Source organism: Lathyrus oleraceus, chromosome 5 (genome assembly GCF_024323335.1).
Source record: "Lathyrus oleraceus cultivar Zhongwan6 chromosome 5, CAAS_Psat_ZW6_1.0, whole genome shotgun sequence".
NCBI lineage: Eukaryota > Viridiplantae > Streptophyta > Magnoliopsida > Fabales > Fabaceae > Lathyrus > Lathyrus oleraceus.
Genome location: NC_066583.1, coordinates 399,859,728 through 399,931,816, shown reverse-complemented (window position 1 = coordinate 399,931,816; position 72,089 = coordinate 399,859,728). Strand labels below are relative to the sequence as shown.

Below are 72,089 nucleotides of genomic sequence, written 5' to 3'. Positions count from 1 at the left end.
ATTATGTGGATGATGAAAATGTTGTTGTCAAACCCATGGAATTTGATTGAATTGTGTGAATGATGAAAATGTCCATATTAAATCCATTAAATTGATTGAATTATAGGAATGATGAAATGTTTGTTTTAAACCCATGAAATTTGATTGAATTGTGTGAATGGTGAAAATTTGTTGTTAAACCCCCGTGAAATTCGATTGAATTGTGTGAATGATGAAAATGTTGTTGTTAACCCAAGAAATTTGATTGAATTGTGTGAATGATGAAAATGTTGCTGTTTAAACCCATGAAATTTGATTGAATTGTGGAATGACGAAAATGTTGTGTGTGTTAACCCATGAAATTTGATTGAATTTATGGTAATGATGAAAAGTTGTTGTTAAACCCATGAAACTTTATTGAATTGTCTGAATGATGAACATGTTGCTATTAAATCCATGAAAATTGATAAAATTGTGGGAATGATGAAAGTGTTGGTGTTAAAACCCATGAAATTTGATTCAATTGTGTGAATGATGAAAATGTTGATATTAACCCATCAATTGAATTATACGAATGATGAAAATGTTGATGTTAAACCCATTAAATTTGATTGAATTGGTGAAATATAAAAAGGTTGTTGTTAAACCCATGAAATTTGATTGAATTGTTTGAATCATGAAAATGTTCCTACTAAATCCACGATATTTGATTGAATTATGTGAATGATGTAAATGTTGTTGTTAAACCCATGAAATTTGATTGAATTGTGTGAATGACTAAAATGTTGCTTTTAAAACCCATGAAAATGATTGAATTGTGTGAATGATGAAAATGTTTAGGTTAAACCCACGATATTTTATTGAATTGTGTGAATGATGAAAATGTTGTTGTTAAACCTATGAAATTTGATTGAATTGTGTGAATGATGAAAATGTTGTTGTTAAACCCTTGAAGATAAATTGAATTATAGGAATAATGAAAATGTTGATGTCAAACCCATGAAATTTGATTGAATTGTGTGGACATGAAAATGTTGCAGTTAAACCCATGAAATTTGATTGAATTGTGTGAATGATGAAAATGTTGTTGTTAAACCCGTGAAATTTTATTGAATTGTGTGATGATGAAATGTTTAGTTAAACACATGAAATTTTTTGAATTGTGTGAATTATGAAATGTTGTTTTTAAACGTATGAAATTTGATTAAATTTTGTGAATGATGAAATGTTGTTGTTAAACCATGAAAATAAAATGATTACGGGAATGATGAAATGTTGATCTAAACCCATGAAATTTGATTGAATTGTGTGAATGATGAAAATGCTGTTCTTAAACCCACGAAATTGGATTAAAATATGTGAATGATGAAAATGTGGTAGTTAAACCATGCAATTTGATTTTTGTGTGAATGAATTAAAATGTTGTTTTTAAACCCATCAAATTTATTGAATTATGGAATGATGAAAATGTTGTTGTTAACCCGTGAATTTGATTGAATTGTGGTAATGATGAAAATGTTGATGTTAAACCCACGAAATTCGATTGAATTGTGTGAATGATGAAATGTTGTTATTAAACCATGAAATTTGATTGAATTGTGTGAATGATGAAAATGTTGCTTTTAACCCATGAAAATGGATTGAATTATGGGAATGATGAAATTGTCGTTGTTAAACATATGAAATTTGATTGAATGTGGAATGCTTAAAATGTTTGGTTAAACCCGTGAATTTTATTGATTTTTGTGAGTGATGAAATGTTGATGTTAAACCTATGAAATTTGGTTGAATTGTGTGAATGATGAAAATGTTGTTTTTAAAACCCATGAAATTTGATTGATCTATGAGAGTGTTGAAAATGTTATTGTTAAACGCATAAAATTTGATTGAATTGTGTGAATGATGAAAATGTTCCTATTAAATCCATGAAATTTGATTGAATTGGGGGAACTGATGAATGTTTTTGTTAACCCATGAAATTGATTGAATTGTGTGAATGATGAAAATGTTTAGGTTAAACCCTGAAATTTTATTGATTGTGTGAATGATTTAAATGGTTGTTTGTTAACCTATGAAATTTGATTGAATTGTGTGAATGATGAAAATGTTGTTTTTAACTCATGAAATTTGATTGAGTTGTGTAAATGATGAAATGTTCCTATTAAATCCATGAAATTTGATTGAATTATGTGGATGATGAAAATGTTGTTGTCAAACCCATGGAATTTGATTGAATTGTGTGAAATGAGAAAATGTCCATATTAAATCCATGAAAATTGATTGAATTATAGGAATGATGAAAATGTTGTTTTAAACCCATGAAATTTGATTGAATTGTGTGAATGATGAAACGTTGTTGTTAAACCCCGTGAAATTCGATTGAATTGTGTGAATGATGAAAATGTTGTTGTTAAACCCATGAATTTGATTGAATTGTGTGAATGATGAAAATGTTCCTACTAAATCCCCGATATTTGATTGAATTATGGAATGATGAAAATGTTGTTGTTAAACCCATGAAATTTGATTGAATTGTGTGAATGACTAAAATGTTGAGGTTAAACTCATGAAATTTGATTGAATTGTGTGAATGATTAAAAAATTATTGTTAAACCCATGAATTTTTATTGAATTATGTGAATGATGAAAATGTTGAGGTTAAACCCATGAAAATTGATTGAATTGTGTGAACAATGAAAATGTTGATGTTAAACCAATGAAATTTGATTGAATTATGTGAATGATGAAAATGTTGTTGTTAAACCCATGAAATTTGATTGAATTGTGGGAATGATGAAAATTATGCAGTTAAACCCATGAAATTTGATTGAATTGTGTGAATAATGAAAATGTTGTTGTAAAACCCATGAAATTTGATTGAGTTGTGTGAATGATGAAAATGTTTAGGTTAAACCCATGAAATTTTATAGAATTGTGTGAAGGATGAAAATGTTATTGTTAAACCTATGAAGTTTGATTGAATTGTGTGAATGATGAAAATGTTGTTGTTATACCCTTGAAGATAAATTGAATTATGGAAATGATGAAAATGTTGATGTTAAACCCATGAAAAGGGATTGAAATATGGGAATGATGAAATTGTCGTTGTTAAACCCATGAAATTTGATTGAATTGTGTGAATGCTGAAAATGTTTTAGTTAAACCCATGAAAGTTGATTGAATTTTATGAATGATGAAATGTTGTTGTTAAACCATGAAATCTGATTAATTGTGTGAATGATGAAAATGTTGTTTTTAATCACATGAAATTTGATTGAATTGTGTGAATGATGAAAATGTTGTTTTTAAACTCATGAAATTTGATTGAGTTGTGTAAATGATGAAAATGTTCCTATTAAATCCATGAAATTTGATTGAATTATGTGGATGATGAAAATGTTGTTGTCAACCCATGGAATTTGATTGAATTGTGTGAATGATGAAAATGTCCATATTAAACCCATGAAAATTGATTGAATTATGGAATGATGAAATGTTGTTTAAACCCATGAAATTTGATTGAATTGTGTGAATGATGAAAACGTTGTTGTTAAACCCGTGAAATTCGATTGAATTGTGTGAATGATGAAAATGTTGTTGTTAAACCCAGGAAATTGATTGAATTGTGTGAATGATGAAAATGTTCCTACTAAATCCACGATATTTGATTGAATTATGGGAATGATGAAAATGTTGTTGTTAAACCCATGAAATTGATTGAATTGTGTGAATGACTAAAATGTTGAGGTTAAACTCATGAAATTTGATTGAATTGTGTGAATGATGAAAATGTTCATATTAAACCCTTGAAATTTGATTGAATTGTGTGAATGATAAAAAATTATTGTTAAACATGAATTTTTTATTGAATTATGTGAATGATGAAAATGTTGAGGTTAAACCCATGAAAATTGATTGAATTGTGTGAACAATGAAAATGTTGATGTTAAACCAATGAAATTTGATTGAATTATGTGAATGATGAAAATGTTGTGTGTTAAACCATGAAATTTGATTGAATTGTGGGAATGATGAAAATTATGCAGTTAAACCCATGAAATTTGATTGAATTGTGTGAATAATGAAAATGTTGTTGTAAAACCCATGAAATTTGATTGAGTGTGTGTGAATGATGAAATGTTTAGGTTAAACCCATGAAATTTTTAGAATTGTGTGAAGGATGAAAATGTTATTGTTAAACCTATGAAGTTTGATTGAATTGTGTGAATGATGAAAATGTTGTTGTTATACCCTTGAAGATAAATTGAATTATGGAAATGATGAAAATGTTGATGTTAAACCCATGAAAAGGGATTGAAATATGGGAATGATGAAATTGTCGTTGTTAAACCCATGAATTTGATTGAATTGTGTGAATGCTGAAAATGTTTAGGTTAAACCATGAAAGTTGATTGAATTTTATGAATGATGAAAATGTGTTGTTAAACCTATGAAATCTGATTAAATTGTGTGAATGATGAAAATGTTGTTTTTAAACATCACATGAAATTTGATTGAATGTGTGAATGATGAAAATGTTGTTTTTAAACACGTGAAATTTGATTGAATTGTGTAAATGATAAAAATGTTGTTAAACCCATGAAATTTCATTGAATTGTCTGAATGATGAAAATGTTTAGGTTAAACCCCGATATTTTATTGAATTGTGTGAATGATGAAATGTTGTTGTTAAACTATGAAATTTGATTGAATTGTGTGAATGATGAAAATGTTGTTGTTAAACCCTTGAAGATAATTGAATTATAGGAATAATGAAAATGTTGATGTCAAACCCATGAAATTGATTGAATTGTGTGGACGATGAAAATGTTGCAGTTAAACCCATGAAATTTGATTGAATTGTGTGAATGATGAAATGTTGTTGTTAAACCCGTGAAATTTTATTGAATTGTGTGAATGATGAAAATGTTTAGGTTAAACACATGAAATTTATTGAATTGTGTGAATTATGAAAATGTTGTTGTTAAACGTATGAAATTTGATTAAATTTGTGAATGATGAAAATGTGTTGTTAAACCCATGAAAATAAAATGAATTACGGAATGATGAAAATGTTGATCTAAACCCATGAATTTGATTGAATTGTGTGAATGATGAAAATGCTGTTCTTAAACCACGAAATTTGATTAAAATATGTGAATGATGAAAATGTGGTAGTTAAAACCCATTCAATTTGATTTTATTGTGTGAATGATTAAAATGTTGTTTTTAAACCCATCAAATTTTATTGAATTATGGAATGATGAAAATGTTGTTGTTAACCCTGAAATTTGATTGAATTGTGGTATGATGAAAATGTTGATGTTAACCCACGAAATTCGATTGAATTGTGTGAATGATGAAAATGTTGTTATTAAACCAATGAAATTTGATTGAACTGTGTGAATGATGAAAATGTTGCTTTTAAACCCATGAAAATGGATTGAATTGTGTGAATGATGAAAATGTTTAGGTTAAACCCACGATATTTTATTGAATTGTGTGAATGATGAAAATGTTGTTGTTAAACCAATGAAATTTGATTGAATTGTGTGAATGATGAAAATGTTGTTGTTAAACCCTTGAAGATAAATTGAATTATAGGAATAATGAAAATGTTGATGTCAAACCCATGAAATTTGATTGAATTGTGTGGACGATGAAAATGTTGCAGTTAAACCCATGAAATTTGATTGAATTGTGTGAATGATGAAAATGTTGTTGTTAAACCCGTGAAATTTATTGAATTGTGTGAATGATGAAAATGTTTAGGTTAAACACATGAAATTTTATTGAATTGTGTGAATTATGAAATGTTGTTGTTAAACGTATGAAATTGATTGAATTTGTGAATGATGAAAATGTTGTTGTTAAACCCATGAAAATAAAATGAATTACAGGAATGATGAAAATGTTGATGTACACCCATGAAATTTGATTGAATTGTTTGAATGATGAAAATGTTGTTCTTAAACCCACGAAATTTGATTAAATTATGTGAATGATGAAAATGTGGTAGTTAAACCCATGAAATTTGATTTTATTGTGTGAATGATTAAAATGTGTTTTTAAAAACCCCCATCAATTTTATGAATTATGGGAATGATGAAAATGTTGTTGTTAACCCGTGAAATTTGATTGAATTGTGGTAATGATGAAAATGTTGATGTTAAACCCACGAAATTCGATTGAATTGTGTGAATGATGAAAATGTTGTTATTAAACCAATGAAATTTCATTGAATTGTGTGAATGATGAAAATGTTGCTTTTAAACCCATGAAAATGGATTGAATTATGGGAATGATGAAATTGTCGTTGTTAAACCTATGAAATTTGATTGAATTGTGTGAATGTTTAAAATGTTAGGTTAAACCCGTGAAATTTTATTGAATTTTGTGAGTGATGAAAATGTTGATGTTAAAACTATGAATTTGGTTGAATGTGTGAATGGTGAAAATGTTGTTTTTAAACCCATGAAATTTGATTGATCTGTGAGAGTGTTGAAATGTTATTGTTAAACGCATAAAATTTGATTGAATTGTGTGAATGATGAAAATGTTCCTATTAAATCCATGAATTTGATTGAATTGGATGAATGATGAAAATGTTTTGTTAAACCCATGAAATTTGATTGAATTGTGTGAATGATGAAAATGTTTAGGTTAAACCCATGAAATTTTATTGAATTGTGTGAATGATAAAATGTTGTTTTTAACCTATGAAATTTGATTGAATTGTGTGAATGATGAAAATGTTGTTTTTAAAACCATGAAATTTGATTGAGTGTGTAATGATGAAATGTTCCTATTAAATCCCATGAAATTTGATTGAATTATGTGGATGATGAAAATGTTGTTGTCAAACCCATGGAATTTGATTGAATTGTGGAATGATGAAAATGTCCATATTAAATCCATGAAAATTGATTGATTATAGGAATGATGAAAATGTTGTTTTAAACCCATGAAATTTGATTGAATTGTGTGAATGATGAAAATGTTGTTGTTAAACCCGTGAAATTCGATTGAATTGTGTGAATGATGAAAATGTTGTTGTTAAACCCAGAAATTTGATTGAATTGTGTGAATGATGAAAATGTTCCTACTAAATCCACGATATTTGATTGAATTATGTGAATGATGAAAATGTTTGTTTTAAACCCATGAAATTTGATTGAATGTGTGAATGACTAAATGTTGAGGTTAAACTCATGAAATTTTGATTGAATGTGTGAATGATGAAAATGTTCATATTAAACCCTTGAAATTTGATTGAATTGTGTGAATGATAAAAAATTATTGTTAACCCATGAATTTTTTATTGAATTATGTGAATGATGAAAATGTTGAGGTTAACCCATGAAAATTGATTGAATTGTGTGAACAATGAAAATGTTGATGTTAAACCAATGAAATTTGATTGAATTGTGGTGAATGATGAAAATGTTGTTGTTAAACCATGAAATTTGATTGAATTGTGGGAATGATGAAAATTATGCAGTTAAACCCATGAAATTTGATTGAATTGTGTGATTAATGAAAATGTTGTTGTAAAAACCATGAAATTTGATTGAGTTGTGTGAATGATGAAAATGTTTAGGTTAAACCCATGAAATTTTATTGAATTGTGTGAAGGATGAAAATGTTATTTTAACCTATGAAGTTTGATGAATTGTGTGAATGATGAAAATGTTGTTGTTAAACCCTTGAAGATAAATTGAATTATGGAATGATGAAAATGTTGATGTTAAACCCATGAAATTTGATTGAATTGTGTGAATGATGAAATTGCTTTTAAACCCATGAAAATGGGTTGAAATATGGGAATGATTAAAATGTCGTTGTTAAACCCAAGAAATTTGATTGAATTGTGTGAATGCTGAAAATGTTTAGGTTAAACCCATAAAAGTTGATTGAATTTTATGAATGATGAAAATGTGTTGTTAAACCTATGAAATCTGATTAAATTGTGTGAATGATGAAAATGTTGTTTTAATCACATGAATTTGATTGAATTGTGTGAATGATGAAAATGTATTTTTAAACACGTGAAATTTGATTAAATTGTGTAAATGATAAAAATGTTGTTGTTAAACCCATGAAATTTCATTGAATTGTGTGAATGATGAAAATGTTTAGGTTAAACCCACGATATTTTATTGAATTGTGTGAATGATGAAAATGTTGTTGTTAAACCTATGAAAATTGATTGAATTGTGTGAATGATGAAAATGTTGTTGTTAAACCCTTGAAGATAAATTGAATTATAGAATAATGAAAATGTTGATGTCAAACCCATGAAATTTGATTGAATTGTGTGAATGATGAAAATGTTGCAGTTAAACCCATGAAATTTGATTGAATTGTGTGAATGATGAAAATGTTGTTAAACCCGTGAAATTTTATTGAATTGTGTGAATGATGAAAATGTTGTTGTTAAACGTATGAAATTTGATTGAATTTTGTGAATGATGAAAATGTTATTGTTAAACCCATGAAAATAAAATGAATTACAGGAATGATGAAAATGTTGATGTACACCCATGAAATTTGATTGAATTGTTTGAATGATGAAAATGTTGTTCTTAAACCCACGAAATTTGATTAAATTATGTGAATGATGAAAATGTGGTAGTTAAACCCATGAAATTTGATTTTATTGTGTGAATGATTAAAATGTTGTTTTTAAACCCATCAAATTTTATTGAATTATGGGAATGATGAAAATGTTGTTGTTAACCCGTGAAATTTGATTGAATTGTGGTAATGATGAAAATGTTGATGTTAAACCCGAAATTCGATTGAATTGTGTGAATGATGAAAATGTTGTTATTAAACCATGAATTTGATTGAATTGTGTGAATGATGAAATGTTGCTTTTAAACCCATGAAAATGGATTGAATTATGGGAATGATGAAATTGTCGTTGTTAAACCTATGAAATTTGATTGAATTGTGTGAATGTTTAAAATGTTAGGTTAAACCCGTGAAATTTATTGAATTTTGTGAGTGATGAAAATGTTGATGTTAAACCTATGAAATTTGGTTGAATTGTGATGGTGAAAATGTTGTTTTTAAACCCATGAAATTTGATTGATCTGTGAGAGTGTTGAAAATGTTATTGTTAAACGCATAAAATTTGATTGAATTGTGTGAATGATGAAAATGTTCCTATTAAATCCATGAAATTTGATTGAATTGGATGAATGATGAAAATGTTTTTGTTAAACCCATGAAATTTGATTGAATTGTGTGAATGATGAAAATGTTTAGGTTAAACCCATGAATTTTATTGAATTGTGTGAATGATTAAAATGTTGTTGTTAAACCTATGAAATTTGATTGAATTGTGTGAATGATGAAAATGTTGTTTTTAAACTCATGAAATTTGATTGAGTTGTGTAAATGATGAAAATGTTCCTATTAAATCCATGAAATTTGATTGAATTATGTGGATGATGAAAATGTTGTTGTCAAACCCATGGAATTTGATTGAATTGTGTGAATGATGAAATGTCCATATTAAATCCATGAAAATTGATTGAATTATAGGAATGATGAAAATGTTGTTTTAAACCCATGAAATTTGATTGAATTGTGTGAATGGTGAAATGTTGTTGTTAAACCCGTGAAATTCGATTGAATTGTGTGAATGATGAAAATGTTGTTGTTAAACCCAGAAATTTGATTAATTGTGTGAATGATGAAATGTTGCTGTTAACCCATGAAATTTGATTGAATTGTGGGAATGACAAAATGTTGTTTAACCCATGAAATTTGATTGAATTATGGTAATGATGAAAAAGTTGTTGTTAAACCCATGAAACTTTATTGAATTGTCTGAATGATGACATGTTGCTATTAAATCCATGAAAATTGATAAAATTGTGGGAATGATGAAAGTGTTTGTGTTAAAACCCATGAAATTTGATTCAATTGTGTGAATGATGAAAATGTTGATATTAAACCATCAAATTGAATTATACGAATGATGAAAATGTTGATGTTAAAACCATGAAATTTGATTGAATTGGTGAAATATAAAAAGGTTGTTGTTAACCCATGAAATTTGATTGAATTGTTTGAATCATGAAAATGTTCCTACTAAATCCACGATATTTGATTGAATTATGTGAATGATGTAAATGTTGTTGTTAAACCCATGAAATTTGATTGAATTGTGTGAATGACTAAAATGTTGAGGTTAAACCTGAAAATTTGATTGAATGTGTGAATGATGAAAATGTTCATATTAACCCTTGAAATTTGATTGAATTGTGTGAATGATAAAAAAATTATTGTTAAACCCTGAATTTTTTATTGAATTATGTGAATGATGAAAATGTTGAGGTTAAACCCATGAAAATTGATTGAATTGTGTGAACAATGAAAATGTTGATGTTAAACCATGAAATTGATTGAATTGTGTGAATGATGAAAATGTTGTTGTTAAACCCATGAAATTTGATTGAATTGTGGGAATGATGAAAATTATGCAGTTAAACCCATGAAATTTGATTGAATTGTGTGAATAATGAAAATGTTGTTGTAAAACCCATGAAATTTGATTGAGTTGTGTGAATGATGAAAATGTTAGGTTAAACCCATGAAATTTTATGAATTGTGGAAGGATGAAAATGTTATTTTAAACCTATGAAGTTTGATTGAATTGTGTGAATGATGAAAATGTTGTTGTTTAACCCTTGAAGATATTGAATTTGGAAATGATGAAATGTTGATGTTAAACCCATGAAAAGGGATTGAAATATGGGAAGATGAAAATTTTTGTCGTTGTTAAACCCATGAAATTTGATTGAATTGTGTGAATGCTGAAAATGTTAGGTTAAACCCATGAAAGTTGATTGAATTTTATGAATGATGAAAATGTTGTTGTTAAACCTATGAAATCTGATTAAATTGTGTGAATGATGAAAATGTTGTTTTTAATCACATGAAATTTGATTGAATTGTGTGAATGATGAAAATGTTGTTTTTAAACACGTGAAATTCGATTGAATTGTGTAAATGATAAAAATGTTGTTGTTAAACCCATGAAATTTCATTGAATTGTGTGAATGATGAAAATGTTTAGGTTAAACCCACGATATTTTATTGAATTGTGTGAATGATGAAAATGTTGTTGTTAAACCTATGAAATTTGATTGAATTGTGTGAATGATGAAAATGTTGTTGTTAAACCTTGAAGAATAAATTGAATTATAGGATAATGAAAATGTTGATGTCAAACCCATGAAATTTGATTGATTGTGTGGACGATGAAAATGTTGCAGTTAAACCCATGAAATTTGATTGAATTGTGTGAATGATGAAAATGTTGTTGTTAACCCGTGAAATTTTATTGAATTGTGTGAATGATGAAAATGTTTAGGTAAACACATGAAATTTATTGAATTGTGTGAATTATGAAAATGTTGTTGTTAAACGTATGAAATTTGATTAATTTTGTGAATGATGAAAATGTTGTTGTTAAACCCATGAAAATAAAATGAATTACGGAATGATGAAAATGTTGATCTAAACCCATGAAATTGATTGAATTGTGTGAATGATGAAAATGCTTTTCTTAAACCCACGAATTTGATTAAAATATGTGAATGATGAAAATGTGGTAGTTAAACCCATGCAATTTGATTTTATTGTGTGAATGATTAAAATGTTGTTTTTAAACCCATCAATTTTATTGAATTATGAATGATGAAAATTGGTTGTTAAACCTATGAAATCTGATTAAATTGTGTGAATGATGAAAATGTTGTTTTTTATCACATGAAATTTGATTGAATTGTGTGAATGATGAAAATGTTATTTTTAAACACGTGAAATTTGATTGAATTGTGTAAGATAAAAATGTTGTTGTTAAACCCATGAAAATGGATTGAATTGTGTGAATGATGAAAATGTTTAGGTTAAACCCACGATATTTTATTGAATTGTGTGAATGATGAAAATGTTGTTGTTAAACCTATGAAAATTGATTGAATTGTGTGAATGATGAAAATGTTGTTGTTAAACCCTTGAAGATAAATTGAATTATAGGAATAATGAAAATGTTGATGTCAAACCCATGAAATTTGATTGAATTGTGTGGACGATGAAAATGTTGCAGTTAAACCCATGAAATTTGATTGAATTGTGTGAATGATGAAAATGTTGTTGTTAAACCGTGAAATTTATTGAATTGTGTGAATGATGAAAATGTTTAGGTAAACACATGAAATTTTATTGAATTGTGTGAATTATGAAAATGTTGTTGTTAAACGTATGAAATTTGATTAAATTTTGTGAATGATGAAATGTTGTTGTTAAACCCATGAAAATAAAATGAATTACGGGAATGATGAAAATGTTGATCTAAACCCATGAAATTGATTGAATTGTGTGAATGAGAAAATGCTGTTCTTAAACCCACGAAATTTGATTAAAATATGTGAATGATGAAAATGTGGTAGTTAAACCCATGCAATTTGATTTTATTGTGTGAATGATTAAAATGTTGTTTTAAACCCATCAAATTTTATTGAATTATGGGAATGATGAAAATGTTGTTGTTCCCGTGAAATTTGATTGAATTGTGGTAATGATGAAATGTTGATGTTAAACCCACGAAATTCGATTGAATTGTGTGAATGATGAAAATGTTGTTATTAAACCAATGAAATTTGATTGAATTGTGTGAATGATGAAATGTTGCTTTAAACCCATGAAAATGGATTGAATTATGGGAATGATGAAATTGTCGTTGTTAAACATGAAATTGGATTGAATTGTGTGAATGCTTAAAATGTTTAGGTTAAACCCGTGAAATTTTATTGAATTTTGTGAGTGATGAAAATGTTGATGTTAAACCTATGAAATTTGGTTGAATTGTGTGAATGATGAAAATGTTGTTTTTAAACCCATGAAATTTGATTGATCTATGAGAGTGTTGAAAATGTTATTGTTAAACGCATAAAATTTGATTGAATTGTGTGAATGATGAAAATGTTCCTATTAAATCCATGAAATTTGATTGAATTGGGTGACTGATGAAAATGTTTTTGTTAAACCCATGAAATTTGATTGAATTGTGTGAATGATGAAAATGTTTAGGTTAAACCCATGAAATTTTATTGAATTGTGTGAATGATTAAAATGTTGTTGTTAAACCTATGAAATTTGATTGAATTGTGTGAATGATGAAAATGTTGTTTTTAAACTCATGAAATTTGATTGAGTTGTGTAAATGATGAAAATGTTCCTATTAAATCCATGAAATTTGATTGAATTATGTGGATGATGAAAATGTTGTTGTCAAACCCATGGAATTTGATTGAATTGTGTGAATGATGAAAATGTCCATATTAAATCCATGAAAATTGATTGAATTATAGGAATGATGAAAATGTTGTTTTAAACCCATGAAATTTGATTGAATTGTGTGAATGATGAAAACGTTGTTGTTAAACCCGTGAAATTCGATTGAATTGTGTGAATGATGAAAATGTTGTTGTTAAACCCAGGAAATTTGATTGAATTGTGTGAATGATGAAAATGTTGTTGTTATCCCCTTGAAGATAAATTGAATTATGGAAATGATGAAAATGTTGATGTTAAACCCATGAAAAGGGATTGAAATATGGGAATGATGAAATTGTCGTTGTTAAACCCATGAAATTTGATTGAATTGTGTGAATGCTGAAAATGTTTAGGTTAAACCCATGAAAGTTGATTGAATTTTATGAATGATGAAAATGTTGTTTTTAAACCTATGAAATCTGGTTAAATTGTGTGAATGATGAAAATGTTGTTTTTAATCACATGAAATTTGATTGAATTGTGTGAATGATGAAAATGTTGTTTTTAAACACGTGAAATTTGATTGAATTGTGTAAATGATAAAAGTGTTGTTGTTAAACCCATGAAATTTCATTGAATTGTGTGAATGATGAAAATGTTTAGGTTAAACCCACGATATTTTATTGAATTGTGTGAATGATGAAAATGTTGTTGTTAAACCTATGAAATTTGATTGAATTGTGTGAATGATGAAAATGTTGTTGTTAAACCCTTGAAGATAAATTGAATTATAGGAATAATGAAAATGTTGATGTCAAACCCATGAAATTTGATTGAATTGTGTGGACGATGAAAATGTTGCAGTTAAACCCATGAAATTTGATTGAATTGTGTGAATGATGAAAATGTTGTTGTTAAACCCGTGAAATTTTATTGAATTGTGTGAATGATGAAAATGTTTAGGTTAAACACATGAAATTTTATTGAATTGTGTGAATTATGAAAATGTTGTTGTTAAACGTATGAAATTTGATTAAATTTTGTGAATGATGAAAATGTTGTTGTTAAACCCATGAAAATAAAATGAATTACGGGAATGATGAAAATGTTGATCTAAACCCATGAAATTTGATTGAATTGTGTGAATGATGAAAATGCTGTTCTTAAACCCACGAAATTTGATTAAAATATGTGAATGATGAAAATGTGGTAGTTAAACCCATGCAATTTGATTTTATTGTGTGAATGATTAAAATGTTGTTTTTAAACCCATCAAATTTTATTGAATTATGGGAATGATGAAAATGTTGTTGTTAACCCGTGAAATTTGATTGAATTGTGGTAATGATGAAAATGTTGATGTTAAACCCACGAAATTCGATTGAATTGTGTGAATGATGAAAATGTTGTTATTAAACCAATGAAATTTGATTGAATTGTGTGAATGATGAAAATGTTGCTTTTAAACCCATGAAAATGGATTGAATTGTGTGAATGATGAAAATGTTTAGGTTAAACCCACGATATTTTATTGAATTGTGTGAATGATGAAAATGTTGTTGTTAAACCTATGAAATTTGATTGAATTGTGTGAATGATGAAAATGTTGTTGTTAAACCCTTGAAGATAAATTGAATTATTGGAATAATGAAAATGTTGATGTCAAACCCATGAAATTTGATTGAATTATGTGGACGATGAAAATGTTGCAGTTAAACCCATGAAATTTGATTGAATTGTGTGAATGATGAAAATGTTGTTGTTAAACCCGTGAAATTTTATTGAATTGTGTGAATGATGAAAATGTTTAGGTTAAACACATGAAATTTTATTGAATTGTGTGAATTATGAAAATGTTGTTGTTAAACGTATGAAATTTGATTAAATTTTGTGAATGATGAAAATGTTGTTGTTAAACCCATGAAAATAAAATGAATTACGGGAATGATGAAAATGTTGATCTAAACCCATGAAATTTGATTGAATTGTGTGAATGATGAAAATGCTGTTCTTAAACCCACGAAATTTGATTAAAATATGTGAATGATGAAAATGTGGTAGTTAAACCCATGCAATTTGATTTTATTGTGTGAATGATTAAAATGTTGTTTTTAAACCCATCAAATTTTATTGAATTATGGGAATGATGAAAATGTTGTTGTTAACCCGTGAAATTTGATTGAATTGTGGTAATGATGAAAATGTTGATGTTAACCCACTAAATTCGATTGAATTGTGTGAATGATGAAAATGTTGTTATTAAACCAATGAAATTTGATTGAATTGTGTGAATGATGAAAATGTTGCTTTTAAACCCATGAAAATGGATTGAATTATGGGAATGATGAAATTGTCGTTGTTAAACATATGAAATTGGATTGAATTGTGTGAATGCTTAAAATGTTTAGGTTAAACCCGTGAAATTTTATTGAATTTTGTGAGTGATGAAAATGTTGATGTTAAACCTATGAAATTTGGTTGAATTGTGTGAATGATGAAAATGTTGTTTTTAAACCCATGAAATTTGATTGATCTATGAGAGTGTTGAAAATCTTATTGTTAAACGCATAAAATTTGATTGAATTGTGTGAATGATGAAAATGTTCCTATTAAATCCATGAAATTTGATTGAATTGGGTGACTGATGAAAATGTTTTTGTTAAACCCATGAAATTTGATTGAATTGTGTGAATGATGAAAATGTTTAGGTTAAACCCATGAAATTTTATTGAATTGTGTGAATAATTAAAATGTTGTTGTTAAACCTATGAAATTTGATTGAATTGTGTGAATGATAAAATGTTGTTTTTTAAACTCATGAAATTTGATTGAGTTGTGTAAATGATGAAATGTTCCTATTAATCCATGAAATTGATTGAATTATGTGGATGATGAAAATGTTGTTGTCAAACCCATGGAATTTGATTGAATTGTGTGAATGATGAAAATGTCCATATTAAACCATGAAAATTGATTGAATTATAGGAAATGATGAATGTTGTTTTTAAACCCATGAAATTTGATTGAATTGTGTGAATGATGAAAACGTTGTTGTTAAACCCGTGAAATTCGATTGAATGTGTGAATGATGAAAATGTTGTTGTTAAACCCAGGAAATTTGATTGAATTGTGTGAATGATGAAAATGTTCCTACTAAATCCACGATATTTGATTGAATTATGTGAATGATGAAAATGTTGTTGTTAAACCCATGAAATTGATTGAATTGTGTGAATGACTAAAATGTTGAGGTTAAACTCATGAAATTTGATTGAATTGTGTGAATGATGAAAATGTTCATATTAAACCCTTGAAATTTGATTGAATTGGTGAATGATAAAAAATTATTGTTAAACCCATGAATTTTTTATTGAATTATGTGAATGATGAAAATGTTGAGGTTAAACCCATGAAAATTGATTGAATTGTGTGAACAATGAAAATGTTGATGTTAAACCAATGAAATTTGATTGAATTGTGTGAATGATGAAAATGTTGTTGTTAAACCCATGAAATTTGATTGAATTGTGGGAATGATGAAAATTATGCAGTTAAACCCATGAAATTTGATTGAATTTGTGAATAATGAAAATGTTTGTTGTAAAACCCATGAAATTTGATTGAGTTGTGTGAATGATGAAAATGTTTAGGTTAAACCCATGAAATTTTATAGAATTGTGTGAAGGATGAAAATGTTATTGTTAAACCTATGAAGTTTGATTGAATTGTGTGAATGATGAAAATGTTGATGTTAAACCCATGAAAAGGGATTGAAATATGGGAATGATGAAATTTGTCGTTGTTAAACCCATGAAATTTGATTGAATTGTGTGAATGCTGAAAATGTTTAGGTTAAACCCATGAAAGTTGATTGAATTTTATGAATGATGAAAATGTTGTTGTTAAACCTATGAAATCTGATTAAATTGTGTGAATGATGAAAATGTTGTTTTTAATCACATGAAATTTGATTGAATTGTGTGAATGATGAAAATGTTGTTTTTAACACATGAAATTCGATTGAATTGTGTAAATGATAAAAATGTTGTTGTTAAACCCATGAAATTTCATTGAATTGTGTGAATGATGAAAATGTTTAGGTTAAACCCACGATATTTTATTGAATTGTGTGAATGATGAAAATGTTGTTGTTAAACCTATGAAATTTGATTGAATTGTGTGAATGATGAAAATGTTGTTGTTAAACCCTTGAAGATAATTGAATTATAGGAATAATGAAAATGTTGATGTCAAACCCATGAAATTTGATTGAATTGTGTGGACGATGAAAATTTGCAGTTAAACCCATGAAATTTGATTGAATTGTGTGAATGATGAAAGTTTGTTGTTAAACCCGTGAAATTTTATTGAATTGTGTGAATGATGAAAATGTTTAGGTTAAACACATGAAATTTTATTGAATTGTGTGAATTATGAAAATGTTGTTGTTAAACGTATGAAATTTGATTAAATTTGTGAATGATGAAAATGTTGTTGTTAAACCCATGAAAATAAATGAATTACGGGAATGATGAAAATGTTGATCTAAACCCATGAATTTGATTGAATTGTGTGAATGATGAAAATGCTGTTCTTAAACCCACGATATTTGATTAAAATATGTGAATGATGAAATGTGGTAGTTAAACCCATGCAATTTGATTTATTGTGTGAATGATTAAAATGTTGTTTTTAAACCCATCAAATTTTATTGAATTATGGGAATGATGAAAATGGTGTTGTTAAACCTATGAATCTGATTAAATTGTGTGAATGATGAAAATGTTGTTTTTAATCACATGAAATTTGATTGAATTGTGTGAATGATGAAATGTTATTTTTAAACACGTGAAATTTGATTGAATTGTGTAAATGATAAAAATGTTGTTGTTAAACCCATGAAAATGGATTGAATTGTGTGAATGATGAAAATGTTTAGGTTAAACCCACGATTTTTATTGAATTGTGTGAATGATGAAATGTTGTTGTTAAACCTATGAAATTGATTGAATTGTGTGAATGATGAAAATGTTGTTGTTAAACCCTTGAAGATAAATTGAATTATAGGAATAATGAAAATGTTGATGTCAAACCCATGAAATTTGATTGAATTGTGTGGACGATGAAAATGTTGCAGTTAAACCCATGAAATTTGATTGAATTGTGTGAATGATGAAAATGTTGTTGTTAAACCCGTGAAATTTTATTGAATTGTGTGAATGATGAAAATGTTTAGGTTAAACACATGAAATTTTATTGAATTGTGTGAATTATGAAAATGTTGTTGTTAAACGTATGAAATTTGATTAAATTTTGTGAATGATGAAAATGTTGTTGTTAAACCCATGAAAATAAAATGAATTACGGGAATGATGAAAATGTTGATCTAAACCCATGAAATTTGATTGAATTGTGTGAATGATGAAAATGCTGTTCTTAAACCCACGATATTTGATTAAAATATGTGAATGATGAAAATGTGGTAGTTAAACCCATGCAATTTGATTTTATTGTGTGAATGATTAAAATGTTGTTTTTAAACCCATCAAATTTTATTGAATTATGGGAATGATGAAAATGGTGTTGTTAAACCTATGAAATCTGATTAAATTGTGTGAATGATGAAAATGTTGTTTTTAATCACATGAAATTTGATTGAATTGTGTGAATGATGAAAATGTTATTTTTAAACACGTGAAATTTGATTGAATTGTGTAAATGATAAAAATGTTGTTGTTAAACCCATGAAAATGGATTGAATTGTGTGAATGATGAAAATGTTTAGGTTAAACCCACGATATTTTATTGAATTGTGTGAATGATGAAAATGTTGTTGTTAAACCTATGAAAATTGATTGAATTGTGTGAATGATGAAAATGTTGTTGTTAAACCCTTGAAGATAAATTGAATTATAGGAATAATGAAAATGTTGATGTCAAACCCATGAAATTTGATTGAATTGTGTGGACGATGAAAATGTTGCAGTTAAACCCATGAAATTTGATTGAATTGTGTGAATGATGAAAATGTTGTTGTTAAACCCGTGAAATTTTATTGAATTGTGTGAATGATGAAAATGTTTAGGTTAAACACATGAAATTTTATTGAATTGTGTGAATTATGAAAATGTTGTTGTTAAACGTATGAAATTTGATTAAATTTTGTGAATGATGAAAATGTTGTTGTTAAACCCATGAAAATAAAATGAATTACGGGAATGATGAAAATGTTGATCTAAACCCATGAAATTTGATTGAATTGTGTGAATGATGAAAATGCTGTTCTTAAACCCACGAAATTTGATTAAAATATGTGAATGATGAAAATGTGGTAGTTAAACCCATGCAATTTGATTTTATTGTGTGAATGATTAAAATGTTGTTTTTAAACCCATCAAATTTTATTGAATTATGGGAATGATGAAAATGTTGTTGTTAACCCGTGAAATTTGATTGAATTGTGGTAATGATGAAAATGTTGATGTTAAACCCACGAAATTCGATTGAATTGTGTGAATGATGAAAATGTTGTTATTAAACCAATGAAATTTGATTGAATTGTGTGAATGATGAAAATGTTGCTTTTAAACCCATGAAAATGGATTGAATTATGGGAATGATGAAATTGTCGTTGTTAAACATATGAAATTGGATTGAATTGTGTGAATGCTTAAAATGTTTAGGTTAAACCCGTGAAATTTTATTGAATTTTGTGAGTGATGAAAATGTTGATGTTAAACCTATGAAATTTGGTTGAATTGTGTGAATGATGAAAATGTTGTTTTTAAACCCATGAAATTTGATTGATCTATGAGAGTGTTGAAAATGTTATTGTTAAACGCATAAAATTTGATTGAATTGTGTGAATGATGAAAATGTTCCTATTAAATCCATGAAATTTGATTGAATTGGGTGACTGATGAAAATGTTTTTGTTAAACCCATGAAATTTGATTGAATTGTGTGAATGATGAAAATGTTTAGGTTAAACCCATGAAATTTTATTGAATTGTGTGAATGATTAAAATGTTGTTGTTAAACCTATGAAATTTGATTGAATTGTGTGAATGATGAAAATGTGTTTTTAAACTCATGAAATTTGATTGAGTTGTGTAAATGATGAAAATGTTCCTATTAATCCATGAAATTTGATTGAATTATGGGATGATGAAAATGTTGTTGTCAAACCCATGGAATTTGATTGAATTGTGTGAATGATGAAAATGTCCATATTAAATCCATGAAAATTGATTGAATTATAGGAATGATGAAAATGTTGTTTTAAACCCATGAAATTTGATTGAATTGTGTGAATGATGAAAACGTTGTTGTTAAACCCGTGAAATTCGATTGAATTGTGTGAATGATGAAAATGTTGTTGTTAAACCCAGGAAATTTGATTGAATTGTGTGAATGATGAAAATGTTGTTGTTATACCCTTGAAGATAAATTGAATTATGGAAATGATGAAATGTTGATGTTAAACCCATGAAAAGGGATTGAAATATGGGATGATGAAATTGTCGTTGTTAAACCCATGAATTTGATTGAATGTGTGTGAATGCTGAAAATGTTTAGGTTAACCCATGAAAGTTGATTGAATTTTATGAATGATGAAAATGTTGTTTTTAAACCTATGAATCTGGTTAAATTGTGTGAATGATGAAAATGTTGTTTTTAATCACATGAATTTGATTGATTGTGTGAATGATGAAATGTTGTTTTTAAACACGTGAAATTTGATTGAATTGTGTAAATGATAAAAGTGTTGTTGTTAAACCCATGAAATTTCATTGAATTGTGTGAATGATGAAAATGTTTAGGTTAAACCCACGATATTTTATTGAATTGTGTGAATGATGAAAATGTTGTTGTTAAACCTATGAAATTTGATTGAATTGTGTGAATGATGAAAATGTTGTTGTTAAACCCTTGAAGATAATTGAATTATAGAATAATGAAAATGTTGATGTCAAACCCATGAAATTTGATTGAATTGTGTGGACGATGAAAATGTTGCAGTTAAACCCATGAAATTTGATTGAATTGTGTGAATGATGAAATGTTGTTGTTAAACCCGTGAAATTTATTGAATTGTGTGAATGATGAAAATGTTTAGGTTAAACACATGAAATTTTATTGAATTGTGTGAATTATGAAAATGTTGTTGTTAACGTATGAAATTTGATTAAATTTTGTGAATGATGAAAATGTTGTTGTTAAACCCATGAAAATAAAATGAATTACGGGAATGATGAAAATGTTGATCTAAACCCATGAAATTTGATTGAATTGTGTGAATGATGAAAATGCTGTTCTTAAACCCACGAAATTTGATTAAAATATGTGAATGATGAAAATGTGGTAGTTAAACCCATGCAATTTGATTTTATTGTGTGAATGATTAAAATGTTGTTTTTAAACCCATCAAATTTTATTGAATTATGGGAATGATGAAAATGTTGTTGTTAACCCGTGAAATTTGATTGAATTGTGGTAATGATGAAAATGTTGATGTTAAACCCACGAAATTCGATTGAATTGTGTGAATGATGAAAATGTTGTTATTAAACCAATGAAATTTGATTGAATTGTGTGAATGATGAAAATGTTGCTTTTAAACCCATGAAAATGGATTGAATTGTGTGAATGATGAAAATGTTTAGGTTAAACCCACGATATTTTATTGAATTGTGTGAATGATGAAAATGTTGTTGTTAAACCTATGAAATTTGATTGAATTGTGTGAATGATGAAAATGTTGTTGTTAAACCCTTGAAGATAAATTGAATTATTGGAATAATGAAAATGTTGATGTCAAACCCATGAAATTTGATTGAATTATGTGGACGATGAAAATGTTGCAGTTAAACCCATGAAATTTGATTGAATTGTGTGAATGATGAAAATGTTGTTGTTAAACCCGTGAAATTTTATTGAATTGTGTGAATGATGAAAATGTTTAGGTTAAACACATGAAATTTTATTGAATTGTGTGAATTATGAAAATGTTGTTGTTAAACGTATGAAATTTGATTAAATTTTGTGAATGATGAAAATGTTGTTGTTAAACCCATGAAAATAAAATGAATTACGGGAATGATGAAAATGTTGATCTAAACCCATGAAATTTGATTGAATTGTGTGAATGATGAAAATGCTGTTCTTAAACCCACGAAATTTGATTAAAATATGTGAATGATGAAAATGTGGTAGTTAAACCCATGCAATTTGATTTTATTGTGTGAATGATTAAAATGTTGTTTTTAAACCCATCAAATTTTATTGAATTATGGGAATGATGAAAATGTTGTTGTTAACCCGTGAAATTTGATTGAATTGTGGTAATGATGAAAATGTTGATGTTAAACCCACTAAATTCGATTGAATTGTGTGAATGATGAAAATGTTGTTATTAAACCAATGAAATTTGATTGAATTGTGTGAATGATGAAAATGTTGCTTTTAAACCCATGAAAATGGATTGAATTATGGGAATGATGAAATTGTCGTTGTTAAACATATGAAATTGGATTGAATTGTGTGAATGCTTAAAATGTTTAGGTTAAACCCGTGAAATTTTATTGAATTTTGTGAGTGATGAAAATGTTGATGTTAAACCTATGAAATTTGGTTGAATTGTGTGAATGATGAAAATGTTGTTTTTAAACCCATGAAATTTGATTGATCTATGAGAGTGTTGAAAATCTTATTGTTAAACGCATAAAATTTGATTGAATTGTGTGAATGATGAAAATGTTCCTATTAAATCCATGAAATTTGGTTGAATTGGGTGACTGATGAAAATGTTTTTGTTAAACCCATGAAATTTGATTGAATTGTGTGAATGATGAAAATGTTTAGGTTAAACCCATGAAATTTTATTGAATTGTGTGAATAATTAAAATGTTGTTGTTAAACCTATGAAATTTGATTGAATTGTGTGAATGATGAAAATGTTGTTTTTAAACTCATGAAATTTGATTGAGTTGTGTAAATGATGAAAATGTTCCTATTAAATCCATGAAATTTGATTGAATTATGTGGATGATGAAAATGTTGTTGTCAAACCCATGGAATTTGATTGAATTGTGTGAATGATGAAAATGTCCATATTAAATCCATGAAAATTGATTGAATTATAGGAATGATGAAAATGTTGTTTTAAACCCATGAAATTTGATTGAATTGTGTGAATGATGAAAACGTTGTTGTTAAACCCGTGAAATTCGATTGAATTGTGTGAATGATGAAAATGTTGTTGTTAAACCCAGGAAATTTGATTGAATTGTGTGAATGATGAAAATGTTCCTACTAAATCCACGATATTTGATTGAATTATGTGAATGATGAAAATGTTGTTGTTAAACCCATGAAATTTGATTGAATTGTGTGAATGACTAAAATGTTGAGGTTAAACTCATGAAATTTGATTGAATTGTGTGAATGATGAAAATGTTCATATTAAACCCTTGAAATTTGATTGAATTGTGTGAATGATAAAAAAATTATTGTTAAACCCATGAATTTTTTATTGAATTATGTGAATGATGAAAATGTTGAGGTTAAACCCATGAAAATTGATTGAATTGTGTGAACAATGAAAATGTTGATGTTAAACCAATGAAATTTGATTGAATTGTGTGAATGATGAAAATGTTGTTGTTAAACCCATGAAATTTGATTGAATTGTGGGAATGATGAAAATTATGCAGTTAAACCCATGAAATTTGATTGAATTGTGTGATTAATGAAAATGTTGTTGTAAAACCCATGAAATTTGATTGAGTTGTGTGAATGATGAAAATGTTTAGGTTAAACCCATGAAATTTTATTGAATTGTGTGAAGGATGAAAATGTTATTGTTAAACCTATGAAGTTTGATGGAATTGTGTGAATGATGAAAATGTTGTTGTTAAACCCTTGAAGATAAATTGAATTATGGGAATGATGAAAATGTTGATGTTAAACCCATGAAATTTGATTGAATTGTGTGAATGATGAAAATGTTGCTTTTAAACCCATGAAAATGGGTTGAAATATGGGAATGATTAAAATGTCGTTGTTAAACCCAAGAAATTTGATTGAATTGTGTGAATGCTGAAAATGTTTAGGTTAAACCCATAAAAGTTGATTGAATTTTATGAATGATGAAAATGGTGTTGTTAAACCTATGAAATCTGATTAAATTGTGTGAATGATGAAAATGTTGTTTTTAATCACATGAAATTTGATTGAATTGTGTGAATGATGAAAATGTTATTTTTAAACACGTGAAATTTGATTAAATTGTGTAAATGATAAAAATGTTGTTGTTAAACCCATGAAATTTCATTGAATTGTGTGAATGATGAAAATGTTTAGGTTAAACCCACGATATTTTATTGAATTGTGTGAATGATGAAAATGTTGTTGTTAAACCTATGAAAATTGATTGAATTGTGTGAATGATGAAAATGTTGTTGTTAAACCCTTGAAGATAAATTGAATTATAGGAATAATGAAAATGTTGATGTCAAACCCATGAAATTTGATTGAATTGTGTGAATGATGAAAATGTTGCAGTTAAACCCATGAAATTTGATTGAATTGTGTGAATGATGAAAATGTTGTTAAACCCGTGAAATTTTATTGAATTGTGTGAATGATGAAAATGTTGTTGTTAAACGTATGAAATTTGATTGAATTTTGTGAATGATGAAAATGTTGTTGTTAAACCCATGAAAATAAAATGAATTACAGGAATGATGAAAATGTTGATGTAAACCCATGAAATTTGATTGAATTGTTTGAATGATGAAAATGTTGTTCTTAAACCCACGAAATTTGATTAAATTATGTGAATGATGAAAATGTGGTAGTTAAACCCATGAAATTTGATTTTATTGTGTGAATGATTAAAATGTTGTTTTTAAACCCATCAAATTTTATTGAATTATGGGAATGATGAAAATGTTGTTGTTAACCCGTGAAATTTGATTGAATTGTGGTAATGATGAAAATGTTGATGTTAAACCCACGAAATTCGATTGAATTGTGTGAATGATGAAAATGTTGTTATTAAACCAATGAAATTTGATTGAATTGTGTGAATGATGAAAATGTTGCTTTTAAACCCATGAAAATGGATTGAATTATGGGAATGATGAAATTGTCGTTGTTAAACCTATGAAATTTGATTGAATTGTGTGAATGTTTAAAATGTTTAGGTTAAACCCGTGAAATTTTATTGAATTTTGTGAGTGATGAAAATGTTGATGTTAAACCTATGAAATTTGGTTGAATTGTGTGAATGGTGAAAATGTTGTTTTTAAACCCATGAAATTTGATTGATCTGTGAGAGTGTTGAAAATGTTATTGTTAAACGCATAAAATTTGATTGAATTGTGTGAATGATGAAAATGTTCCTATTAAATCCATGAAATTTGATTGAATTGGATGAATGATGAAAATGTTTTTGTTAAACCCATGAAATTTGATTGAATTGTGTGAATGATGAAAATGTTTAGGTTAAACCCATGAAATTTTATTGAATTGTGTGAATGATTAAAATGTTGTTGTTAAACCTATGAAATTTGATTGAATTGTGTGAATGATGAAAATGTTGTTTTTAAACTCATGAAATTTGATTGAGTTGTGTAAATGATGAAAATGTTCCTATTAAATCCATGAAATTTGATTGAATTATGTGGATGATGAAAATGTTGTTGTCAAACCCATGGAATTTGATTGAATTGTGTGAATGATGAAAATGTCCATATTAAATCCATGAAAATTGATTGAATTATAGGAATGATGAAAATGTTGTTTTAAACCCATGAAATTTGATTGAATTGTGTGAATGGTGAAAACGTTGTTGTTAAACCCGTGAAATTCGATTGAATTGTGTGAATGATGAAAATGTTGTTGTTAAACCCAAGAAATTTGATTGAATTGTGTGAATGATGAAAATGTTGCTGTTAAACCCATGAAATTTGATTGAATTGTGGGAATGACGAAAATGTTGTTGTTAACCCATGAAATTTGATTGAATTGTGGTAATGATGAAAAAGTTGTTGTTAAACCCATGAAACTTTATTGAATTGTCTGAATGATGAACATGTTGCTATTAAATCCATGAAAATTGATAAAATTGTGGGAATGATGAAAGTGTTGGTGTTAAAACCCATGAAATTTGATTCAATTGTGTGAATGATGAAAATGTTGATATTAAACCCATCAAATTAAATTATACGAATGATGAAAATGTTGATGTTAAACCCATGAAATTTGATTGAATTGGTGAAATATAAAAAGGTTGTTGTTAAACCCATGAAATTTGATTGAATTGTTTGAATCATGAAAATGTTCCTACTAAATCCACGATATTTGATTGAATTATGTGAATGATGTAAATGTTGTTGTTAAACCCATGAAATTTGATTGAATTGTGTGAATGACTAAAATGTTGAGGTTAAACTCATGAAATTTGATTGAATTGTGTGAATGATGAAAATGTTCATATTAAACCCTTAAAATTTGATTGAATTGTGTGAATGATAAAAAAATTGTTCTTAAACCCATGAATTTTTTATTGAATTATGTGAATGATGAAAATGTTGAGGTTAAACCCATGAAAATTGATTGAATTGTGTGAACAATGAAAATGTTGATGTTAAACCAATGAAATTTGATTGAATTGTGTGAATGATGAAAATGTTGTTGTTAAACCCATGAAATTTGATTGAATTGTCTGAATGATGAACATGTTGCTATTAAATCCATGAAAATTGATAAAATTGTGGGAATGATGAAAGTGTTGGTGTTAAAACCCATGAAATTTGATTCAATTGTGTGAATGATGAAAATGTTGATATTAAACCCATCAAATTGAATTATACGAATGATGAAAATGTTGATGTTAAACCCATGAAATTTGATTGAATTGGTGAAATATAAAAAGGTTGTTGTTAAACCCATGAAATTTGATTGAATTGTTTGAATCATGAAAATGTTCCTACTAAATCCACGATATTTGATTGAATTATGTGAATAATGAAAATGTTGTTGTTAAACCCATGAAATTTGATTGAATTGTGTGAATGACTAAAATGTTGAGGTTAAACTCATGAAATTTGATTGAATTGTGTGAATGATGAAAATGTTCATATTAAACCCTTGAAATTTGATTGAATTGTGTGAATGATAAAAAAATTGTTGTTAAACCCATGAATTTTTTATTGAATTATGTGAATGATGAAAATGTTGAGGTTAAACCCATGAAAATTGATTGAATTGTGTGAACAATGAAAATGTTGATGTTAAACCAATGAAATTTGATTGAATTGTGTGAATGATGAAAATGTTGTTGTTAAACCCATGAAATTTGATTGAATTGTGGGAATGATGAAAATTATGCAGTTAAACCCATGAAATTTGATTGAATTGTGTGAATAATGAAAATGTTGTTGTAAAACCCATGAAATTTGATTGAGTTGTGTGAATGATGAAAATGTTTAGGTTAAACCCATGAAATTTTATTGAATTGTGTAAATGATTAAAATAATGCTTTTAAACCTATAAAATTTGATTGAATATTTGTAATAATGAAAATTTTGTTGTTAAATGTAATACCCCGTATTTCCTTAAATACCTAAATTCCTATTAATTGAGATCAATTAAGTTCCTATGTGCTCTAAAAGTTATCAATTGCGATAAATAGAGTAAATAGTGAGTTCAGGTTGACTTAATTAATATTAATTGGGTTTGGCATTTTATTAATTGGGGCATTTTGGTAACACTAATAATGGGTCAATAGATCTGGTAGAACAAATAATACAAGTTTAGTGACACTTGAGATTTTTTTGTTACTACTAACCACTTCCATACCACACATTCTCTTGGCCACTTGCTTATGATCTTTGACTCACTCACCACCACATGTTACTACCTACCATAAGCCATTTCATTTTCTCTATGTATCAGAAGGTTAGTGTGGAAAGAAGTAGCTCAAGGGAAAGGTAGAAGAAGAGAAAGCAAGGCTAGTGGAGAAGAGGAAGAAGAAGAAGAAGAAGAAGAAGAAAGCTTGGAACCAACACCATCATCTCCATCATCATCATCTCATCTTCAACAACTTCTCTTCTTCCATTCTTGAGGTGGGTTCTAGTTAGAAACCATAGATTTCTAGAAGATTAGGATTGTAGAATCATAGACAAATCATGACAATCAATGTTATGTGATGAATATTTCTCTTGATGTTGTTATTTTATGAACATGTGCTTGATATGTTCTTTATGATTGTTGTGATAACATGATTTGTTATGGTTGTGGTAAAATGATTGGTTGTGATTATGACCTTGAAATCTTTGTGATTGTGAGCTTGGAATCCTTGATTTATATGTGTATAAGAACATGTAGTATGATGGGTTTTATTGGAAGAAGAAGTGGTATTTTGTTAGAAATGGAATAATAGAGGAAAAATGGTGTTTGTGAAGTGGAAATGTGAAAATGTGTGTGGACCAATCGATTGGTCCCTGCAACCAATCGATTGCACAACCTTTGTTTTGCAGAAAAATGTGATTGTTTACAAGACCAATCGATTGACGGTGCATTACAATCGATTGCATAAACTTTTTGTATATGAACAATGGAAAAAATTTAGTGAGCCAATCGATTGACACTCAGGTTCAATCGATTGATCCTCAGCAAACTTTGAAAAACAGAAATGTGAGAGGAACTAATCGATTGGGCATTCCCAACCAATCGATTGACTTATGTTAAAAACTTCAAAATCCATTTCTTAAGTGTTTCTAAATGCATTCTTCCAACCATTAATCATTTGTGATGCTATGCTTATATTGAATATATGCCAATGGTGAAAATTGTATGATGAATCTAGTGAGTTGACCTAGGATTGAAATTAGGTCATGAGTTAGGTTTATAACCTAGATAATATGAGAATACAGTATTCATTCCGTACGATGCTTATGTGGAGGTCGTGGATGAATGGTTGTTGTGTTTGAGAGTGAGACGCATTGTATGGAACATGTCATGTTATTGTTGTATATTATGGTGAATGAAGGCATCTGTAATTGATGGATTTTGTTATGGTTCGTGGAACCGATGATTTGTGGAACCGATCATGTATTCAGAATGTGTGTTTCCTGTGATGGTACACATCTCTATTTGGTATGCTTAGATGAGTAAGCATTGGGATGTGGGACCGATGATTCGAGCCTCAATTGGGTTTGAGTCCCAACCATGGTGGACATGGGGGAAAGGTGGACACCTAAGTGGGTTAGAGCCCCATACGGTGAAAGAGACTCAAAGTGGGCTCGAGTCCCATACGAGTGACGGTTCCCAAAAGTGGGTTCGAGTCCCATACGAGTGACGGTTCTCAAAAGTGGGTTCGAGTCCCATAGGGGAACCTGATATCCATCGTGAAAGTCGAATCATACGAGCATGCATGAATCGGACCTGGCTTAGACGTAAGTCCGTTCAGGAATTGATGCATTGTGATCTGAATAATGATCGTGGTTGAATTTTGAGAACTCAGGTGCATGTTGCCATACATTGTGAGTTAGTTTCCTCATCGTTCAAGTCTTCGTTCCCTTGTTGACTTGAGTTGTATATTGTTAGAAAAAATGAATATTGATTAGAAAACCCTGTAGAGCCGAGTCGGCCCATAAGATAGGGAACCCACTGAGATTATTATCTCACCCCATGTTGTTGATTATTTTTCAGGTGGTTCTGAGCAGGAGAAGGGTAAGGGCAAGATAGGGTGATGTCTTGCCTACCTGATCGATGATGGTTACTCCGCTGTACATATATTTTGGGGTCAATGTTTAGTGATCTAGATCTAGTTGTTTTATTTTGGGCACTTTTGTGTACATTTTGTGCCATGTTACGTTTCTTTGGGATATGTATGTATATGTACACCATGCCGATAGGCGCTAATGTATTTCAGTACAAGTTTTACCCTATGTATAATTTGTATTCTAGACATATATTATATGTGGGTGTTACAGTTGGTATCAGAGTAGGTTGTATCCTCAACCTAGCCATGAAATATTATAAGTATTTCTTTCTGCCTCATATGTGGGTTGTCATCTCCTTGGTGTTATATTCATAGTATTGAGCCTGGTAAACTTAATCCTATTTGTATGACATTCAGGATCATGGCTGACAGACGCAAAGGTCGTGGTAGACCCATAACCCAGAATTCAGACTTTGAACCGCCAAGTGGTAGTGAAGGTTTTCAATGGCCTCAGTTTGTGCAACAGATGCAACTGCAATAGAACCAATTCATGCAACAGATGATGCAGCAGTGGAATGGTGGTTTGCATCCTCAAGGGGTTCCACAGGAAGCTGCAGGTGGTAGTTTCCGAGATTTCTTCCGCATGAATCCTCCTGAATTCCATGGTGGGTTGAATCTTGTGAAGGCTCAGTAGTGGATAACCAGTATGGAAAGGATTTTTCAGATAGTGCATTGTAGTGAAGAAAATAAGGTTGTGTTTGCTTCTCACGTGATGAAGGGTCCAGTTGTGAGATGGTGGGAGAGTGCTTCGACACTCATGACTAGTTAGGGAGTACCTAGAGATTGGGAGCATTTTAAGACTATTTTCCTGGATAAGTATTTTCCTAGTTCTTTGAGGACTCAGAAAGAGTTTGAGTTTCAGCAGCTTAGACAGGGTACTATGTCAGTAGCTGCGTATGGTGAGAAGTTCAAATACATGGCTGCTTACTCTAGGCAGGCCACATACACACCTGATGAGAGGTGGAAGATTGATCAGTTTCTTTTTTGTATGAGGGGTGAAATTTCTCATAGTGTATCTCAAAGGGAATTCACTACTTATGCGGAATTGTTAAGGCAATGTTATGTAGCTGAGAACAGTTTGAAGAAAGTTCAAGAAGAAAGGGATCAGTATAGGAGTGGACATAGAGACCAAGGGAGGCCAGGTAGCCAGTTTAGGCCTAGATCACAGGCTTTCAAAGGAAAACAGGTGCAACATGCAAGACCTAACAATCCTCCTCAATGTCAAGTATGTAGGAAGTTTCATTTTGGAAGGTGTGTTGTAAGTGGAATTAGGTGTTTTACTTGTCAAAGGAAGGGACACATGTCTATGGAGTGTCCTCAAAATAAGAATTAGATGCAGGGGAGGAGCACTGGTCGAGTTTATACTTTGGATGCAAGGAAGGCTAAGAGCAACAATGCCTTAATTGTTGGTATGTGTCTCGTCAATAATCATCCTTGTTTTGTATTGTTTAATTGCGAGGCGACACACTCTTTTATATCAATTTGGTGCATAAAGCATCTTGGCTTGCAAGCAATTCCCTTGTCTCCTCCTATGGTGGTTACTACCTCCATGGATGATGTAGTTGAGACACCGTTGATTTGTGAAAATTGTTCGCTCTCGGTGAATGGTAGAATTTTCCAGATTGATCTTATTTGTTTGCCACTTAAGAAGGTTGATGTGGTTATGGGGATGGATTGGCTTTCCGCCAATTCGGTGTTTATTGGATGTGAAGAGAAGTTGATTATCATTCCATCTAGGGAAGCTACTCCAAAGGATGTATTAACTACTTACTATCTTGGAAGGTAAGGTTGGCATGGTTAATTTCTTATTTGAGAATGAAAAGTCAGTTCTCTTGGTTCTTACCAAGGAATCTAGCGATAATCTGAGTGTTACACAAATTCCTATTGTTTGTGAATTTCCGGAAGTTTTCCCGGAGGATGTCACCTCTCTTCCTCTTGAAAGGGAAGTGAAATTCTATATTGATCGGATACTTGGGACGACTCCAATCTACGTTTCTCCATATCGCATGGCACCACTAGAGTTGAGAGAGTTGAAGAATCAATTGGAAGAGTTGTTAACCAAGCATTTCATTCGACCTAGTGTCTCACCATGGGGAGCTCCAGTGTTATTAGTAAAGAAGAAGGATGGTAGTATGTGGTTGTGTATTGATTATCGCCAGTTGAATAAAGTTACCATTAAAAACAAGTATCCTCTGCCAAGGATAAACGATTTGTTAGATCAATTAAAAGGAGCCTGCTTGTTCTCAAAGATTGATTTATGATCGGGTTATCATCAAATAAGAGTTAAGAGTTCGGATGTGCCAAAGACCGCATTTAGAACCCGATATGGCTATTTTGAGTTCCTTGTAATGTTGTTTGGTGTGACGAATGCCCCAGCTGTTTTCATGGACTATATGAATCGGATATTTCAACCTTACTTTGACCAGTTCGTGGTGATCTTTATTGATGACATTCTTATTTATTCTCGTACTCCTCAAGAGCACAGAGAACACCTAAGGATTGTCCTATAAGTACTGCAAGAGAAGCAACTTTTTGCCAAGTTAAATAAGTGTGAATTTTGGATGAACGAAGTGAAGTTCCTTAGTCATGTGATATCGCAAGGAGGAGTATCAGTGGATCCATCTAAAGTTGAAGCAGTTATTAATTGGGAAAGACCAAAGAATGCTTCCGAAGTCAGAAGTTTCTTAGGTTTGGCAGGTTACTATCGGAGGTTTATAAAGGGGTTTTCGCATATAGCATTACCAATGACTAGAGTTACCCGAAAGGAATTTCTTTCAAATGGGATTCGAAGTGTGAGAAGAGTTTTATAAGTTTGAAGTAGAAGCTAATGATTGCTCTTGTTTTAGTCATCCCTGATCCTAGTAAGCCTTATGAAGTATTTTGTGATGCCTCTAAAAGAGGATTAGGAGGGGTGTTAATGCAGAGTGGTCAGGTTGTAGCCTATGCCTTTCATCGGTTGAAGCCTCGTGAAGAGAACTATTTGACTCATGATCTTGAACTAGCTGTTGTTGTCTTTGCATTGAAAGTGTGGCGACATTACTTGTATGGGGTGCGTTTTAAGATGTTTAGTGATCACATGAGTTTGAAATACTTATTCGACCAGAAAGAGTTAAAGATGAGACAAAGAAGACTGATGGAATATTTGAAGGACTTTGATTTTGAGCTTAAGTATCATCCGGGGAAGGCAAATAAGGTTGTGGATGCCTTAAGTCGGAAAGAGATACATAAAGCTGAGTTGATAATGTTAGAATACGCATTGCTGGAAAAGTTTCGAGATCTTAATCTTTAGTTTAGTTGGACGCAGAATGGTGTGATAATGGGAAATTTTAATGTTACTTCTAACATAATGGAAGAGATATGACAAGGACAAATGATAGACGAGAAGTTGCAAGAGATGTCAACTCAACCAGGTTTCGCTCAGTCACTAGATGGGGTTATTCTATTTAATCAAATGATTTATGTTCCGAATGACGCCGAGCTGAAAAGAAAAGTTTTGGAGGAAGCTCACAAAGGGGCATTTACTATACATCCAGGTTCATCGAAGATGTATCAAAACTTGAGAAAGGACTATTGGTGGCCTGGAATGAAGAGGGATATCACAGAGTATGTGTCGAAATGCATTATATGCCAGCAGTAAAGATCGAACATCAGAAGCCAGGTGGTTTATTGCGACCTTTAGAGATTCCAATTTGGAAATGGGATAGTATTTCAATGGATTTTGCAGTAGGGTTACCTCGGACCCAAGGTGGTTATGATTCAATTTGGGTGATTGTGGATCGGTTAACTAAGTCCGCGCACTTTTTGGCCGTGAAGACTACTTACAAGGCAAGTCATCTTGCACAGTTGTTCATTTTAGAAATTGTTAAGTTGCATGGTATTCCAACTAGCATTATGTCCGATAGAGACCCAAAGTTTACTTAAAGATTTTGGAAAGCATTCCAACAAGCCATGGGATCGAGATTGTGTTTAAGTACTTCTAATCATCCTCAAATGGATGGTCAGACTTAACGGACAATACAGACACTGAAAGATATGTTAAGAGCTTATGTACTTAAAATTGGAGGGAATTGGAAGGAGCTTTTACCATTGATTGGATTCGCATATAACAATAGTTATCATGCAAGTATTGGTATGGCTCCTTATGAAGCCTTGTATGGACGGAAATGTATAACACCTCTATGTTGGGCGGAAGTTGGTGAAGGAAGGATCTTAGGACCGGAGATTATTCAAGAGACTACGGAAAAGATAAGGATGGTCCGTGATAAGATGAAGAAAGCACAAGATTGCCAAAAGAGCTATGCGAATCACAGGAGAAAACCATTAGAATTTGATGAAGGTGACCATGTATTTTTGAAGGTGACTCCGAGGTTGAGACTGAAAGGATCGTTTAAGTCACAGAAGCTAAGTCCGAGATATATAGGGTCATACCAGATTATAGAGGATTGGAGAAGTAGCCTACAGATTAGCTTTACCACCTTCTCTATCATAAATGCATGATGTTTTTCACGTATCTCAACTCCGGAAGTTCATTCCAGATTCTCTTCAGCCTATCCTTCCAAATTCAATAGAAGTAGAAGCAGATCTTACTTTCGAACCTCTACCAAGTCACATTGCAGGACGAGAAGTTAAAGTATTAAGGAATAAGGAGATTCCTCTTGTTAAGGTTCAGTGGGATGAATCATATCCAGGCGATGGTACCTAGGAACTGGAGTCAGAAATGCGAGAAGTTCACCCTCATCTCTTCCAGGTAATATTTAAATCCGAGGAAGAATTTTTATTTAAGGGGGGAGGATGTAATAACCCATATTTCCTTAAATATCCAATTCTTATTAATTGAGATCAATTGAGTTCCTATATGCTCTAAAACTTGCCAATTGGGATAAATAGAGTAAATAGTGAGTTCAGGTTGACTTAATTAATATTAATTCGGACTGGCCTTTTATTAATTGGGACATTTTGGTAACACTAATAATGGGTCAATAGCTCTGGTAGAACAAATAATACAAGTTTAGTGCCACTTGAGATATTTGTTGTTACTAGTAACCACTTCCTTACCACACATTCTCTTGGCCACTTGCTTATGATCTTTGACTCACTCGCCACCACATGTTACTACCTACCATAAGCCACTTCATTTTCTCTATGAATCAAAAAGGTTAGTGTGGAAAGAAGTAGCTCAAGGGGAAGGTAGAAGAAGAGAAAACAAGGCTAATGGAGAAGAAGAAGAAGAAGAAGAAGAAAGCTTGGAATCAACACCACCATCTCCATCATCATCATCTCATCTTCAACAAATTCTCCTCTTCCATTCTTGAGGTGTGTTCTAGTTAGAAACCCTAGATTTCTAGAAGATTAGGATTGTATAATCATAGACAAATCATGACAATCAATGCTATGTGATGAATATTTCTCTTGATGTTGTTGTTTTATGAACATGTGCTTGATATGTTCTTTATGGTTGTTGTGATAACATAATTTGTTATGGTTGTGCTAAAATGTTTAGTTTAAGACCCTAATTTTGACCCTAAGATCCCTCATGACATCATATCATTGCTCAGTGCATTGCCTCAAGGATCATAGCATGTTTGGCTCCTTAACCCTAGGGGTGGGACTTGTATGAGTGTGTTGAGACCACCAAGCATGCTTGTATTGTATATTATTTCTTTTCTTATTTTGATTACTAACCAGAAGCACAAAAATATGTCACTAACTCTTTTTATTTTGAAGCTCAAGTGATCATGTGCTCCAATGCTCCTAGGAGGCTCCTAAGCCCATTGAAATGGCCAGATAAAGATGAGGAAAAGCATGACAATGGTCCACAAAGTTCCTAATCATCATATATGTCTCCTAAGTATCTCAACTTTCCAATTTGATCAAGATAACCCAAAGGGCTTGAGGATTGTTTCCCAAGGAAACCCTAATTCAACTGTGCTTTGACTGTGCCTTGCCCATGAAGCAACCTCAACCTATGATTAAATTTAATCAAGGTAAGTTCTTTCACTCATCATTTTATGCATATATGAGCCTATGTGAGGATCCTCAATCATTTATTCATCAAGATTGGAAGTTTGGCCTTGAAAAGTTGACCAGTCAAGTCATCTGACTAAGCTGAGCACCATTGAGATATAACTTTTGATGTGTTTGTCAAATGAAGATGACCCCAAGAGAAACAATGTTCTTAATAACCATATGAACAACTTTCATGTTCATCGAAATTCCATTTGAAACTTGGAAGGTCATCATTAATTTCAAAACATTATAGGTCATTTTGACTGAAACCCTAATTTTGGGTCAACTTACCAAGGACATAACTTCCTTAATTTTTATGATTTTGAGGTGAGACCAAATGCATTGGAAATATTGAGATTTATATTTCAAATTTTGGACAAAATTTCATAACCCTAAAAGAAATACATGTGATAATACAAAACATTATAGGTCATATTGGACATAAGTCATTGAATTTGAAAAAGTACCCAACTTAAAATGTCCATAACTTTGTCATAGAAAATCAAAAGGATGCAAAATTTGAGTCTAAATTGATCATCTTGAAAATATATACAACTTTTATGTTGGAGGTTTTTCCATTTGAGGCCTGGATCATGAAAACATAGGGGTTTGAATAGGCTTACTTATGGTGAAAATTTTCAAAGGTGGCTTATACATGTTTTGTATCTAAATTTTCACAACCAGTTTTCATTAATTTCCAAATGCCAAATGAATTTTTGCCCAACATGACTTTTGTTCCTTATTTCAAGGGCTTTCCAACCATTACTCACATTACTTTTTTGGACTTACCATTGGTGAGTTTCGAAGAGATTTTCATTTAGGTGCATTTTGGCATTTCATGTTATAACTTGGTATGCAAGCTGATTCCACTTCATGTACACGTCCAATTCCATTCCAAATGAACTCAGCATGGTTTTGCACCCATCATTGGGCCTCACATACTCCTGTACAAGCCCATGCATATCCATTTTCAAATGCCATGCACACGAGGGAAGCATGATGCACAACCAAGTTCAGCTATAAATAACAGCTCCCTCTCATTCATTCATCAACCTTTTGGAGATCTAAAACGCTGCAGCATTGAAACCATAGCCATACCAAAGTAATTTTCCAAAAACAATTCTCACTTTCAAGCTTAAAATTCAACATCATTAGTTGATTTTCAAAGCTCAATTCCTTGACCTATCATCTCCACTGCATCCCAGAGTAAAGAGGAGCCAAGATCTTGAAGGTTTCGTGGCTGAAAGAGCTTCAATTCAGAGGTATACCTTCAAACTTTTTGGATCTAGAACTTGCAATTCAATGTGATATCCTTTTGTTTGTGTGGTTTTCTGAAGTCCTCGCACTTGAGGCAAGCCAATGGTGGTTCAATTTTCCATTTCGTGCACTTTCAGTTTGAACACCATGATCTTCCACCTCACATTTCTCTCAACATAGGAAGAGTGAGGAAGATCCATGGATACATTGGTGATCTCCATCACACAAGCTTCGTTTCCATGTCCTTACTTTTCATTTTTGTTAAACTTTTTTTCTCTGCAACTGGTGGCCGGAGGTTGTTGGTTCACCGGAGAAGATGGTGGTTTCCACCACCATCACCACATGTATGCCTTCATGGCCCTTGGATCACGTTTCTACATTTTAATCTTGATCATCCATTGTGTTTACTTTTTTAAATCACTTTATGGCACGCTTGACTTGGTTGTATCGTGTTCCTCATGATCTGGACCATTCAGCCTTGCCACGTCAATTAATGAATCTGATCCTGTGGCGCTGGATTTTCCATTATTTCTATTTTTCATTTTATTTTCAGCTAATTCCTTTTATTTTCAAAAATCCATAAAAAAAATTATTTGAAGTCATAAAAACACGAGACCAATGCCAAAATATTTCTTGAAAAATCTAGTTTCATATTTTGATTTTTAAATATTTTTGTGACTTCATTTAATATTTTTTGTGAATTATTTGGTTTTTAATGGTTTTAATTCATTTTAAAATACTTTCTGATATTTGAAAAATCCAAAAATATTTTCCTAACATTTATAAGTCAATGAAAAATAGTCTCATCAATTTATTATTTGATTTGAGATTTATTTGAGATTTTAATCCATTTTGTGTTATTTTTAATTGTTTTTAATTGCTTTTTGATTTCAAAAATTGATGAGAAAATTAGTCAAAGCTTGTTTGACCATGTTGAACCTATGAGAATTTAATTGGACTTGTTGAAGTTGATTTTAATTGAATTTGAGGTTTGACCTTATTTGTTTATTTTTTATTTACATTTTATTTTAATTCAAAAAATACTAAAAAATTATTGTTGACTTGTAATCTTCATTTCTTTTCTGTTTGGCATTGATTGATGATGACTTGGTTCATGTTTGATCAATTGAACTTGATACTTGTCTTCTTTTCCATTCCCTTTCATCTTCATCCCATTCTTTTCATCAATGGCCAATGAGTTAGGTTCTTATGGTTGGTCTTGACAAATGAGAGGTTTAACCTTCTTTGATCCAAACCAAACTCAACTTGATATATGATCAAGTGAGTTGTTTTGTGTCCAAGATAGGTTTCTTCTTGGTCAAGCAAATAACTTAAAGACAATACAAGGCCCTTCCCCTTTTGTTTTGGCATGACAGGTTTGTGGAGCTTGGCTTACTAGTCATGATCTTTAACTTGTGTTCTTTGCCTATATTTTTATTGACCAGCCTCAGGTAGGTGTGACTACTACATTAGTCCACTTACAATTGCTTAACATAGCGCTACATTGTCTTATGACAAGCTAACATAACTTCACGAACTACTAACTTTAATTTGAAGCATTTAATTTCTTGTCATTTACTTTTAATGTCATTTATTTCTTGCCCATTTATTCATATTGCTTTTCATTTTGCTCACTTGAGCACATATTTTATGTTTATGTCATTTTTCTTTTGCTCATTTGAGCTCATTATTGTATATAAATATATTGATATCTTGTGTTTGTTTTTGTGTTTGTTTTGTGTGAACCAAATGCAAAAACGAGAAAGGACATAAAATTAGGATTTACCTATGCTTAAAGGAGTTCAAGAGCGACTAGGCCCCATGCCTTTAGAATGCTAAACTTGTTAAAGAGCAACTTTAGGGTTACTCCGCTGTGCATATATTTTAGGATCATTGTTTAGTGATCTAGAGCTAGTTGTTTTATTTTGGGCTCTTTTGTGTACATTGTGTGCCATGTTACGTTTCTTTTGGACATGTATGTATATGTACACCGTGCCGCTAGGCGCTTATGTAATTCAGTACCAGTTTTACCCTAAGTATAATATGTATTCTAGACACATATTATTCGCGGATGTTACATTAAACCCATGAAATTTAATTGAATTGTGTGAGTGATGAAAATGTTGTTGTTAAACACATGAAATTTGATTGAATTGTATGAATGATGAAAATGTTTAGGTTAAACCCATGAAATTTTATTGAATTGTGTAAATGATTAAAATGTTATTGTTAAACCTATGAAATTTGATTGAATTGTGTGAATGATGAAAATATTGTTTTTAAACCCATGAAAATTGATTGAATTATGTAAATGATGAAAATGTTCCTATTAAATCCATGAAATTTGATTGAATTTTGTGAATGATGAAAATGTTCCTATTAAATCCATGAAAATTGATTGAATTATGGGAATGGTGAAAATGTTGCTGTAAAACCCATGAAATTTGATTGAATTGTGTGAATGATGAAAATGTTGTTGTTAAACCCATGAAATTCGATTGAATTCTGTGAATGATGAAAATGTTGTTGTTAAACCCATGAAATTTGATTGAATTTTGTGAATGATGAAAATGTTGTTGTTAAACCCATGAAATTTGATTGAATTGTGTGAATGATGAAAATGTTGTTGTTAAACCCATGTAATTTGATTGAATTGTGGGAATGATGAAAATGTTGTTGTTAACCCATGAAATTTAATTGAATTATGGGAATGATGAAAATGTTGTTGTTAAACCCATGAAACTTTATTGAATTGTGTGAATGATGAACATGTTGCTGTTAAATCCATGAAATTTGATAAAATTGTGGGATGATGAAAGTGTATGTGTTAAAACACATGAAATTTGATTGAATTATGTGAATGATGAAAATGTTGATATTAAACCCATCAAATTGGATTGAATTATATGAATGATGAAAATGTTGTTGTTAAACCCATGAAATTTGATTGAATTGGATGAATGATGAAAATGTTGTTGTTAAACCCATGAAATTTGGTTGAATTGTTTGAATCATGAAAATATTCATATTAAATCCATGATATTTAATTGAATTGTGTGAATGATAAAAATGTTGTTGTTAAACCCATGAAATTTGATTGAATTATGTGAATGACTAAAATGTTGAGGTTAAACCCATGAAATTTGATTGAATTGTGTGAATGATGAAAACGTTCATATCATGTGAATGATGAAAATGCTGAGGTTAAACCCATGAAATTTGATTGAATTATGTGAATGATAAAAATGTTGAGGTTAAACCCATGAAATTTGATTGAATTATGTGAATGATGAAAATGTTGAGGTTAAACCCATGAAAATTGATTGAATTGTATGAACAATGAAAATGTTGATGTTAAACCAATGAAATTCGATTGAATTGTGTGAATGATGAAAATGTTGTTTTTAAACCAATAAAATTTGATTGAATTATGAGAATGATGGAAATGTTACTGTTAAACCCATGAAATTCGATTGAATTATGTGAATGATGAAAATGTTGTTGTTAAACCCATGAAATTTGATTGAGTTGTGGGAATGATAAAAATGATGTATTTAAACCCATGAAATATGATTGAATTCTGTAAATGATGTAAATAATGCTCTTAAACCTATAAAATTTGATTGAATATTGGCAATAATGAAAATGATGTTGTTAAACCCATGAAATTTGATTGAATTGTGTGAATGATGAAAATGTTGTTGTTAAAGACATGAAATTTAATTGAATTGTGTGAATGATGAAAATGTTCCTATTAAATCCATGAAATTTGATTGAATTGTGTGAATGATGAAAATGTTGTTGTTAAACCCATGAAACTTGATTGAATTGTTTGAATAAGGAAAATGTTGATGTTAAAACCATGAAATTTGATTGAATCATATGAATGATGAAAATGTTGTTGTTAAAGCCATGAAATTTGATTGAGTTGTGTGAGTGATGAAAGTGTTGCTGTTAAACCCATGAAATTTGATTGAATTGTGTGAATGATGAAAATGTTGCTGTTAAACCCATGAAATTTGATTGAATTGTGGTATTGATGAAAATGTTGTTGTTAACCCCATGAATTTCGATTGAATTGTGGTTATGATGAAAATGTTGTTGTTAAACCCATGAAATTTGATTGAATTCTGTAAATGATGAAAATCTTGTTGTTAAACCCATGAAATTTGATTGAATTATGTGAATGATGAAAATGTTGCTTTTAAACCCATGAAAATTGATTGATATGTGGGAATGATGAAATTGTTGTTGTTAAACCCATGAAATTTGATTGAATTGTGTGAGTGCTGAAAATGTCGATATTAAACCCATGAAATTTTATTGAATTGTGTCAATGATGAAAATGTTGCTGTTAAATCCATGAAATTTGATAAAATTGTGCGAATGATGGAAATGTTGTTGTTAAAACCCATGAACTTTGATTGAATTGTGTGAACGATGAAAATGTTGATGTTAAACCCATGAAATTTGATTGAATTATATGAATGATGACAATGTTGATGTTAAACCCATGAAATTTGATTGAATTGTGTGAATGATGAAAATGTTGTTGTTAAACCCATGAAGTTTGATTGAGTTGTGTGAATGATGAAAATGTTCCTTATAAATCCATGAAATTTGATTGAATTGTGTGAATGATGAAAATGTTGTTGTTAAACCCATGAAATTTGATTGAATTGTGTGAATGATGAAAATGTTGAGGTTAAACCCATGAAATTTGATTGAATTATGTGAATAATGAAAATGTTGTTGTTAAACCCATGAAATTTGATTGAATTGTATGAATGATGAAAATGTTGTTTTAAAACCGTTGAAATTTGATTATAGGCAGAGTCATCATTAAAAACATCATGGGATAAGAATCCACAGCGGCCAAAACAGGACAACCCCTTACTTAACTTATCTTTCTTCGAGCTCGGGTATAGAGACTGCTCTCAAACATAAATGAAACTCTTGCAAGACGAGATAATAATGTAGAATAATAACGAGATGCAATAAATAAACAAAGTGGTGGCAAAGAATGAAAAATAAAACTAAAATAAATAAACAAACAAAACAAACAACCCTAGAATAAAGGGTAGGTTTGACTCTCTTTAGGGACTTCCCTAGCAAAGTCGCCAACTGTCGCTATTGGAAAAATTACAGAGTCACCATCTTCCTTTGTTCATTCCTAAGGAACATGGAAATAATGATAAAACTTAAAGTTAAGGATGAGACGGATTCAAGAGTCAGTTAAGCAAGGGGAAGGTGTTATGCACCCCTCACGTCCATTATACGCAATGAGAGCCTTCTCTAGTTCTAGGGTTAACGTGTTTGCTTAAGGGATGTTTGCTTAATACTTTATTTTAATTATGCATAAGAAAAAAATATTTTTTAATAGAAAAAAAGATTTAATCAAGAAGCAGAAAATATGAATGATCATAGTATCGTAGTTCGTCCAGAAAATGTTGGTGTATTTTTTGATTTTATTTATGAAAAGTTCTCAACGCATCAGGGATAGAGAAAAGTTTGATAAAAGTGTCTCAATGTACAAGGGCAAAGAACATGAACTTGAAATATGTTGAAAGTTGATTTTTGGATGATTTTTTTGATTTTTTTGATTGGTAAGGTGTGACACCAACCAATCAACTTGATTTTGCAAAAAAATGTATTCTTTATGTTGACTTAGAAAATAAAAGGTATGATTGTGTATACATAATAATAATTATTTTTTATTGTCTTTGAACATATTTGTTTTTAATGAAATAAAGAGACATTTTTTATATCCTTTTGTATTTTTAATTATATTAAATAATCTAAACTAAATAATAAAATTAAATAAATTGAAAATAAAAATAAAAATAGGTTTATTAGAGGGGTTCTAATTAGATTGAAGGGTGTGCAAAAAATAAAGTTAGGGCCCAAAAGCCCAAACCTACAAACCCTAGACAAAAATAAAAATGAAATGGAGGGAGTGATGAAGATATGAAGTTTGAAGCAAGGTTGATACCGAATTCGTGTGGCTTTATATTTGGGGCCTGATTTTTTGTGATTTTTCTACATGATTATGAAGGTAATGGTTTGTTTGTGATGAAAATAGTAATGAAGGTGGTAATGATATGAAGTTTGACACACGTGTGAGAGAGAGATTTTAGACTGGAGATGGGTTCTTTTTGAATTTTGTGTAATTAAAATAATAATAATAATAATAATAATAATAATAATAATAATTACAAATAACTAGTTATTAAAATAGAATTTTTAAAAAAGCTCAATTGTGTAAATAAAAATGGAGTAAGTGAAAAGTAAGAGAAAAGTAAGAGAAAAAGGGGAATCTCACTTTTTTATTCACCGGGGACAATCTCCTCCCCGTAGATTGGTTTCACCTCACTACCTCACTTATAAAATTGCTTGAGTTTTTTGTTTTCGGTTTGATACTTGTTACTTAGAATATCGGGTTGTTCATATTTGTCGTAATTTTTTTGCATGATGGAGGCTTTCGGGTTCAGTGTTGTTGTTCTTCAGTGTGAAGAACAATAATTTTTTTAAACTGTATTTGTGAACTGTGGAGGAAAAAAAATGTAAAAACTTGTGTTATTTATAGATGAAAATTAGGATAGGAAATTGAATGAGATTTGTCTATTTTTGAAATAATTTCATCTGATTTGATTTTCTCTATTTTTCAAAGGCCAAGTCAATGAATCTGGATAGATTCATGGCTTTTGTGAATGAATTAAATAAAAAATTAATTTTAATAAATTTTGATGATAAAAAATAATGTAATAAATGTAATAATAAAAAGACTTTGATTTTTTTATACTGATTTTCCTTGATTTTTAGACTAAAAAACATGAAAAATCAATAATATAATAATTATTAAAAATAAAATAATAAAATATTCAAAAATAAACAAATAAAAAATAAAAGCGTGCAATTTTTAATTATAAAATAATATAAATGAAGGAAAATACTTATTGAAGAGAAAAGACTCTAAAAAGTGGGGAAAGCGGGAATCAAACTCAAGACCTCTCTCTTATAGCTCTTTACACACACTCTTCTATCAATTGTGTCATTTCATTTATTCAAAATAAAATAACACTAGAAAGCATGTGAAAAGTGAGCATAATTTGGGGTACGACACATGCATTATACTCATTTATGAAGGAACTTCTCCCCCTTATCTTAATTCCTAGCGAGAAATCTGAATCTGAATTGGTTTGAATGTGTTCTCCTTTCAACCTCTAGCCTCTTACTTGTCTTCCTTTACCTTAACTTTGGTTTCTATGTATTCATCAATAAATGGTTGAGTAATAATTTATATCCATTTAAATGAAAACAATTCTCTCTCTCTCTCTCTCTCTCTCTCTCTCTCTCTCTCTCTCTCTCTCTCTCCCTCTCTCTCTTACTTTACACTTTTAGCCCAAATTCTATATTTTCCCTTTAATTAATTAAATTAAAATAAAATATTATTATTTTAATTACTACAATAATTCTTAATAATTCTAGCCCACTTCTACAAATCTCTAATTACTCATACACTCTCATCTCGAGGTCATATACCCCTATCACCCAAATTAATTCAATTATCACACATAATAGTTAAATTAAAATATAAATAAATAAATTAAAATAATAACTCAAAAACGGGTGTGTTACACACATTGTTTGCTTACCTATTTTTACCATTCTTAACTCCCATTTTTGACTTGTACTTCACTGGTGGTGGATACATGGAAGTTGTGCATGGGTATATTAGTTCCTAAACTTTTTTCTTTAACTCTTTACATTATTCTTCTAAGTCCAATTGTGTCCCACTCTCTTCTTCATTGGCTTTATGCTCTTCAATGTGTAATTTCTTTCAAAACACATGAATTGATTCTAATGGAACATGGTAACCTTGTATCTGAAGACTTGCAATTTGACACGCACAAGATAACTCATGTGTTGTCCTAATGAAGTAACTACATGCAACTTTGTCAAAACCAATTATTTTTACCCTTTCATACTCCTTTGCAATGTGTTGTATACACTGTCTTGATATGAAGTCTTGAGTAAAATGGAGTGTTATACCGATGCTCAATGTTGGTATCACTTTTTTGAAATGATTTTCTGATTGCACCTACCTTGTAACTTCAACATGGTGTTCATAACATCCCAACATCTGCACAAATCTCCTTAACTAATATTCAACATATTTTTGAGTCTCCAATGAACAAGCTCAACCCTATAAAACAATAATAAATAAAGATGTAATAAATAAATTTTTAAATATTCGCATAGTAAAATCAAACTCATAAGGATGTACCTGTTTTTTGTCATGTTCGCTAAATGAGAGACTCGATTAGTCCATGCAGCAACAAATTAATTTTTCTTTATATGGTGTCAACCATGTTTTATGCATGTAGTCAATAAATAAAGGGATATCAACACTTGTTTCCTCAAAATACTCTAAGTGTTTTTAAAACTCAGATTCATTATTTGAATACACGATCTTGTTCCATAGATCCATAATATTCTCTTGCTTATTAGTTTCGATATACTACTTGCACTTAATACTAACAAATTTTGAAATATGGAACACACACAATAGATGAAATGAAAATGGAAACACAACTTCAATGGCATTCATCAAGGAAAATTCTCAATCTGTCACCATTCCCTTGGGAGGAAATTTCTCGAATGTGAACAACTCCTTCAGCTTCTCTATTGTTTTTATCCCTTTCATATTCCAAATAGGAAAACCCAACCGAAAACGTCAACTTCGTCGATGTAACACCAACGATCTCAAGTACTGGGAGCCAATACCTGTTTGTTTTGTATGTACAGTAAAAAATTAACACCAAATAAGACATGTTCAAATAATTTCACAGACTCAATATGTATGCATAATATATCAACAATAACATCTGACTCCTCCCTATTTTTGGTCTAACACATGTATTTCTCATCATGAATTAGTTTCAATAGATGTTGCATTTTTGTGAATGGATCTCTGATGGTATACCGTATGTAGATCTTGCCTTATAAACTTGCCTTGCACTCTTCAGGTTATTAAGATCTATATCTTTTAAAGTGACCATTATGTACATCGATGTCATGTTGTACTTTTTCATTTCATTCACAAATTGTCTATCATGAGGTTTTAAACGCCTAATATGTCATGAACCACTAAATCCTTAACTAGTTTGTGATTGTGAATACCATATATAATTCTTACCTTCTAACCACTATCGCTTGACACAGATCTCAACATAAATGGACATTTAAAATTTCTACTAAAAGTGTTTTCAAAGGAATTCTTGTTCTTGTAGTTTCCTCCTATCTCACAGTCCATAATCAATTTATCTTTCCTTCTTTTGAGTCCATTTGCGGTATCAGAATGAACAATAATAACAATAATACCATGTTGTCTCCCAAGAGACTGTGCCCATGATAACACGTCAGTCTGGGAGGAAAATACATGTCAATTAAAATATATAATGAATGATTTATGTCAGAGATACCAAAAGTTGATTAAATATTTCACAAGATAAAAAAACATGCAAGTAAAACATATTGCATAAGTGGTGAAGAATTGGATAAAATCTGTAAAAAAACCATCCACCTCGTCAAACGAGAATACGGAAAGCATGCTTAATTGAGCTACCAGAATTTTCAGAGGTGGCCGAAAAATCTGGTATACTGAACTTTAAATTTTTTGAGAAATCACTCTAAATTTACAAATATCCGAGCTATTTGCATTTTACTGGATTTTGAAAAAGATCGGTAAAAAATCATATCAAATTTTTAAAAATCCGGTTAAAACACATACTAGATTTTTAAATATCGGGTAAAAGTGAGAAAGTTTGACCTTTATCAATATAGTAATGTTATTCTTACACCCATTTCCTACACCAATACTTACAATAAACACTGATCAACGTAATACGGTGAGTAGTATTTTTTTAATAAGATATACTTATAAAATAAATATTTTGAATAAAAATATTTATTTTTTAAATTAATTTCGTAAGACAAATATAAGATTTTTCATTAACCAATTTTATTATTGTATTAACTATAAAATATATATTTTAACCACGTATTTTCCTAATAACTTATTAACCAACTTTACTACTTTATTAACTAATAAAATACATAATACTATCCAAATTCTGACATTAATTTATAATTTGATTAATAAATTTAAAAATTAAAAAAACAGTAAATAGTAAAATAAAATTGATTAATATTAAACAATTTATAAACTAGTACTTACATAATATTAACAAATTTTATTTTAGTATTTTTTTTTGAAAATTTATTTATAAAATTATAAATTATTATAAGAATTTGGTTGGTATTATGTATTTTATTGGTTAATGAAATAGTAAAGTTGATTAATGATTTATAAGTAAAATATGTTGTTAACAATGTATATTTTTATTTTAATACAATAATAAAATTGATTAATTTAAAAAAAATTATATTGATATCAAAAATTAATTTTATAATTTTTATTTATTTAAATTTAAAATATTTTTAATTATATAAATACCATAAATAGTGTTTGATTTAAGTATTAAGATTTTTTTAAAACCTAAAATAGGGGGTGTCGGGTTTAACAATAAGGGTGTTAGGATAAATCCTGAAAGGCAAAATGGGTTAAAAATGAAAATTTTAACATTTTCCCTTTCAATCTAGGGTTTTACATTTTGTCTTCTTCTTACTGTGTAGACAAACTGAAAATTTTCCACTCACACCACGAAACAGTTTCTACAATGGCCATCTTCAAGGTAAATCCAACCAACATATTTTCCACCATAACCTCATCTTTTCTTTTCATTCCTCGATTGACACAACCATTTTTTTTCTTTCATGCTTCTCAATTCCAATTGATGACAATTTTTTGTTTTCAATTATTTTCTGAAAAATTATATTTTTCTGATGCATTGGAGAGTTTACTAAAGGGTATTTTGTTTTTTGTTGTTGTTGTGATGAATTAGTATCACCAGTACCAGGTTGCAGGGAGAGGTCTTCCCACTGAAACTGATGAACATCCAAAGATCTACAGGATGAAATTGTGGGCCACCAATGAGGTGCGTGCCAAATCCAAGTTCTGGTATGTCACAACCTTAATATTGTGTTTCTCTTTAAACCTAAGCAAATGTTGTGTTTTGTTTCATATATGTTGGCAAGTTTTTGCACTGAACTTTTTGGATGAGGTGAGAATGTTGGTTCTGTTGATTAATTAATAATTTGCAACTTCTTTTGGTTTCTGTCAAGGGTTACCAGTGATCACGTTTCTTGTTTGTTTTGAATTATTTGTAGGTATTTTTTGAGGAAGCTGAAAAAGGTCAAGAAAAGTAATGGGCAAGTTCTTGCCATCAATGAGGTATGCATTTCAAAATATGAAAAATGGTGTGTTTGGGCACCAACACGACAACAACACTTGTGTTTACATACAATTTATTCATTTTTTCAAATTATTACCGTTGTCGTCGGTGTCGTTATCCGTGTTTGTGTCTGTATTATAGGATAGGATTCATATGATTCTGAATCAGTTTCATTTCTACTTAGAGATTAGTTTCATTTCTACTTAGAGTTTGAAGCGTCTGTACAAAGTTTAGTTGTAGTTTTCCTTTTGCAAAAGTTACTCATATATGATAAAATAGGATAATGAATTAAATATCAATGAATGTGAGAGAACTTCATATTAACATTTTTTGTGAAAAAGATTAGAAAATCTTACCTAAGGCAGTTTTGGCCTAATAAGAACCGTAGATTATGTGTATGGTATTCTAATGAGAGATTAAGTTTAAACATCAAGAGGGGTTTATATTTAAATGACGCCTTTAGGAATGATTTACATCGAGACGTTTTGTTCTGAAAAATTCATGTAGTATATACTTAGTCAACAAACACTTTTTCTGTTGTTGTATATAAACATTGTAAATAATGATTCCATTTAGTTTTCCCAATGCTTGTTAGGAATTTGACTCGGGGAATGTTATTTATGCTTAATCATCCGTTGCATTCTCTACACATTTATGTCTTTGTTTTTCTTGTATTGAAGAATGTGGAACAAATTAGAGTACTTGGTCATCTTTTTTCTTCGGTCTTAATCATTCAATAATTCATCATGTTTTCCGTTTCTTAATACCAAGAGTGAAGTTTATACGAACTGTAGAATTTGTGATGAAAGAAGGCCTTAAGCATGAACCTTTAAGATAATTTGGTAGTGGAACAGTGTAACTGAATTTTCATATGGCCTCTGGCTCACAGCACAGACGCACACGCATTGGGAAATGTTGATAGGGTGGATCGAGAATGTTGTGTGCTACTAATATCATGAGGCACATATCATAAATTTTAGGAGTAACACTATGCAGCACCGATACTTTAGATTAAAGGTGTGTGTCTGGTGTCGAACACCGACACCTTCCACTATTCCATTTTCTCTAGTTATTACCGGTGTCAATGTGTATATGTTGTGTCCAAAGAGAGTAAGTCGATGTAGGAAAGACTATTTAAAACCAATTTCCTGGTTTTTTAGTGTTCAAATTTATAGGCTTTAATTACAGAGAATGATGTATACTTTTTACTCTTTTCAGATTTATGAAAAAAACCCTACCAAGATTAAGAACTATGGAATTTGGCTGAGATACCAGAGTCGGACAGGATATCACAACATGTACAAGGAATACCGCAACACTACACTAAATGGTGCTGTTGAATCTTTGTACAACGAAATGGCATCACGTCATAGAGTCAGGCATCCATGCATTCAGATCATCAAGACTGCTACAATCCCAGCCAACCTTTGCAAAAGGGAGAGCACTAAGCAGTTTCACAACTCTAAAATCAAGTTCCCATTGGTTTTCAAGAAGATTAGACCCCCAACCAGGAAGCTCAAGACAACATACAAGGCAACAAAACCAAACATGTTTATGTAATTCTCAGTTAATTACGTATTCTGCTTGTTGTTTTGAAGCTGAGCATAGCAAGCTTCAATACCTGCAACTAACTGTAGCCAGTTTGTATTCTTTCAAAGCTCTGAATATTGAGTTTTGGAATTTTGATGTCTTGTTTTGATTGTTATTTTATTTTGCTTATCATTTCAGGATTTGTTCAGAGTTGGTTTTGAATCAAGAGATTTCATTTTGACTGAATTATTGCTGTTTTTCATTTTTTTTTTCAATTTGAAGTTTTTTTTTGTGACTTAAAAGGGTACTGTTTATATACACAACTCATGAAACACATGAATAAGACAAGTCAAATAATAATCTATGCCAATAGAAATGAGCTAGTGTTAAATGATTAATTCAAAAGTCAAAATCTCAAATGTACGAAAAAAAAGTCCTGCAAAATGTTTTAGGACTTTTTTAAGTCTCTTTTAGATAGTAATTTTGGTTAAGTAGGGGTGGAATAGACTGAGTTTGTCTAGATCTGATCCATGCCATAATATTAGATCGGGTCAAATATTAACACCCAGACTCGTCTCTGCACCTGACTGATATAAAGTGTTCAAGAAGAGAAGACCATACAAGAATGATGTTGGTGTTGTCTCAGGACAGGAAAATTCTTCATGCCACCCCATGACACTCTAATTCGTAAGAAAAGACAATATTGTCTATGCAATATCCCTTCAAGCATTTTTCAAATTTATGATCATTTGTTTTGGTTTTTTTAAAAATGATTTTTATAGTGTTATATATTTTAGTGTAAAAAAAATTTACAAAAAAACTTTTCATAAAAACTTTAAATGAAAATTTGGTTTGAATAGTTATTCTTAAAATATTATTTTAGCTATTTCATCATTTTATCGAAACTTTTTTTGGATATCAAAATTTTAAAAAATCACTTAATTTTGAAGCTATTTCAAATAGCTTTTCATAAAAATCATTTTTAAGATACAACTTTTTGAAAAAATTGTGATTTTGACTATGTTTTGATCTTCAATAATCTATATTTATGTTATAGAATGAACAATTCAATCTTTTAATTTATAAAAAACAAATTTAGAAAAACTTGTAATATTTTGAAAAATATTTTTGTAGAATCCATTTTAAAAAATACAAAGAAAAAATCCATTTTTTTAAAGCTAAAACAAGCATGCCCTTATAGGATTCAAGTGGATTTTTAAAAATTCTAAGGCGATATAGGAAATTTAGAAACAACTACCGGAAATTTTAAAACAGTATGCTTTTTTACCATAAAAGTAAAAAATTCCAGAATTTTGTATCGAAATTTCCAAAATTTCATGTATTAAATCTTTCAATTTCATCGAAAATTTCAAAAAATTTGGTACAAAATACCATTTAACTTTCAAAAAATTTCTGAATTTTCGGTAGTTATAAACGTTTGGTTTTTTTATCGGAAATTTTTAAATTTTCGGTATGGATACGAAATTTGTTTTTTTATCAGAAATTATGAATTTTCGGTAGTTTAATTCTTTTTTAAAATTTCCTTCTTTTGCAGTGAAATATAGAGGCAAAGACGACATTATTGTAGGCAGAGCTACCGATAGAGCGACATACCAGACTAAAGCTACTGATGTTAAGTCTTTCCAGATACGGGCTGGACGAATGGTTCCAACCGGTTCACATCGGAAACGGTTGGCTGAGCAGGGTGGGTTCCACGCACCTCGTAGCACTCGACGCCGACATGTAGGATCAGTTGAGCAACACAAAGATGCGGTTGTTTCCGGAGATTTGTTGGAGAGGTTACTGAGGAGGTTGCTGGAGATGAAGATGTTGGTGGAGAGGCTGCTGGATAGGTTGCTGGAGCTGGAGAGGTTGCTGAGGTGATTGTTGATGAGTTGGATGCTAAGGTGGTCCAACAAGATGTTGTTGTTGCTGATGTGGTCCCATTTGATACAATTGACACAGAGGTTACAAATCATTCGACCGAGTCCTCTGTGCACACTGACAGAGGATTCCCAGAGGACCCGTTGATCGGTCGGTGCTTACTAAGTATGCTGACCATGTGACGTTACGACTATGGCAAAGAGAGGTGTATGTATTTTATGTTTAACTTAAATTTGTTTATTATTGTGCCATGAAAGCTAACTGAAATGTTTTTTATATTTGTTTGTCACAGGACCGTCTCACACTAAAGGTAACTTCGCACGGTTCGAAGCTGAAGGAATTCCCGAAGATTCTGATGCCTGAGTAGGTCATCCAAATTGTATGGGATTTCGAGCTACTTGATTTTTCCCACTGCTCCCTCACCATGCTTGACGCGCCGCTACTTACCGCATTTGTTGAGAGATGGCACAAGGAGATATCTTCATTTAATCTTCCATTTGGGGAGATGACTATCACTCTGAATAATGTCTCCTCTTTGTTCCATCTTCCCATCGACGACAAATTATGGACGACTCTTGTTCTTAGCATGCTGTAAGCATGTATGAATGCTGCACGAGATTTGGGAGTTTCTGAGACGGACGTGCAGAAGGAGTTTATCTTCAACAGGGGCACTTACGTTCGTATGTCTTGGTTTCGGCAGACGTACGACGAGCTTGTAGCGACTGGGAGTTATGAAACCTCCGCTAGGGTGCACATGCTACATCTAGTAACATGTACTCTCTTTGCAAACAAGTCAGGTGTTTATATCGACGCCTGATACGTGTGCCTGTTTAGTAGCGTTGACATTTGAAGTGACGACAATATTTGAGACCAGACAACTTGCTTGTTATTTGAGTATGTTACAGGTATGCTTGAAATTATTTTTTGTTGTTGATATCTTATTTAATTGTTACAAATAACATTTCTTATTTATTAATTGTTATGTCTGTGTTTTGATATCAGTGTTGGATATACGAGCATTTCCTCACCATCTGTGATAAGAGGGTGCAACATTCCCTTATAGGGAGCTTCACATGCGAGGAGATGGAAGGGGAGGCAGTCACATTAAGGTGGTGTTGCTGAGTACTAGAGAAGGCTCGATGCGCTGACTATAATTATGTCATATGGACACCATACACTGATCATAGAGTCCACCGTGAGTTCGAGGAGTCTTCATTATATTCAGGTTATATCCGGTGGGAGACCATGGTTGCTAGACACTTTCCTGAGAGGTATCTGCGACAGTATGATTATGTTCAGAGTATCCCACGACCAATTCCAGATATACCATATGCGGGCATTGATTAGTGATTTTAGAGTAACTTCATTAGCTCCGGTCGTGCCATTAGAGATCGAGCAGTTAGGGTTCAACATCCATCGTAGTGTGATGATGGTTACTTAGAATGGTACCTCACTATATCACACCCTCACATCATTCCATCTGTTGAGGATACTTATGATGCTGGGGTACCTGTTAATGACGTGTTGTCGCATCCTCCTACAGTTTGATGCTGATGACCAGAAGCACCTTTAGATGATTGTAGTTATTATGGATAACCTCATGGATTTGGTAAGCCCAGATGACGGGGTTTATACTGGATTAGCTTGAGCTGCACACATAGCCCGTGGGGGTCCTATTGAAACATCTTTTTGTATATTCTGTATTATTTGTATATTATTCAGACATCTTCATCATAAACTTTTTTATTATATAATATTTTTTATCTTCCATTCATACTACCTCAAGATAAACTAACATTTGATAAACGATTACATAATTTAAACTTAACTTTAAAAAACAATGATAAATAAGAAATCCTAGACTCTACCAGATGATTCTGGATGTTTCATCATCTTCATTATGTCATCGACAAACCTTGAAATCTTAGCATCTAACTCGATCGATCATGTTGTTATCCTACGGCGAAATGATCTCCACATATCCTTTACATCTTCGTTCGTCTTCAACTCAATAAGGTTGTATTTCACTCTCCCGTCAGTATCAATCTAATCTTCACGAAACTCGATCTTTCTCACCTTTCTGTTTTCGATATCTGACAACAATTCATTCAACTTGGACGTCAGGCCGCCGAGATATGTGATGTCATCCGGAAGCCGGAACAATACAGAATGTGAAGTTCCATTAAAGTACACTTCTGTCTTAATTAGAAATTGAGGAAGAGACATTTTTTGAGATGTTTTTTTATCAAACAACAGGCCACCCCCTATTTACACAACTTTGCACTTACTTTGGACCACACAAAATTGTTAGTGCAATCACAACCATCCAAAATTGTCGGAAAATACCCGAGCGTTTAAAATTTCACACAAATAACTCTACCTGAAATTTCATTTTAGTTGAAATTTGCGGTATAACATAAAAAAATTCATATTTCCGAAATTATTTGGAACATACCGAAAATTGTGAAATTTCTGGTATACCAGAAATTTAAAATATACTACCGAAAATTTTGTTCATATCGAAAATTTCATTTTGGCCTATCAAAAATTTCAAACTTAAATTGCATTCAAATTATAATCAAAGACCGTTTTAACATTATGAAAGTATTGGGATGTCAGATTTAATTGGGGTTGTCAAGTTAAATACTCCAAGATAAACCATCTTAAATAAAATCATATTCACTCCAACTGAACAATAATCATAATTTAATCATAATAACAGATTATGAGTGAAATTTAACATACAAAAATTTAAAATTGACAACTTTAATCAACAAATATGAGATTTATCACTACATAATAATATCAATACTAATTACTTTACTATAGAAATCATATAATTGAATTATGAAGAAGAAAAAGATAAAAAAATTAGCCGTTAGCACTAATGTTAGCCATAGTTGGTTGTGTTAGTTAATTAAGCTATAGAAAAAAGAGAGTTACATTTATCAGTATCTTAGTGATAAAATTATTGTGTAATTATTTTGTAATAGTAATTATTAGTTACATGTAATTACACTTTTATTAAAGAAATTAGGTGAACACTAATATATATATATATATATATATATATATATATATATATATATATATATATATATATATATATATATATCCAACTGAACAATAATCATAATTTAATCATAATAACAGATTATGAGTGAAATTTAACATACAAAAATTTAAAATTGACAACTTTAATCAACAAATATGAGATTTATCACTACATAATAATATCAATACTAATTACTTTACTATAGAAATCATATAATTGAATTATGAAGAAGAAAAAGATAAAAGAATTAGCCGTTAGCACTAATGTTAGCCATAGTTGGTTGTGTTAGTTAATTAAGCTATAGAAAAAAGAGAGTTACATGTATCCATTATCTTAGTGATAAAATTATTGTGTAATTATTTTGTAATAGTAATTATTAGTTACATGAAATTACACTTTTATTAAAGAAATTAGGTGAACACTAATATATATATATATATATATATATATATATATATATATATATATATATATATATATATATATATATATATATATATATATATATACCCTTTGTTAATAATGAGAAACACACCGAAAATTCAACAAATTTATATTGTATAAATTCTAAAAAGATCCTAACCTACCTCTCCTCTCCTCCAAAGTTGCCGCCTTTGTGCTCCCCCTCGCATCGTCGTCGCCGCTTTGCCCTCATCTCTCCCATTTGTGCCCCTTTCCTTCCTCCCTCCGCCCGCACTGTCGTCGGACCCCCTCTCCGCGTCCCACTGCCTGTGTGCAGCCACCCCAAGTGCCAGTTTTTAATTAGCGCCGACATCTCTAACACTTCCAGCCTCTCCTGTGCCATCGTTCCATTTCGTCCTCTCCTCCTTCAACATGTCTTCCTCCTCCAACGACGAAAACAACATGGTGACTCCTCTTTCCAAGATAGAAACCCCGATACCAACTCCCTCATCCTCTGCAAAGCTAAAATTTTATCTTGCTCTCGATGTTTCCAATATTAAGAATAATATTTCTATTGTGCTTGACATGGAAACTGATTGCTACGACACATGAGCAGAGCTATTTCACGTTCATGCATGCTCTCATCGGGTCCTTCATTATATTGTACTTTCAGATAACAAGCTTCCACCACATGTCACTGATGCTACTTATGATCAGTGGGCCACCTTGGATGCAACCATGCTTTAGTGGATCTATTCCACTATTTATGTTGACTTGCTAACCACCATCATGGAACATGGCTCCACGGTTTGGCTGCCTGGAAGCGTTTGGCTGACCTCTTCCAGAATAATCAGAACACACATGTTGTTACTCTCGAGCAGGAATTCTCTAGTGTTTGCATGGAGATTTTTCAAAAATGTCTCTACATATTGTCAATGTCTAAAGACACTTTCTGACCAGTTACGGGATGTCAGTGCTCTTGTGAATAATCATTATCCAGTCATTCAACTCATCTCAGGCCTTACTAATGCCTACCAGGTTGTTGCCACCTTGATTCGACAAAGCAATCCGCTCCCATCATTTCATTAGGTCCGTTCGATGTCACATTGGAAGAAACTGGTTTAGCTAAGATGACTCTAACTTAGTCTTATTCCGCTTATCTTACCACCCACCAGTGTCCTTCTGACGACTCATCCTAGAGAACCAACCACCGCTTTAGCAACCACTCCCATTCTCGCAACACTTAGAATCAGGGTGGTAATCGTCGTAACCATGTTGGTCCTCGGGGTGGCAGCACACAAGGTTCTCCTCCTTGGCATCAACAACAACCGCAACATCAGTATCCCCCTTACCAGCCGTGGAGTTGGACTTCGCCACCGTGGGCTATGCCTTTGTTCCCGTATCTTACTTCTCAACAAACTTTCCCTTATGATCCTCAACAGGGCATTCTAGGCCAGATCCTCAGTGGCGCACCTCGAAAAATGAGATCCCTCGTGATGGACACGGAAAATATTGTTCGAACAGAGTCGCCACTGAACTTTATTTATCCCAATGAAGGAATAGGAAAATATCGATAAAACCTTTAGGAAACAGAATAATGGTCGTCACAACCATATTCGGGTTCGGGAGTTAATTATGCAAGGGGAAGGTATTAACACCCCTCACGTCCGTTGTACTCAACGGGAACCTTTTAGTTCTAATTTGCGATTTGAATGTTAACTTATGTTGTTTGTTTTCTTCGAGTGAATAAGGGTTGAAAATCGAGATGAATGGTAAACTCAGAAAGGGGAAAATGGAGGTTTTTTATTAGTGTGCTCGCGAAGATACAACAATCTCCTGCCTACGTATCCTTATGGTGCAATAAGGAAGCCAGAGCATTCGTAGTCCCGGGACTACGATTGGTTGGTGTCTTTTACCGAACAGTTATTTAGATCGCGTTCTAAAGGCTAAACGCTGGCTTGTCTACTCTCGGCGGAGGCTTAAGCACTAGTTTGTTGTGCGCATTAGAAAAGATTAAACAATGTTCTTTCTGAAAAGAGATTTGGTCACATGTGGGTGACAAGTTGAGTTAATGTGTTTGATGTTTTGTCTGATTGGTTTCGATCGCATGGGGGCAAGAAAAGGATATGTTTGATGTGTTGAGATATTTTTGTTGGATGACGATTACTCGGATAGTCGAGTAAGAAAACTCGTATCCTAATAATCAGGAAAGGGAAAAGAAGACTCTAGACCACTTTCTTTTTCATCCTTAATTATAAAAAAGGTTTAATGATGATTAAAGTGTTTTGAATGGATGACGAATACTCGGATAGTCGAGTAAGACAACTCGTATTCTAATAATCGGAAAAGGGAATAGAAGACTCTAGACCACTTTCTTTTTCATCTGAGTGATTATGAAAATAGGTTAATGTGTTTTTAGAATGAATGGCAAGTACTTGAACGGCTGAGTAAGACAATTCATATCCAAGCATTTGAGGAGAGGAATCGAAGGCTCAAGACCATCTCCCTTTTCGTATATCTATTATGAAAATGATTTGATTAATTTATTAATTTGCGGAAAAATGACAATTGTCTGACTAACCGAGTAAGAGAACTCGTATTCAAACAATTGAGGAGAGAAGTTGAAGGCTCAAAGTCATCCCCCTTTTCGTTTTAGCTTATTATAAGAGTATTTTGATTTAATTGTGTTTAGGTGATTTAGCAATGACGATTATTTGACTAACTGAGTAAGAGAACTCGTATTCAAATAATCGAGAGGAGGAATTGAAAACTCAAAATCATCCCCCTTTTCGTTTCCAAATGAAATGGTATTTAATTGTGATTAGGTATTTTAATTTAATTTTAATAAAGAATACTCGACGTTGGATCGAGATTTTAAATTTGTGTTTACGAACGAAGTAGATTTTATTTAGTGAATCGGTCATCTAATCGATCAATTAACAATCGACTAGGTCTCATTGTAAGAAAGCTTAAGAGTAAGCTATGTGAGGTTGATGGCGATGCTTTAAAAGCGATCGACTTACAAAGGTGTTTAAAAATGGGCTCGACTTTAAATCAAGAATTATGATTTTTCTTTTGAAGTTGGTTGAAAAGGTGTTGAAGCAATGAAATTTGAAATGATTTGTCGTGATTGTAACGCACCACACATGTGAAACCAACAATTTGTACACATGAATAATAAAATATAAAATAATAATTCATACAAATCTCTAAGAAAAATGGATAATTATTTAAGTTATATTGAGAAATAATAAAAAAAAAATTAATTAATTAAATAGTAAGAAATATATAATTAAATATGAGGTTTTAACAATAACAAATTTAATTGATGAATAAGACTTTACTTAAATCAAAATAAAATTTGAAAAGAAAAGAAAAAAAACAAATATACTAAAGTGAACGAGAAATTATGCACAAAACGGATGGACCCCTTTTTTAAACACCCTAAGCCCAGTTGGGGCGCACAACAGCAGGCAAATGGTGGGCCGAAAAGAAAAATGAAAGGGCCAAACGAACTGACCCTGGGTCGGCCCAACCGGAGAACCGGTTTGAATCCAACAACACCTTCCCAAAATCCTATGCGGAAGACGAAAGAAGGAAGGAAAGCTTTTCCTATTCCAACGGTCACAAACAAAAGGGTAGAAACCGAGGCGATGACAATTAATTACCCATTGGACTTGTGCTACTGCAGTCCTCGGGCAGTGGGTGAGGAGAGATTCCTCATTAATATTCTCTTAACTAGCGTTTTAAAACCAATGAAATGCAATCAATAAGCAAAACGTTTTCACCTAAATCTCTCTCCCTCTACTCGCAATATTCATCGGTACTCAGAATCGAAATTCATTTTCGCATCAAAAGAGGTAGACCAATCTCTTATCGACACAACTGTAAACTAAATACGACGTTGCATCTGAAGAATCGGAAGAAAACTAAATACGACGTTGCATCTGAAGAATCGGAAGAAAACTAAGCACAATACAAGCACTCCAAAACGGATTATGAGAACAAATCAACGACGGTTAAACGTACAAATCACACAAGATGAACACAAGCTACGCACATTTTGTATCCGAAATAATCAGAACAAGAGGTGAAGATTCAAAGCTTTACCAGCTTAAAATGTTTTAAAGGTGGACGGATAACCTTGTCCGCTCCTTCCTTCCTTTTAGATCCTTATTTTTTCGTTCTCTCGTTTGGATATCCAATGAAGGAATTGCCCTCTTCAACCTTTGGTTTCCAGTGTGGAAATTAAAGTTGAACTTTTTGTTAGGTTTTGAGTGTAGGTTTTCTTTTTGGAAGATTTTTGCAGAGGTTCCCCCCTTTCTTTTCCATGAATGGAGTCATTTTATATAGAAGCAGTACGAGGTTTTAGATGGCATCCTCACCCTGAGCTGGCAAATCGTAACAAATCGTTCCCTCGGAAAAACTAATCCTTCTCAGATTTTGCGTGGTCCCTGAATGAGGGTTGTATGTATGAATTTGTTGGTGGAAAGATCTCTCCAGACGCGTAGTCCCTTCTATTGAATCCTTCGTTGAATTATTACTGTGGTAAAACATGTAGGTTGTGGCGGAGATTCGATTTTTTACTGTTATGTAACATGTTACTTTGACTGATGTGTAACCTTAAACATTTCTTAATTCAAACACATTTTCAATGCCCTTCTTGTTTTCACAACTTATCCTCTTCCTTCCCTTCACGTTCCAACTTTCATATGCTGGCTTTGGTTTGGAAATGTCATGACATGGTAACGAGTGTACACATGTTTTAAGTTTGTTCTCTTTAATTGTGGATTCAACCCTTTGCTCATAACTTTATTCACGCAAGTTTAATGTTTATGCAGGCTGTGGTTAACCTATGCGATGGGAAGCATTTTCTCAATAGCCATTTGTACCGCTGTGAATGGTGATCTGATATGACAGTAATTTTGGCCAATTTGACTATTTATTAATGCATTTGTTATAATATTCACGCACTGATACAGATGGGCTGGCTGTTGTAGGTTTATGTCATGATCTTGCAGCAGGTTTACGTTTTGGTATGACCTTGTATGTTGATCATGTTTATGTTTCATTGCACCTCTGTTATGGATGATGACTATATGTTTGGTTTGTGCAGCTTGGCTGCAGTTGGTTCTGGCTGCTGCGAATTGATGATGTGCTGCAACATGGTAAATGAACCGTCATGGCTTGCGGCTCTTTGCAACATGATTTCTCTCACTTGCAGACACCTGGTTAGGAATACCATGTTGTTGTGAGTGATTATAAACATGATTCAATTACTGTCTATTTTTTAACTGTGGGTTCAGTTTCTTTATGCATACACCATCCGTGTTTAGTATCTGGCCTTCTGTTGTGATTGTGGCGTAAGTAATCTCAACTTCTTAATTCTTTGTTTATGTTTTAAAGGAATACTAATCAGGGCCTGCAGTATTGAATCCTTGTTGCAAAACCAAGCTTGTGTTACGCCCAGATTCTCCAAGTTTATCAACTCTATTGTCTTGCTGAAGGCGTTTCATTGCTGGTTTATGTTCCACGGAATTTGCAGTGCAATATGCATTAGTTTAATAGTATGCCCTTGATTTGTTTTCACCTAACAGTCTAAGCTCACCACGCCCTTCCTTGTCGAGTGGCCTCAACTAACCTTTCCCTTCTATGGTCATGATTTGGATTGGTGAGTTGCAATTGGTGTAGGCGGTTATGATATGGATGACAGCATGTATGAACTTTCTAATCATATGTACTTATATATGCTTGAAGCTGTTTAGAACACTTGAAAAAGTTATGAACATGTTCATTGTGGGCAAACATACCTTGACGTGAAATTTGCAGAATTTCTTTGAATGTGTCTTAACACTTGGTTTATCTTTGTAAACAGGGCTTTTATCTCAAGTTAATACACAACTGCTGCCGGTTTTTATTGCTGTTGACGCATTGTAGGATACTGGTGCATATTCACGCACCAGTGCGGATGGATTGGTTCCATATGGTCCTGTTGGAAGTGTTTGATGGTTAGTTTGCATTCCAAGGCCTGGCAGCTATAGCAGGAGTTTTATTCGTTGCTAGTTATGACCTTGGTTCGCTGCATTCTTCCTTGCAGAAGTGATTTGAAATAGCATTGCATTTCCTTTTGGCTAAGATTTGGTCTTTTTGCAAGTTGTAGCTATTGTTGTACTTTTTTAGGCTAATGGTTTTGAAATGATAATATGTGTAAGTTCCCGTTCATGTATGCAGCTGGTCTTGATTGTAAATGAAGCAAGTGGTTTTATGTGGTATCAAGTAACTAGTAAAATGGAAATGTAATTTGAACATGTTTTGAAAATGACTTGTACTTATGATTTACAATGAGTCAAAGGGTGGATTATGGAGGAATAACAAAAGGAATTAGGTTTCTTGGATTGTAACATGGTTAAATTTGACTTTGGTCAGAACTCAATTTTTGGTATCTTTCTCATGTATAGGCATGTGTAACTAAACCACATTGGTATTTTGGATGAAATGTGCTACACAGCTATAGCAGGAGTTTTATTTGTTGCTAGTTATGACCTAGGTTCGCTGCATTCTTCCTTGCAGAAGTGATTTGAAATAGCATTGCACTTCCTTTTGGTTAGATTCGGTCTTTTTGCAAGTTGTAGCTATTGTTGTACTTTTTTAGGCTAATGGTTTTGGAATGATAATATGTGTAAGTTCCCGTTCATGTATGCAACTGGTCTTGATTGTAAATTAAGCTAGTGGTTTTATGTGGTATCAATTAACTTGTAAAATGGAAATGTAATTTGAACATGTTTTGAAAATGACTTGTACTTATGATTTACAATGAGTCAAAGGGTGGATTATGGAGGAATAACAAAAGGAATTAGGGTTCTTGGATTGTAACATGGTTAAATTTGACTTTGGTCAGAACTCAATTTTTGGTATCTTTCTCATGTATAGGCATGTGTAACTAAACAACATTGGTATTTTGGACGAAATGTGCTACACAGCTATAGCAGGAGTTTTATTTGTTGCTAGTTATGACCTCGGTTCGCTGCATTCTTCCTTGCAGAAGTGATTTGAAATAGCATTGCATTTCCTTTTGGCTAAGATTTGGTCTCTTTGCAAGTTGTAGCTATTGTTGTACTTTTTTAGGCTAATGGTTTTGGAATGATAATATGTGTAAGTTCCCGTTCATGTATGCAGCTGGTCTTGATTGTAAATAAAGCTAGTGGTTTTATGTGGTATCAATTAACTTGTAAAATGGAAATGTAATTTGAACATGTTTTGAAAATGACTTGTACTTATGATTTACAATGAGTCAAAGGGTGGATTATGGAGGAATAACAAAAGGAATTAGGGTTCTTGGATTGTAACATGGTTAAATTTGACTTTGGTCAGAACTCAATTTTTGGTATCTTTCTCATGTATAGGCATGTGTAACTAAACAACATTGGTATTTTGGACGAAATGTGCTACACATGAATGGCCTTCATATTTGAATTAATTGATGGATTTGCCCTTTTATGAATCGTGCATGAACTTTGACATATCAGTGATTACTGTTTGTAGTAAACCATGTTTACGACTTTGCTTATGGATTTAGTGATATGGTTCTAGCATGACGAAACTCAACCATGCCCTTGATTCCAACTAGTATTGCACCTCAAGCAGTATCCTTTCATTACATCCCTTTCCTTGTACTCACATAATAAATCATACTCCTCGATGAAATTGATTTCATGAAATGCATGTTTCTAGGTAGTATGGGAACGACATAATAGTGAAATGAAACTAAGGTGATGTATCTTCATGATTTGGATAGATGCCCAGACGAATTAATTAATTAATGTGATTGTAAGACCCAAATTTTGACCCTAAGATCCCTCATGGTATCATATCATTGCTCATTGCATTGCTTCAAGGATCATAGCATCTTGGTTCCTTACCCTTGGGTTGAGACTTGTGTGAGTTGGTTTGAAATCACCAAGCATGCTTGAATTGTATATTATTGCTTTTCTTATTTTGTTTACTAACTAAAAGCACAAAAATAGGTCACTAACTTGTTTTGTTTTGAAGCTCAAGCAATCATGAGATCCAAGGCTCCTAGGAGGTTCCTATGGACAAAGAAGTTGCCAGATGAAGATGAAAGCAAGCATGACAATGGTTCACAAAGCTCTAAATCATCATATATGCCTCCCAAGTATCTCAATTTGCCAATTTGATCAAGATAAACCAAAGGGCTTGAGGATTGTTTCCCAAGGAAACCCTAATTCAACTGTGCATTGACTGTGCCTTGCTCATGAAGCAACCTCAACCTTTGATCAAATTAAATCAAGGTAAGTTCTTTCATTCATCATTTTATGCATATATGAGTGCCCTCAATCATTCATTCATTAAGATTTGAAGTTTGGACTTGAGAAGTTAACCAGTCAAGTCATCTGACTATTTTGAGATCCACTGAAACCTAACTTTTTATGTGTTTGTCAAATTAAGATGACCCCAAGAGAATAAATGTTCTTAAGAACCATATGAACAACTTTCATGTTCATCAAAAATCGATTTGAAACTTGGAAGGTCATCATTTATTTCAAAACATTATAGGTCATTTTGACTGAAACCCTAATTTTGGGTCAACTTCCCAAAGACCCAACTCCTACATTTTTTTATGATTTTGAGGTGAGACCAATTGAATTGAAAATATTAAGATGTCTACTTAAAATGTTATGTTGGACAAAATTTCATAATCCTAAAAGAAACACATGTGATAATACAAAACATTATAGGTCACTTTGGACCAAAGCTATTGAATCTTGAAAAAGTCCAACTTCAAGTGCCCATAACTTTCTCATCAAAAATCCAAATGATGCAAAATTTAAGTCCAAATTTATCATCTTGAAAAGATATACAACTTTGATGTTGGGGGTTTTTCCATGTGAGGCTTGCAGAAGGGCTTGAAGTTGGTCATTTTTGGCAAATTTTTCAAAGACATGTTTTGTACATCAAACTTCATGATCAGTTTTCACAATTTTCCAAACTCCAAATGGATTTTTGCTCAACATAAATTTTGTTCCTTATGTCAATACCTTTCCAACCATTACTCACATGCCTATATTTGGATTTTCTATATGGGACTTTCAAAGAGAAGAACATTTGTGACCATTTGTGCATTTCACATAAAATCTTATTGCACAAGCAAATACCATCCAAATCACACGTCCACTCCCATTTGGTATGTGTTCAACATTCATTTCCATCAGCTTTTGGGCCTCACATGCGCCTGTACAGGCCCATGCATGGAGGACCCAAAGCTTCATGCACACGAGTTTGTCACACTTTGCTTGCAGCTGCAACTATAAATACATGCCTTGCTTCATTCAATAATGATCCTTGAATCAACATGAAGCTCTGCAGAATTGGAAACCTAACCATACCAAAGGAATACTCATTTTCAATTTCTCTTTTCAAGTTTGAATTTCAACAAAATCAGTTGATCTTCAATACTAATTCCTTAGCCTTGCACTCATACCATACCTCAAGATCAAACTGCAAGCAAGAATTTGAGTGGATCGTGCTCATCAAAGCTACACTTCAAAGGTTTACATCTCAACTGTTTTGATCTTAAACTCATCATATATTGTGATTTGCTTGTGTTTGTTTGGTTCTCTGAAGTCCTCGTGTGAGAGGCAAGCCAATAGTGGCTTTGATTTTGTGAATTGTTGTATTTCGGATTGAACACTTGGATATTCCATCTCAGATTTCTCCTTCCATAGAGATCTTGAGAGAAATCCAAGGTTACAGGGGTGATGTACATCACCCCAGCTTTAATTTGGTATAAGGCACGTGTAATTTGGTTGAGGTTGCAAAACCTGCAACTGGTGGCCGGTTTCTGTTGGCTCACCGGAGAAGACGGTGGTTTCCACCACCGTCCCCACGTGGAACCACTCTGAGCCATTGGATGGTGATTAAGTGATCTAATCCTGGCCTTACTTTCATTTGACTTTTTTTAATTCATGTTGCTTTGCGCTTGACTCATGTACATGGTGCGCGAGCGCTTCTGATCCATTGATCATGTCCACGTCATTTAATGAAATGGATCAGACGCTTCTGGATTTTTCTCTTTTTTTAATTTCTGTTTTATTTTTCTTTTACTCCATTTATTTTCAAAAATTCATAACTCTTTTATTTGGAATCACAAAAATTTGGGACCAATTGCAGAATTTTTCTTTTAAAATCTAGTTTCATAATTTGATTTTTAATTATTTTTGTGATTCCATTTAATATTTTTTGTGAATTATTTTGTTTCCATTAGTTTTAAATTCATTTTAATTACTTTTTGATATTTAAAAATTCCAAAAATATTTTCTTAACACATTTGGTTCATGATAAGTCTATGAAAATATTCTCATCAATTTCTTAATTGATTTGAGATTTTAATTCATTTGTGTTATATTTTAATGCTTTTAATTGATTTTAAAATAGTTTCTGTTTTCAAAAAATGATGAAATTTTTTGTCAAACCTTGTTTGACCATGTTAGACTTATGATGATTCAATTGGACTTATTCAAGTTGATTTGAATTGAATTTGAAGTTTGACCATACTTTGTTCATTTTATTTTGTGTATTATTTTAATTCCAAAAAAATACCAAAAATATGTTTGACCTTTCTTGACTTCTAATCTTCATTTCACTTCTGTTTACCATTGATTGATGTTGATTTCATTCATATTTGATCATTGTGTTTTGGTTATGTCATGTGAATTCTTCTTCATCCATTTCATTTCATCTTCATCTTCTCCTTCTTTTTATTTTGGCCAATGAGTTAATGATTTGAGGTTAGTCTTGACATATGAGAGGCTTAACCTTCATTGATCCAAATCAAATTCAACTTGATCAAAGATCAAGTGAATTGCTTTGTGTCTAAGATATGTTGCTTCTTGGTCAAGCAAAAAACTTAAAATCCATACAAGGCATTTCCTTCTTTTCTTTTGGCATGGCAAGTTGTAGGAGCTTGACTTACTAGTCATGATCTCTAACTTGTGTTTGTTTGCCTATAGTTATATTGACCGGCCTCAGATAGGTGTGACTACTACATTAGTCCACTTACGATTGCTTAACATAGCGCTAAATTGCCTTATGGCACACTAACACTAACTACTAAATACTAACTTTTAATTCAAGCATTTAATACTTGCAATTTATTTTAATGCAATTTAATTTCTTGCTCATTTGTTCATATTGTCTTTTCCCTTTGCTCATTTGAGCTCATGTTTATGTTTATGCCATTTCCCCTTTGCTCATTTGAGCTTATTATTGTATATAAATATATTGTTGCTTTGTGTTTGTTTTGTGACTGTTTGTGTGAACCCAATACAAAAAGGAGAAAGGACTTAGAATTAGGACTTCACCTATGCTTAATGGAGTTCAAGAGCAACTAGGCCTCATGCCTTTAGAATGCTAAACTTGTTGAAGAGCAACTAGGTCTCATGCCTTTAGAATGCTAAATCTTAAAAGTTGACTTGAAAGGACCTCTAATTCTAAACTCATTCTTTGTCCATTCCTCTTATTGCATTGTGAACCTCTTGATTGTTTGTTCTTGTGTGATAGGGATTCTAAACTTGAGATAGTAAGGAGGACCATTGTCATGAATAGACAAGTTAAGAGAGACAAGCCAATTGGAGATCCTAGGAGCTTGATTGATACTTGATTGTTTACTTGAGTTAATTGCTTGTTGCTTGCTAAGTCCAAAGGAAATGAGCATCTTGAATCATCTTTATGATTTCAAGAAAGGAACTCCAAGGGTTTTATCTCTTCTCTCATCTTTGCATGTTTAGGACTAGCCCTTCTCTTCTTCTCTCCACTCTAACCCAAGCCAAACTCATTTTGTGCAAACATTGGCATTGTTTTTTTTTAAAAACTAGAAACCTAGGCCATATGCCTTTGATTTTTTTCAAACTCTTTTCATTTAATACTTATTTTGAATTGAATCTTAAGTCAACTTTGACTTCATTTTGTGAATACTTCTAATTTGTAAATACAACTCACTTCAAGTGATTTTTGTGGTTCCAATGGCCACCTTTGTTAAAAAAAATCATAAACATTAGTCATTAGGTTTGATTTATCATAATGGTTGATGTAAACCTCACCTTATCCTTAGTGATTGGACTATATGTCTTCCATACTTATTATAGGGTGGATCCCTCACTAGTATGTTGAAGCTCTCCTCACATGGTGGATTGTTGGTTTAGGTTGAGTTTTCTCCCTTTGATAATAAAAGACCTTAAGGCTTTTGCTCAAATCAATTCACCAATCTTTTGAGACTTTTACCCCGAACTACGAGGTTTTGATCCTACCTTTGTGATGGTACGTAGGCAATGGGTTCATGCATTCAAACAACAAAATTGTAAATAATTTGTATATTCTTTTCTCATCTCCCCAATCTTGTTTGCACAAATATTTTCACAAAATACCAACCTACAATACACTTTGCAAAAAGGGCTCCCTTAGAGTACTAAGGATATTTTGGATGCTTAAAACCTTCCCATTTCATAACCAACCCCCTTACCCAGATCTTTGACATTTTTATTAGTTTTTGATTTGATAAAACTACTTGGTTTTTGTTCGCTTTCTAACCTTTCCTTTGGATAAATAGAAGTGCGGTGGCGACTCGAATTGTATGATTTACTTTTGATTTAGTCAATAAATATAAAGGTAACGAATACCCCGCTACAGAAAAATGGCGACTCTGCTGAGGACGAGTATGAACTTCCTAGTGGGTGTAGCCTACTTTTTACTTTGTTGTATTGTATGTTTATATTTATTTGTGACATATTTTTTGTGCAAATTTGGGATGAATGTATTGTTTGTAATGTATGAATTGCTTGATATATATCAATTGCTTGTGTGCTTGGTGGTCTCTTGTGAGATGAGTTCTATATCCGAACTTGAGTGCACTTATGATAGGAGAATGGCATAGTCTTGTTGACTTGTGTGGAGTTATTCCTTAGCAAGCTGACTTGCAAGCCCATTCACTTGGTGGAGGTCTTGTTGGGATCAATAATGTCACACGAGTAATCGTGGTTAGGCATTACTCTTTCTAATAGGAAACTTAGAAGCCAAGGAATTTAGATTACCTAGCCCATCTTGGCCTATTTTAGGACGTAGTGCGAAGGTCGTTCAAGTGTAAGATTTGATACGATTGTTACGCGATACTACACTCATAAGAGTCCCTCTTGAGAATATTTTTGGAATGCGAGTAGTCGTTTATCCGATAATATTCGAAAGATGAGATGATGACTATGGGGACCTTTTTAGAAAATGATTGCCAGGTTTAACCATAGTGCACTCCCTTGGGTGGTTCTTAACCAAGACTCCATGCTCGTGACTTGCAACAAACCCTTGATTCGCGGTTGATCCGTTCTCGTATATCCTTAATATCAATGGAACTTGGGTGTTGATAAGGTGTAAACCATAATCCACCAAAATGGATAATTGATATTGAGGATGACTTGATCTATCCCGTGACCTTTGTGTGGCGTGACTTACTTGATCCTTGAGTGTGATTGTTGCATCCATGCATTCATGCATCCATTTGCATCCATATCATCAACAATGAGAAAATTTTCAAGGAACTTAAGAGGTCTATTTGCAAATTTTCAGACATGGATAAGCAAAGAAGGAATACGAAGAAGTACAGTTTCAGACAACCCGACTTGAAAGAGTTAAGGAGTTTGACATCTTATGTATTAGATCCTTTGGAGTTCAAAGCTCGCCATGGGAAGCTTCTGTCTATTCTTGCTACTCAGGTGGATGAAGGTCTGATGTGTGTGTTGGTGCAGTTCTATGATCCTCTGTACCGTTGCTTCACTTTTTCGGATTTCCAGCTTTTGCCTACGCTTGAGGAGTATGCCTATCTTGTGGGTATACCTATTCTAGATCAGTTGCCATTCAGTGGCTTGGAGAGAGTTCCTTCTTCTCAAGAGATTGCTGATCTGTTGCACATAGATGTATCTAATATTGGTGCTCATATGACTACCAAAGGTGGAATTCAAGGTCTCCCATCTGATTTTCTCATTGCCCAAGCTACTCTGTTTGGGAAGGCCATGAGTGAGGACGCCTTTGAAGCCATATTTGTACTTCTCATTTATGGGCTAGTGTTGTTCCCCAATATCGACAATTTTGTGGATGTGAACGCTATTAGGATTTTCTCTAATCTTAATCCCGTTCCGACTCTGTTGGGTGACACTTATTTCTCTTTGCATATGAGGAATGCAAATGGTGGTGGTACCATTGTGTGCTGTTTGCCCCTGTTGTACAAGTGGTTTATTTCGCACTTGCCACAGACGCTCACCTTCAAGGAGAACAAAGGATGTCTACGGTGGTCTACGAGACTTATGTCTCTCACTAATGATGATATCTTTTGGTACAACCGTGTGTATGATGGTGTGCAGATTATTGACTCTTGTGGTGAATTCTACAATGTGCCTCTTCTTGGTACATGTGGTGGAATTAACTACAACCCTATTTTGGCTCGCCGTCAGCTTGGGCTCCCCTTAAAGGATATACCTAACAACATTCTGTTGGAAGGTGTGTTCTTTCAAGAGGGTAAAGATCCCCAGAACTTGAAAGGCAGAAGGGTCCGTGCTTGGCGCAAGATTCATAGGAAGGGAAAGAAAAAGATTGGTCCGAAGCATTGTATTGCTTTGGAACCCTATACCTCGTGGGTAAGGAGGAGAGCTTCTGAGTACCGCAGGCCCTATGATTATACAAGACCTACCCCTATAGTTATGGTTGAGCCTTCAACCCCCCCTAACCAAGGAGTTGAGGAGTTGAGAGATGAAAACCGTTCACGTGCTTGGGTCCGTGAGCGAGAGGAGCTACTTCAGCAACTCAGGGATAAGGATGTTGTGATAGAGTTTCTAGAGCATCAGATTATTGATGAGCCTGATGACGTGGTTACTTCTCTTCTTCCTCAGTCATCCCGGTTTTGGAAGAGGAAGTATGATTGACTCGCCAAGAAGAAGGCCGATATGGAAGCAGCTTATGAGAGAGAGGTGAAGAGGCTTCATGCAACTTATCTTCCGGTCTCGAGAGCTTTGGAGGATTGTTTCTAGGGTTCCATAGGATGTTCATTTTCCTTCTCTATTGTATTGTATTTGGTTACCAAGATTGTACTTCTTTGGTGTAAAAATGTTTCCAAATGTTATTGATATGAATATTCCATTATATGTTTAAAAGATCGATATTTCAAAATATTTGCAAATAGATCTCTATAAAGTTCCTCAAATAAAAATAAAATCATGTGCACAAGCATTGCATGCATCATGTGCATAAGCAGGTTTTGTTCAGGGTTTCTTGATCAGTGGTCTAACTCTGTGTTCTTCATTTATTTTGAAGACAAGTTGACGCACCGGTATAACACCAGGGTAAATCTACCAAAGCTGATGGATCATCTTGAACAAGAGAATCGTGAATTGAAGGAGGAAGTAGCTAGGATGATTGCCATGATGGAGTCAGTGTTGGCTGCTCAAAGCCAGACATCTCCAACACCTGCAACTCCTCCCCAGAGGACGGTCATCTCAGAGGTAGCTTCCTCTACTGTGCCTGCCGCCACCACTCATTTTGCTCCAACTATGCCAGCCTGGTTTCCCTAGGGGATGCCTGCAAACTTTGTGCCTGAAGGTCTCGCTCCAACCTTTACTTCTCTGCCGACATCTAGCCCGGTCATTGCTGTGCCACCTGCCGTTGTGCACACTTTACCAAGAGTCGAAGACACCATTTATCATTTTGAGCCATCTGAGGGACCAGATGTTTATGAGAAAATGGACGCCATGAACGACCAATTCCTTGAGCTGCACAAGGAACTGAAGACTCTAAGAGGGAAAGACCTCTTCGGTAAATCTGCTGCTAAGTTGTGCCTCGTGCCCAACGTTAAAATCCCTATCAAGTTCAAAGTTCCTGACTTTGAAAAATATAAGGGAAACACTTGCCCTCTCAGCCATCTTGTGATGTACGCTCGCAAGATGTCGACTTAGACCGATAACGATCAACTCCTCATCCACTATTTCCAGGACAGCTTGTCCGGTGCCGCACTCAGATGGTACATGGGTCTGGGTAGTGCGAACATCCGCTCCTTCAATGACCTTGGCGAAGCTTTCGTCAAGAAATATAAATACAACATTGATATGGCTCCTGATAGGGACCAGCTGAGGGCTATGTCCCCAAAAGAGAAGGAAACATTTAAGGAGTACGCCCAAAGGTGGCGTGAATTGGCCGCACAGATTGTGCCACCCCTTGAGGAGAAGGAAATGACCAAGATCTTTTTGAAGACCTTGAGTTCATTTTATTATGAGAGGATGATAGCTAGTGCTCCCTCGGACTTCACCGAAATGGTGAACATGGGAATGAGGCTAGAGCTAGGAGTCCGGGAAGGACGTCTGACCAGGGATGAAGGCTCTTCTGCAAAGCGATATGGGGGCTTTGCAAAGAAGAAGGAGGGAGAGGCACATGTCGTGTCTTCCCATAATAAACGAAGACCCTCTGTGAAAAGGAAGATTGTT

At 32.0% G+C, this 72,089-nt stretch overlaps 2 protein-coding genes across 2 annotated transcripts; both read left to right on the top strand.

Annotated features, from left to right (window-relative positions):
• The first annotated feature begins 30,568 nt into the window (after positions 1-30,568).
• Positions 30,569-31,855, top strand: LOC127081024 (uncharacterized). The gene is made up of 3 exons (XM_051021314.1): positions 30,569-30,699; positions 30,898-31,294; positions 31,409-31,855. The coding sequence occupies exons 1-3, from the start codon at positions 30,569-30,571 to the stop codon at positions 31,853-31,855; spliced, it is 975 nt and encodes a 324-aa protein (XP_050877271.1).
• A 16,080-nt stretch (positions 31,856-47,935) lies between these two features.
• Positions 47,936-50,465, top strand: LOC127085101 (60S ribosomal protein L18a). Its single transcript, XM_051025686.1, has 4 exons — positions 47,936-48,089; positions 48,300-48,415; positions 48,625-48,688; positions 49,908-50,465. The coding sequence occupies exons 1-4, from the start codon at positions 48,075-48,077 to the stop codon at positions 50,247-50,249; spliced, it is 537 nt and encodes a 178-aa protein (XP_050881643.1). The 5' UTR covers positions 47,936-48,074; the 3' UTR covers positions 50,250-50,465.
• The last annotated feature ends 21,624 nt before the right edge of the window (positions 50,466-72,089 follow it).

What these genes read in the sequence shown, in the direction of transcription:
- LOC127081024 (XM_051021314.1), top strand. Translation starts at nt 30,569, where the DNA reads ATGATGCAGCAGTGGAATGGTGGTTTGCATCCTCAAGGGGTTCCACAG. An exon ending in TTGAATCTTGTGAAGGCTCA is followed by an intron (nt 30,700 to 30,897) that starts GTAGTGGATAAC and finishes GTATTTTCCTAG; the next exon opens with TTCTTTGAGGACTCAGAAAG. An exon ending in ACAATCCTCCTCAATGTCAA is followed by an intron (nt 31,295 to 31,408) that starts GTATGTAGGAAG and finishes AATTAGATGCAG; the next exon opens with GGGAGGAGCACTGGTCGAGT.
- LOC127085101 (XM_051025686.1), top strand. An exon ending in CGTGCCAAATCCAAGTTCTG is followed by an intron (nt 48,416 to 48,624) that starts GTATGTCACAAC and finishes AATTATTTGTAG; the next exon opens with GTATTTTTTGAGGAAGCTGA. An exon ending in AAGTTCTTGCCATCAATGAG is followed by an intron (nt 48,689 to 49,907) that starts GTATGCATTTCA and finishes TACTCTTTTCAG; the next exon opens with ATTTATGAAAAAAACCCTAC.